This window comes from Herpailurus yagouaroundi, unplaced genomic scaffold, assembly GCF_014898765.1.
Source record: "Herpailurus yagouaroundi ecotype Mexico unplaced genomic scaffold, PumYag 140, whole genome shotgun sequence".
Lineage (NCBI taxonomy): Eukaryota > Metazoa > Chordata > Mammalia > Carnivora > Felidae > Herpailurus > Herpailurus yagouaroundi.
In genome coordinates, this window is record NW_024412395.1 from 96264952 (window position 1) to 96332756 (window position 67805).

At 51.8% G+C, this 67805-nt stretch overlaps 5 protein-coding genes and 2 pseudogenes across 14 annotated transcripts in view; 4 read left to right on the forward strand and 3 right to left on the reverse strand.

Annotated features, from left to right (window-relative positions):
• Nucleotides 1-2260, reverse strand: part of GLB1L (galactosidase beta 1 like) — a 10298-nt gene extending 8038 nt beyond the window's left edge. For 3 of the 7 annotated variants that reach the window (XM_040476338.1, XM_040476339.1, XM_040476332.1), the window contains exons 1-4: nt 2098-2260; nt 796-1101; nt 403-569; nt 8-158 (exon numbers count right to left, since the gene is read on the reverse strand). In XM_040476338.1, the coding sequence (XP_040332272.1) occupies nt 8-158; nt 403-569; nt 796-864 (387 nt within the window). In that variant the 5' untranslated portion in view covers nt 865-1101; nt 2098-2260. The remainder of the gene's footprint in view (nt 1-7; nt 159-402; nt 570-795; nt 1102-2097) is intronic. The other 4 variants (XM_040476334.1, XM_040476335.1, XM_040476333.1 and 1 more) reach the window with 4 other exon arrangements.
• A 51-nt stretch (nt 2261-2311) lies between these two features.
• Nucleotides 2312-5823, forward strand: STK16 (serine/threonine kinase 16). 2 transcript variants are annotated; one of them, XM_040476342.1, is made up of 8 exons: nt 2312-2391; nt 2748-2937; nt 3535-3754; nt 4019-4152; nt 4323-4443; nt 4570-4665; nt 5090-5211; nt 5327-5823. In XM_040476342.1, the coding sequence occupies exons 2-8, from the start codon at nt 2852-2854 to the stop codon at nt 5463-5465; spliced, it is 918 nt and encodes a 305-aa protein (XP_040332276.1). In that variant the 5' UTR covers nt 2312-2391; nt 2748-2851; the 3' UTR covers nt 5466-5823. The 2 variants fall into 2 exon arrangements, with proteins under 2 accessions (XP_040332276.1, XP_040332275.1); XM_040476341.1 differs by lacking the exon at nt 2312-2391 and adding an exon at nt 2430-2546.
• A 1451-nt stretch (nt 5824-7274) lies between these two features.
• Nucleotides 7275-11140, reverse strand: TUBA4A (tubulin alpha 4a). Its single transcript, XM_040476340.1, has 4 exons — nt 11024-11140; nt 9018-9240; nt 8556-8704; nt 7275-8319 (listed from the first exon to the last, which is right to left on the reverse strand). Exons 1-4 carry the CDS (start codon nt 11024-11026, stop codon nt 7348-7350), a joined length of 1347 nt encoding a protein of 448 aa, XP_040332274.1. The 5' UTR covers nt 11027-11140; the 3' UTR covers nt 7275-7347.
• An 8019-nt stretch (nt 11141-19159) lies between these two features.
• Nucleotides 19160-24110, forward strand: LOC121030372 (tubulin alpha-1D chain-like; annotated as a pseudogene).
• Nucleotides 24091-25085, forward strand: LOC121031105 (tubulin alpha-1B chain-like; annotated as a pseudogene).
• A 7272-nt stretch (nt 25086-32357) lies between these two features.
• DNAJB2 (DnaJ heat shock protein family (Hsp40) member B2) lies at nt 32358-40073 on the forward strand. 2 transcript variants are annotated; one of them, XR_005790552.1, is made up of 10 exons: nt 32358-32536; nt 32821-32926; nt 33585-33694; nt 34788-34841; nt 35014-35136; nt 35766-35858; nt 36086-36188; nt 36381-36451; nt 37755-38887; nt 39096-40073. XR_005790552.1 is itself a non-coding variant. In XM_040476347.1 (10 exons), exons 2-10 carry the CDS (start codon nt 32862-32864, stop codon nt 39104-39106), a joined length of 837 nt encoding a protein of 278 aa, XP_040332281.1. In that variant the 5' UTR covers nt 32366-32536; nt 32821-32861; the 3' UTR covers nt 39107-40073. The 2 variants fall into 2 exon arrangements, 1 of the variants encoding a protein (XP_040332281.1); XM_040476347.1 differs by having other exon boundaries at nt 32366-32536; nt 37755-37961.
• A 1673-nt stretch (nt 40074-41746) lies between these two features.
• Nucleotides 41747-60747, reverse strand: PTPRN (protein tyrosine phosphatase receptor type N). Of its 2 annotated transcripts, none has more exons than XM_040476348.1 (23): nt 60514-60747; nt 59022-59072; nt 58674-58787; nt 55711-55807; nt 54567-54828; nt 54127-54481; nt 53570-53704; nt 52930-52964; nt 51755-52029; nt 51447-51533; nt 51048-51127; nt 50806-50870; nt 49664-49882; nt 49026-49226; nt 48778-48925; nt 48544-48617; nt 48228-48305; nt 48006-48125; nt 46874-47040; nt 44017-44070; nt 42832-42896; nt 42564-42637; nt 41747-42399 (listed from the first exon to the last, which is right to left on the reverse strand). In XM_040476348.1, the coding sequence occupies exons 1-23, from the start codon at nt 60626-60628 to the stop codon at nt 42328-42330; spliced, it is 2943 nt and encodes a 980-aa protein (XP_040332282.1). In that variant the 5' UTR covers nt 60629-60747; the 3' UTR covers nt 41747-42327. The 2 variants fall into 2 exon arrangements, with proteins under 2 accessions (XP_040332282.1, XP_040332283.1); XM_040476349.1 differs by having other exon boundaries at nt 53570-53701; nt 60514-60745.
• Nucleotides 60748-67805: the final 7058 nt, after the last annotated feature.

A 67805-nucleotide genomic window follows, 5' to 3' on the forward strand; every position in this document is an offset into this window, starting at 1 on the left:
AACTCACCATCTCCCACTCTGCACAGATGTAAGGTCCTGGCCTGAGTATGACCAACAGGTCTGCTATAGATGCCTCATTCAGAAATGCAGTGAGGTCCCGGCTGCCATTAAAGTTATAGACCCCAGGCTCTGGCTCATGGTAGTTCCAGGGCACATAACTGAGAAAGAAAGAGGTTAACAGGGCCCGAGGCAGGGCGGTGCTGGAGAGGCCTAAGGGATCAGGCCTTGCAGGGAATCTCCAGGAAGCGGTTGGTAGGAGGTCCTGGCCCACCCTTTCCCACCCTAGGCCTGGAAGCCCTGGAGCTCTCATACCCGGCCAGTCTATCTGTCCCAACACCCTTCTTAAGTGGGTGGTAGGATAAATAAATCCCATCCTCCATGGCTCTCCTGAGCACTTCTTACAACTGTACAGCGTTGAGGCCACTCATTCGCATCTTCAAGAGCCGGTCTGCCCAAAGCACCCGTGGTACCCGAAAGTAGTGCAGGCTGCCGGACACGTAGCGGAAAGGGGCCCCATCCAGGAGGAATCTGTCATTTTCTCGATCCACTATGAACGACCGAGTGTCTGCCTGCAAAGGGAGAGATTATGCTCAGCAGAGGTCTGGAGTTGGCAGGGGGGTCAGTGTCTGCGTTGGAGATGGAACTAGCCCTGCCCATTGTTGCGTTACTTTTCACTTTCTTTCTCTCCTGGGCTAGATCTGATCCCGTTTCACCGCACCCAGCCTGCTGATTCAATCCTGTCATTCTACCTGGGGCAGCAGCACCCAGCCTGCTGATTCAATCCTGTCATTTTACCTGGGGCAGCAGCAGCGTCAGAAGTGGCAACAGCAGGGAAGGAAGGCAGGGCGGCTTCTTGGGAGCCATGGCGCTAACACGGCTCCTCTAGTCAGAGAGGGCGGTCCGACTGTCACGTGGCGGATTCCTGGGAGGGAACCTCAGCGAGCAAGGGGGCGGAGACCACCTCTAGTTGCCAGGCGATCAGCCTGGCCTTGTCCACCCGCTACTCTACTAGTTTGTAAAATCCTCTACATCTTGAATCAGCTTCATCAGCGTCACCTGGGAGCTTGTTAGAAATGCAGAGTCTCAGGTCCTACCTCAGACCTACAGAATCAGAATTTGTACTTTAACAAGATTCCCAGGCGATTCTAAAGACATCCAAGATTGAGAAGCACTGTTCTACTAAACTGAGCTCCCTGAGGGTGAAGAGTACCTTGTCCACCTTGAATCCTCAGCTTCTAGGACAAGGCCCGGCACATAGGTTAAATCTAGATGAATGAATGTCAGAACCAGGGGGCAAAAACAGGTTCAGAACCAAGAGAAACCAGATCTTCCCAGTGGTGTGAAAGTGGGGAACAGGTTATAAGAGGGATCTTTTTTCCTGATGGCCCCGTTTCAGTAAGAGACCATCTCGGCCATCCCGTCTTCTTTGGATGTGCACTGCTCTCCAATTTATCCCTGCCTGCCTGTGCGAGAGATGCCAAGGACAACTTGGGGCCAAGACTTGGGGATTTGTGAATTTCCATGACTCCTGCCTTCACAGTCCCAAGCCTGGGATGTAAGGACCAGGATAAAATAAATAAAATGATAATAAAAATAATAGTAATTTCTGTTTACTGCCACTAAGGGCTGTGTGTCAGATATTGTGCTCAGCACTTTACATCTCATTTAATCTTCAAAAAACTGCGCAGTAGATAATTCTCATTTCCATTTTACAGATGAAGAAATTGAGAGAAAATTTAAATAGCCTGTTTAAGGTCACATAACTAGTTTAGCAGAGATGGGATTTGAACTAGGCATTCTGGCCCCACAGTACGTGCACTTAACTTTGGGTACTATTATACCTTGTTACCATTTAGGGAAACCGGGCTCTGAGAGGCTAAGTAAGTCGTCCGAGGTCACACAGCTAGTAACTAAGCTGTTAAGACAAGATTTAGAACCTAGTCTGGTTCAAAAGCCCAAGCTCTTAACCACTGAAATTAGAGTGGTGGGATACAGGCCAGAGCCCCAAGGTTGTACTGATCAGAAACGTAGAGGTCCAGGCCGCCAGCACCCACCCCAGAACCGCCCCTCGCGGCTGGACTGTAGTCAGCCTCCTACCTCCGGCATTGGGAGATGGAAGTCCTGGGGGCCTCGGGCCGAGCCCGGCTTTGCTCCCGTTTGGCGTAAGTGCCTGCGTCTTGACCACTACTGAAGGCCAGGTGTGGAACCTTCACCCGGGTCTTGGGACCCGTCCTACCCCAGGCTTAGCCCGCCCCCGGCCTCTCTGCTTCTGGCCCCCACATCATCCATACGCCCAGAGGTTGCTAGGCTACCGCGGGCCGTTACGCCGGCGCGGAATGATGACGTACTCACTTCTTCCGGTCTTCCGCTTCTCTCTCCAGCACGAGCCAGGTCAGTGGGGATCCGGGGCTGACTCTCCCCGGGCTCTGCGCGCCGAGGCCGGGGGTGGGCCATTCTGGAGATGGGCTGGGGCCTCGCACCCCCCGGAACTACCCTCTGCCCTGCCGTGGCGGCCCAATGGCCGTGGGAGCGGGGGCCTCTCCAAGGTGGGCTGGGGTTGGAAGAAGCGGCCTGGTAGTCGCTGTGTGGCCGGAGGCTTTAAAGCACCTGACTCCAACCTTCTTGGAGTTGGCGTCGCCAGGGCCCGTTTTCTCTACGTTCCGGGACCTGGGCCCCAGCTCTCCTGGTACTTCAGGGGTCGTCTGGATTGTCCCTGACCCACGAGTCTGCCGTTTTTTTCCTTCCAGCATGATCCGCTGGGCCCCCAGAGCATCCCCTGGAAGAGCCCACTCAACCTGGACGAAGCCTTCGGCAGCCTCAGACCGCCCTTGAGGAGGATGACTGAGACACTATGGGCCACGCGCTGTGTGTCTGCTCTCGGGGAACTGTCATCATTGACAACAAGCGCTACCTCTTCATCCAGAAACTGGGGGAGGGGTGAGTGTTTGGAAATCACTTAGCTAGTAGTCCCCAGCGTTATGGCGATTGAAGGACAGCAGTCTGCACAAGATAGGGGCATAGAAGTATCCTCTTAACATATCCTTTAGCTCACCTGTCACAGCCTAGCGACACGGTAGTCAAAACAGTGGATTCTGGAGCCAGGCCTCCTCGATCCGCCTTGTGTGACCTTGAAAACCCATGGTTTCTTCATCTCCTTAATGGAGATAATTTTTTTTTTTTTTTTTTTTTGTCACTGATGGAGTTGTAAGAATGAAATGAGATAATGCATATAAAACATCTCACCCAGTGACTGGTTCACAGCACTTGATAAATGTTGCGTGTTACTCATTTAATATTTATGGAGCATTTGTCATGTGCAGAGCACTGCCTTATGATCAAAGCACCTCAGAGATTACTGTGCTCCTGCTCTTGAGCCCAAAGTGTAAAATCGTCACACTCCTCTTGAAGCCACATCTTGGGAGGGTTTTTGCCAACTGGGAAAGATACCCCCCCCCCCCCGACCTCTTCCCTCCAGGGAATCCCTAGCAGTATGGGAGATGACCGTGGTCCTTCACTGACCCCTTTGGCCCACAGTGGGTTCAGCTATGTGGACCTAGTGGAGGGGTTACATGATGGACACTTCTACGCCCTGAAGCGGATCCTGTGTCACGAGCAGCAGGATCGGGAGGAGGCCCAACGAGAAGCAGACATGCATCGCCTCTTCCATCACCCCAACATCCTTCGCCTTGTGGCTTATTGTCTGAGAGAGCGGGGCACCAAACATGAAGCCTGGCTGCTGCTACCCTTCTTCAAGGTCAGAAAGTCTCCTGGCAGTGGAGGGGCTTGCAACAAAGCCATCTACCAAGGGCTGTGTGAGTAGTCAAGCATGTTAGGAAGCAGACGTCATGTCCTGGGTTTGACCACTTCAGATTTGGGGTTTAGAGGAACCCAGGTGGAAATGTGAGGTGTATAGTGCGTGCAGTGAAAGAGTTGATAGGCTGTGACACAGGGAAGGGATCAGGGTCCGGGATCAGAGGCTCAGAAAACATCTCCAACTGTGGGAAAACTTGTGTTGCAGAGGGGTACGCTGTGGAATGAGATAGAAAGGCTGAAGGACAAAGGCAACTTCTTGACTGAAGATCAAATCCTTCAGCTGCTGCTCGGTATCTGCAGAGGCCTTGAGGCCATTCATGCCAGAGGTTATGCCCACAGGTCAGTGGGAGGGCCGTGCGTATTTACGGGGCAGAAAGGAAGAACCTCACCAAGAGGATCAAGAGGTCTCTGCTCTCCTCCCAAGGAACAATCCCCATGATTCTTTTGCCCTCAGGGATTCCAGCCTCCCTGTCCAGGGATGCTCATGGGCCATTTCTACTTCCCTACAGGGACCTGAAGCCTACCAATATCTTGCTTGGAGATGAGGGGCAACCGGTTTTAATGGACTTGGGCTCCATGAATCAAGCTTGCATCCATGTGGAGGGCTCCCGCCAGGCTCTGGCCCTGCAGGTAACAGAACGTCCGGCTCCTTTGCCCTCCTGTTCCCCATCCGCAACTTCTTCCGGTGTGTGCCCCAATTTGGTCACATGACTATGACCTGTGCCCCACTTTTGAGTTGTGGGGCCACTGTTCCAGGACTGGGCAGCCCAGAGATGCACCATCTCCTACCGGGCCCCGGAGCTCTTCTCTGTGCAGAGCCACTGTGTCATCGATGAGCGGACCGATGTCTGGGTGAGGAACATGTGGGCGGGAGTATGGCGGGGAGAGGAATGCTACTCTGTACCTGCTGTGAAGTAGAGAGGCAGGTCTTTGTTTTCGAGTGCATGGGGCCCTAGGAACTGCATGTGTCCCCATCCCCCTCGACTTCCTTCCTGGGAGCTGTCACTGACACCGTACTCAGTTGCTCAGGAAGTGGTATAATCCCGCTCTTTGAACAGAGTGAGTACAGCTAAATGTCAGGCCTGAAGGCAGTGGCTAAACGAGGGGTACAGAAGCCTCCAGCTACCTGGTGATTTCTCTGGACCCTGGTTTGGTGTCATGTGGCTGAGGTCAGCATAATCTTTTTAGCTTATGCAGTCACATTTCACTACAGAATTAAGAGGAGAGGTATCCCCCCCATTGGTCCCCTGTCAAAGAATAACCAAGTTGTTCTCAGTCCCTAGGCTGTGTGCTATATGCCATGATGTTTGGGGAGGGCCCATATGACATGGTGTTCCAGAAGGGTGACAGTGTGGCCCTTGCCGTGCAGAACCAACTAAGCATCCCGCACAGTCCCAGGTAAGCAATAAAAGGGCCACCAAACATTTCAGACTGCTCCCAGACATTAGTGGAGTTGGAACCTTCGCACAGGGAACGAGGACTGTCTGGTCACCCTGTCCGCCTCCTTCCACAGGCATTCTTCAGCACTGCGGCAGCTCTTGGCCTCCATGATGACTGTAGACCCCCAGCAGCGTCCTCCCATTCATCTCCTTCTCAGTCAGCTGGAGGCACTGCAACCCCCGGCTTTGGGCCAGCACACCACCCAAATCTGAACAAACCAGTGGCCATGTTGAGGTGGCCCCCGGGCCTTGGAAGGAGGATCCCATCCCCTTATTAGAATCTCCACGTGTTCTCTCCAGGACTGCTGTCTTGCAGTTGGGGGCAGGTGGGTGGGGACAGTCAACTCAGTCTTCTGTCTCTGCTTCTGCTCGCTTATCTCAAAGAGCAACAACTGAACAGGGGGACAGACTGAGTTGCGGTGGACAGGGTTGGGGAATGGGGAAAGGGAAACTGATAGAATCGAGACAGGTTCTGAGCAGGACTGCTGAGCTTACATCATGGTCTGCCTCCACATCTGGGAGCAAGAGAATGTATAAAAAGAAGAATAAAGTGAAAGCAGCTTGGTGTGGATCTTAGTCTCATTGTTCCTGGAGTGAGAAGAGGTGCCAGGGGCCCAAGGTCTGGCTGCCGTTTCCAAGGGAACAGACTGGGAAGAGACACTGGTGTAGCGAAGGGTGGTGGGACTTCGTCATTCCACGTGAGGAGGCAGGTATCCTTACCTTACATCTGGCTAGCCAGGAGCGGGCAGTTCTCCGAGCTTGCCTCGGTCAAACACTTAAAGCTGTTCTGGATTGAGCTGGCCTCTGTGCTAAGAACTGGGACCAGGGCTCCCTAGAAGCACACTCAATTCTTTCCTTCATTCCCAGGAGTGGGTAGCTGAGTCAAAGCAGCCCAGCCGGTTTGCCAGGCAAGGGCTCCTGGGTGGAGACACCTGAGGAAGCTTTGGGACAACAACATAACAGGTCTCCCAGCCTCAGCCTGGGGGCAAGGGGAGTGGAGGTGGCAGCCTTGTGGCCCACAGTTTCTCCCAGATGGTTCTAGCTCTCACATGGTTAATGATTAATGAGGCCACTTGGTGTGGCAGTATCCAGCTGCCACTTCCTGTCTACTCTGCTGAGTAAACAGGGGCCCTGCCTTTGCTAGGCTGAACTGTTCCCTAGGGAAGGGCACTGCGTCCCTGAATCACCAGGGAGGGGAAGGCAAGGGCAGGGCTGGCATCTCCTGCTCCTGAGATCGAAGCTTCTTTTCTCCCTCCCCCCCCCCCATGCTCACCCCCATGTGCTGACGTCGATGTGGGTCCTGGGGTGCCTATTAGCAATGCTGGAATTTTCTCCAGGGCCCTGGCAGGAGGCTCCCCCCAGCTAGCATAGAGGCTGAGGCCAGAAAGAGAGCACAAACAGAGAAGAGATGACCTGACTTTTAATGGCACAGCCCTAGGCCCCAGCAATGCAGCAAGAGAGACACTCAGCTGTGCAAAGCTGCTCGGAGGTGCAGTGACACAACTCAAGGAGATCGCCCTTGTCCCCTCCCATCCCCCAAGCTTATGACTAGGCTCCGTGCCCAGGAATTGTGGGCCAGCCCAGCCCCGCTCCCAAGCCCTCATCACGCACAGAGGTGCCCGGGCCAAGCTTCCAGAGTCAGTGAATGCAGAAGCAGCAGGAAGAATAGGGTAGCAGTCTAACTCAAATACAGAAACTGCTGGACTTAAACTTCTACTTGGAAAGGAAGTGAGAACTCGTATCTTTTCAACAGCTTGTGGCTGGACAGACAGGTCCGGGATTCAGTCCTCCTTTCCTCTCTACTCTCCTGGGCGCCCCTGGGATCTTACATCAAGGTCCCTGAGGTCACGTTTCCTGGGCCTGGCAAGGACCCCTTGGCAGATCTCACCTTCAGCCATGGAAGGGAAAGGGGTCATGGGCAGCAAAGAATGAGGGCGGCAGCAGAAGCAGTGAAGCAGTGGCAGCGGCAGCAGCACAGAGAGGAAGGCAGCAGAAGCTCAAGCACTCACAGAGGGGACAAGAAACCGTGCAAGGAGACTGTTTATTTCGAAAGGATTTTGCAATAAACATAGTGAATGGGCTCCAGGCAGCTGTTCTATTCTTCTCCCTCATCCTCGTCCTCATAGGAGTCGATGCCCACCTCCTCGTAATCCTTCTCCAGGGCAGCCATATCCTCCCGGGCCTCAGAGAACTCCCCCTCCTCCATGCCCTCGCCCACGTACCAGTGCACAAAGGCCCTCTTGGCATACATCAGGTCGAACTTGTGGTCCAGGCGGGCCCAGGCCTCGGCGATGGCGGTCGTGTTGCTCAGCATGCACACGGCGCGCTGCACCTTGGCCAGGTCACCCCCGGGCACCACGGTGGGTGGCTGGTAGTTGATACCAACCTTGAAGCCCGTGGGGCACCAGTCCACGAACTGAATGCTGCGCTTGGTCTTGATGGCGGCGATGGCGGCGTTGACGTCCTTGGGCACCACGTCTCCGCGGTACAGCAGGCAGCAGGCCATGTACTTGCCGTGACGGGGATCGCACTTCACCATCTGGTTGGCAGGCTCGAAGCAGGCATTGGTGATCTCTGCCACGGACAGCTGCTCGTGGTAGGCCTTCTCTGCAGAGATGACCGGCGCATAGGTGGCCAGGGGGAAGTGGATGCGAGGGTAGGGCACCAGGTTGGTCTGGAACTCCGTCAGGTCCACGTTGAGGGCCCCGTCGAAGCGCAGGGAAGCCGTGATGGACGAGACGATCTGGCTGATGAGCCGGTTGAGGTTGGTGTAGGTGGGGCGCTCGATGTCCAGGTTGCGGCGGCAGATGTCATAGATGGCCTCGTTGTCCACCATGAAGGCACAGTCCGAGTGCTCCAGGGTGGTGTGGGTGGTCAGGATGGAGTTGTAGGGCTCCACCACGGCCGTGGACACCTGGGGGGCGGGGTAGATGGAGAACTCCAGCTTGGATTTCTTGCCGTAGTCAACCGAGAGCCGCTCCATCAGGAGTGAGGTGAAGCCCGAGCCGGTGCCCCCTCCGAAGCTGTGGAACACCAGGAAGCCCTGAAGTCCTGTGCACTGGTCAGACTGAAAGGCCGGAAAGAGAAATAGCAATGTAGGTGGGCGAGGGGCCTGAGAAACTCTACCTTCTGGCTCCACAAAAGCCTAAAATCTCTCAGGAGTCAGGGCAGAGACCCAGAGTCTGGAACATGCTCAGGAACACATACAATTAGAGACGACCCCCTGAAATGGATCCTGAAAAAAGACGTTCCTGACCATTAGCATCGTCTGAAAGCTCCCTCCCTTCCATCCCAAATTCTCACCAGCTTGCGGATCCGGTCCAGTACGGGGTCAATGATCTCCTTGCCAATGGTATAGTGACCACGGGCATAGTTGTTGGCGGCATCCTCCTTCCCAGTGATGAGCTGCTCTGGGTGGAAGAGCTGCCGGTATGGGCCATTTCGGATCTCATCTGGAAGGGCACAAACACATCGTTAGGGCACAAACCACAAGGCTGTGCTCAGCAGAGACCTCCCTCCCCCAGCGTGGTAGCTGCGGTCAGATGTATGGAAAAGCTCATCCTTCTGTAAGCCTGTGATACCAGCCTGTGAGAGAAACCCACACCCACCACCCAGCCTGGCCTGCAATCAGCCCGCCTTCTTCAGCTTCAAAGATGGCACAAAGAGTTTGCAGCGCCAGGAAAGCCAGGTCTAGACACCATCTCGCCAGAGAGAAGTTTAGAGTCCCTCTCTGCTCCCCTCAATTCCACCCCATCTTCCTCTCACCAATCACAGTGGGCTCCAGATCCACAAACACTGCCCGTGGCACATGCTTTCCAGCACCGGTTTCACAGAAGAAGGTGGTAAAGGAGTCGTCCCCTCCACCGATGGTCTTATCACTGGGCATCTGCCCATCAGGCTGAATCCCATGTTCCAGGCAGTAGAGCTCCCAACAGGCATTGCCCATCTGGACACCTGCTTGCCCCACATGAACTGAGATGCATTCACGCTGAGGTATAAAGAGAGGGAACACAGCATAAGCCCCACATCTACAGCCCTCACCTCATGAGCCTCTCTCCCACCCTATCACCTACCAGCCAGGATGCTTCGGTTGGCCAAAGTGGACGCCTGGGGCTGGGCAGAGGTGGGAAGAGGCTGGCAGCCTGCCCAGGCTGCCCCACATAGGACTTAACAACTGGAGGCACCCAGTAGGGCAAACCAATCCCTTCAGTCTACTTCCCTGTGAGGACCTTGTCAAGTAAGAGCTGTGGCTCCACATGACCCTGCCACACTCAGAAGACACTCAGGGAGGACAGAGAGGGTAAGTGCACATGAAAAGCAGGCAGATACTGCAATGACTCTGAGACAAGGACAAGCGACTTTTCAGCCATTTTCAGATTTATACTCCCAAAGCTACCTTTCTCAAGAGCCTGAGAAAGGACAGGTTTTCCAGGGCCATGAGTTTATAGCTAGAAGCCCCCCAACTTGACTAATTCTTTGAGGATGAGCAGCTGGAATTTCATATAACCCTCTCCCCCTTTCTTTCCTGTGGGCTGCAGAGGTGTCTCAGCCCTCGAGTCTGGCATCAACTGACCACACTGACCATCAGGGTGTCCTCTCCAACACCTTTAAATCCCATCTGGCTCTGGAGATCAATCCCAGCTGGCTCCTCTCCCCACCTCCACCCCCACACTCTGGGTGTCTTCACCACCTTCACCCACCGCGCAGCCCTCACGGAAATAGCAGAGGGTGCAGATGGCAGGCGCGGGCAAAAAGGGTTGTGGGCACTGGGGCACCGGCTGCCTTAGGCTCATCCCTGCCAGTCTGAAATTAACCCCTAAAGAGCCAAAGTGGTGCGGCGTAGGGCCCGCGCAGCCTCCCTTCCCAACACCGAAATGGCGGGGTGACGGTTTCCAAACACCCAGAAAAGGAAGCGGAACCTGCGGTGAGGCCCCAGAGGTAACCCGCCTTGCCCTGCGGTCCCCTGGTCCCGCAATCGCCCCTCCTTCTAGATTCTTTCCAGTTACATCCCAGCCGAAAGCGAAGATTGGATTTCGGCCCCCGTTCCCGGGCTATAAATACCACCCCCCTACACACACCTCTTTCCCCTCCCCCCAACCTGGCCTGGGCCCGCGCTCTCGCTCAGCGCCAGCTGTCTCTGCCCGTCCGTTCACTGGGCTCAGGCAGGAGAGGGGCCGACTCGCCTCATGAGGCTGAACCCCATTCCTGCCACCCCTCCTGGCTCAGAAGCGGGGTGCTGAGTCACGGGGGGGGGGTAGGGCTGTGGGTAGGAGGGATGCACACACAGTCGGACGAAAAGGGGATGCTGAACCAAGTAATCTGACCCCCTACCACCTTCTTGTGCTAAGCACGTGTTCGCTCAGTTCCGGGGAGCGGGGGTCGCGGTGGGGGGAGGCCAGGGGCGGAGGGCAGCCCAGGGGGTCTCTCTCATCCGCGGAAAGGACGGGGAGCGGGACTGCGACTCCCCCCAGGAGGGTTAGGGCACAAATGCTTGGTGGAGCAGGAGGCGATTTCCAGAAGGGCTCCTCTCAGCCTCTCGGCTAGCGAAGAATCCCACTCCACTCCACCCCTCTTCCCCAGCCTCCAAAAGTGGACAGAACGACTCGGTCAAAGTCACCAAGACAGTGGGGGTGGGGGAATGCACAAACCCTCGCACCTCCTCGAGCCCCGGAACGCCGGATGGAGGGTCTGGAGCATTCCGGGAGGGAGGGCCCCCAAGGAGGAGAAGGGCAATAAGGGGACTGGCGCGATCCCGGCGGGGCCGCACTCACCATGGTGAGTCCGGGCGGTGGGTCTCACGTAGAGTCCGGGTGACGGGTCTCGGTGAGAACTGCGCTAGCTGCAGTGCCGCACCGCTCTTATAGGCGGGGGGCGGGGCCCGCGCACTGCGCTCACCCACTAGGGCTGTGCGGCCCGGAGGCCACGCCCCCGAAGGGTAGGCGGCCTCGAGGGGTGGGGCCAGGGAGGGTCCCCTCCCCCTTCCCGGTCTTGGTCTCACCTGTCTCGCATGGGCTAGGAGTGGCGACCCGGGCTTTAACCCTTCGCTCCAGGTCTTGAGCCGACACTCTGGGCTCCGGATCTCCGCTGCAGGGACGCAGGGCATGGTGCCAGGGCGCATCTCGCCAGCACCTGAGTCATGCGGGCGCCCATCGCCCAGGTGTCCTGACTTAGGCCGGGTGCTGTACAGGCTGCCCTTGCGAGGTGGCTGCAGCCAGACTTCGCCCGTGCCCTCCCCGCCCCGCCTCCCCGGAGGCTCCGGCCAGTCCCGGGGGAACCCTTTGCAGCTGCATACGGCCTGCTGGTCCTCGGCCTGGACGGCTGGCCTTCGCCAACGCCCGTGGGCGGCCGAGGACCAAGAGCTGCACAGCCTGAGCCCCAGGGTGCGGATCCCTTAGAGTACCCCACGGAGCCAACCCCCGCAGCCTGCCTGCGAGGGCCGACCCCAGGAATCTGCCGCGGCTCGCCGGCTGGCCGCCGGTCTGTGGCCCCGTCATCAGCGCCGTCACTATTAGTGAGCCCTCGCCACCGCCACCTGCCCGCTTCCCTGCGGCCAGAACCGCCGGAGCTCTGGACTGAAGCCTTCAGGACGTGGATTCCTGTCCTGACCGCCCTGTGTGACCTTGGGCACGTGACCTCACCTCACCGAGTCCTTGGCGTATTCCTCGGCGGAAAGGGGACGCTGATACCGCACTGACGGCGTTATTGTGAGGAATCAAAATGTTTGTTGACTCTGAAGAGGAAAAAAGAAAATGGAGATTTTGATATCGCGCCTGATTTCGACTTTCCCATCTTCTCCTGTTCCCAGGCCATGGCCAGGATCTGTGACCTGCGTCGTAACGCCTTTAACCCTCAGGCAGAGGCCTCCACGGAAGCTATTCCTTCTTCCCCCATTCCATCCCCATTTCTTGCGGGAATGGGCTTTGCGGTCTACTTCTGCTTTCCCTTACACGCCATACATTCTCTAGCTGTCTCCCTTCACTGGGGAAATCATCAGGAAATGTCCCCTGTGCCCATTGGAATGTCCAGAAGGAACCTGCCTCTCAGGCTAGTCGTTTGGAAGAGGTTGACCTGCCTTACCTACCACAGTGTTTCCTTAGGGCCAGAGCTGTCTGACGGGACAGCACAGCAGGATGAAAAACTAGCAATGGCAACTTCCTACCTACAAAATAGCTAATTGGCACCTTACTTAGGAAAAGCATGGAAGGGAACACAGAGAGGTATGACCAGGTCTCTTTTCCCAATAGACTTGCCACCAAGACTCATTCATAAAAGTGAAAAGTGGCAAGGGCATATAGTGAGGCTGCTTTGAGAAACCGGCTCATTGTCTCTACAGAGACCCTTGGTGATTACAGAACGTATGGTCTCCTTCAGACCTTCCCTGACCCTCCTTTACTCTTGTGCACCCCCACCCCAGCAGAGTGAGTATTGTAAAAGACCTGAGCTCTCTTAGGCAACACCCTAAACTTCTTTGACCTTCACGTTCAGGTTCTTCCTTTGTGAAACAGGGATAACAACCTCAGATCGTGAGGACCAACCAGATGAATTTAGGGATGTGTACATACACAGCAAAGTGCAGTGGAAACAGCTGTCTGGATTCTTAGAGCATCTTATTCATTTACTTTAGTGCGCATAGCATATCATGCTGCAGTTATTTGTGTACATGTCTGTCTTCCAGGTTGTAAACTCATTCCAGGTAAGGATTGTATCTTCTTTATTCATCTTTGTGTCCCTGGTTCCTAGGATGTCATGGGGGTAAGCATTTGTTAAATGTGTGTCAGAGGAGTTGCTTCACTTCAGAGATGGGAGTGAAACTAGGGTAGAATTCTTAAGAAGCCAGAAGTTTCAAACTGGCAGTCTGGAGGCCAAGTTCCCTCTCAGAATTGTTTCATCTGGTCCTCACGGTGTTAATCCGTGTAGCATTTAGAATATGAGAGAAATCAGGAATTGTCTTTGTGTTGGAGCATCCCCAAGCCCATCCCCATGTCAGGAGATTTACTAGAAGGACTCACAGGACTCAGGACATCAAGTTGTACTCCCAGCTAAGGTCAACGACAGTGATGTAAGAAGGCTACACAGCTGGATTAGGAGGGGAAAAGACACAAGTGGAATCTGAAGGAACCTATACCCTCTCCCTCCCAGGAGGGCTCACGCAGCATGCTTTTTCTCCAAGATGAAAACGGAGCAACATTTTCCTGCAGTGTTTCTCCCCAAGGAAGCCTGTTAGAGACTCAGTAATCAAGGTTTATGGTGAGGGCTGGTCACAGAGACGCCTCTGCTTTGCACGTACCAAAATTCCAGACTCCTAGAAGGAAAGCAGTTGTTCAGTATGAGCCATGTTCTTTACACAGTCTAGGCTCAGCGAACCATCCTGATCAGTTCATCATCGACTGGGAGCACTCTAAAGAGCCAAGTTCCCAGACACCAGCCAAAGCCAAGTTTACAAGTTACTTATTTGTTTATTACTTACTTACTTACTGGGGCGGGGAGTGTGCAGAGAGAGAGAGGGAAAGCAAGAATCCCAAGCAGGCTCCTTGCTGTCGCAGGGCTCGAACTCATGAACCGTGAAATCATGACCTGATGACCTGAGCCAAAATTGAGAGTAGGAGGCTTAACCCACTGAGCCACTCAGATGCCCCACAAGCAGACCTTGCTAAGGAGCAGTCTCAACCTGCTGTGTTAACTCTTTCTGCACAGTCATATAAAAATCCAGATGTCTAGCTTATCTTGAAAAGAATTGGAAGATCTGGCTGTATCAGGCCTGCATTCCTATATAGCAACTGAGATAGGCAGAATAATAGTCCCCCAAAGATGTCCACATTGTAATACCTGGAACCTGTGACTATATTACCTTATGTAGCAAAGGACTGCAAATGTGATTAAGGTAAAGATCTTGAGATTATTCTAGATTTTCTGGGTGGGCCCAATATAATCACAAAGATCTTAAAAAAAATTTTTTTAATGTTTATTCATTTTTGAGAGACAGAGAGAGGCAGAGAATGAGTGGGGGAGGGGCAGAGAGAGAGGGAGAGATAGAATCAGAGGCAGGCTCCAGAACTGAGCTGTCAGCACAGAGCCCCGTGCAGGGCTTGAACTCACAGACTGTGACATCATGACCTGAGCTGAAGTCAGACACTTAACCAACTGAGCCACCCAGACGCCCTGTCACAAAGCTCTTTATAAGTGGAAGATGGGGGGGGGGGGGCTCAGAGTAAGGGAAGGAGAGGTCAGGATCAGAGGTCAAAGTGATGTGATTATTGGCTTTCAAGATGGAAAGAAGCCATGAGTCAAGGAATATGGGCAGCCTCTAGAACAAGGAAAAAGCAAGGAACAGATTCTCCTCTAGAATCTTTAGAAGGAGGGCAACTCTGCCAACACATTTTTATACCTAAATAGGTTCTGGTATTAATTCCAGTGGGGGTGGGGATGGGGAGGGCTTTCCCATACAGCACCAAACAATTCTCAGACACCAGCAGGGTGCCTTAAGAATTCAACTCATTCTGGCACCATCTACCCAGAGATAGCATCAGATTCTACATGTAGAGGGTTTGGTCCTACACGACTGCACCTCCAGCACCCTTGTTGTTAGCTGGGCTTCTGACCCACTGGCTATAAATTAGAGGTTTCCATGAGCTCCTCTTGGGTTCACTTAATTTTCTAGAATGGCTAACAGAGCTCAGAGAGACATTTCACTTACTGTATCATTCGTCTGTTATAAAAGGATATAAATCAGGAATGGCCAAATGAAGGAGATGCATAAGGCAAGGTATGGGGAAAAGACCAGGAGTTTCCATGCCCTTTCCAGGCATGCCACTCTCCCAGGACTTCCATGTGTTCACCAACCTGGAAGCTCTCCAAACCCCATCCCTTTGGATTTGTATGGAGGCTTCATTACATAAGCATGGTTGATGGAATCATTGACCATTGGTGTTTGCACTCAATCTCCAGCCCCTCTCCCCTCTGGGGAGGTGGAAAGGGGACTGAAAGTTCCAACTCTTTAACAAGTGGTTGGAGCCCTGGCAACCAGCCCCAAACCTTAGGTGCTTTCCCCAAAGTAGTCTCATTAGTATAGCAAAAGACGCCTTTATCCCTCTGAACACTTAAGAAATTCCAAGGGTTTTAGGAGCTGTGAGTCAGGAATCCTAGACAAAGACCAAACATATATGAGGAATATATTTTGGTCATCTGAATAACCAAATATATATTTTTATAAATCACAATATTGCAATCCCCATAAGACCTATTTTGGACTTCTGATCTCCAGAACTGTAAGATAATACATTTGTATTATGTTAAGCTACTAAGTTTGTAACAATTTGTTACAACAGCAGAAGGAAACAAGTAGGGCAACAAATGGAGCTGGGCGGGGCCACCTTCTTAGGATGGACAGCAAGCTGCTTCAAATCACCCAGTCCACCGTTTACCATCATATGCTCAACTGTAACATATTTATGTTACCCTGGCTCTTGTAGCAAGGAGTTTACAACCCCTGAGTAGGCCTTCTGGCTGGGAAAATGGAGAAGACAAGGCTGCTGGGAGAAATGTCCAAGGCATGTTAGTGGAATATAGATTCTGCTTCTGACTCTGTGTGTGTGTGTGTGTGTGTGTGTGCACGTTCATGCACGTGTGCACATGACTGTGAGTGTGTACGTATCTCCTGAATTAGGGCCATAATGTCTGGGTGGGTGTACAGGTAATAATCCGTATTACTAGATTGAAAACTTAGACATTCACATACATGTACAGAATCCAACAGATGATACCAGGCACTTAATTTGTCCAGTTGAATCACCGCTTTGTCCATCTACCCTACAAGGGTGTCCAGCAGGCCACTCTCTCTTTGGATCTCTCTTCCTCTTCCCCTGCCCATTGTTAGGCCCATCTTTTCTAACCCCTTCCCAGAGTCTCACCTCCATCTTGGAGCAGTGCAGCAAGGTCCTCAAAGTTTAAAATATCTCTGCCAATTCCATCTGGAAAAGATGGAACTGAGCCTTAGTGCACATCCTTCCATTTTCTTCACACTGGAGCATCTATTGGCTGCCCACAGCACAATCTTTCCAAAGGGGATATCTCCATGTCTTCTCTCCTTTTCACTGTCCACTGGTTCACGTGCTTTACTGAGATGTTCTTGCCAAAATCCCTAGTAACTTCCAACTGACCAAAGCCAAAGGTCATGTTTCTACATCTTTCTCAGCCTCTCACCAGCGTTCAAGACCGTGGATCCTTCCTTTCTCCTTGAAGCACTTTCTTCTTGGCTTCAGTGACGTGCCCCTCTCCTGGTTTTTCCCTGGCCTGTCCTTGATGGCCTCTGATGGCTTACCCCTAATGGGTATTTCCCACAGCTCAGTCCCAGGCTGTCTCTTTTCTTCATTTGTTTTTCTTCCTGAAGGAGCAATTATTGAAGGTAGATGATGAGTATATGGGCTTTTATTATATTATCTCAACTTTCAGGTGTATTCGGGTGTCCTTAATAAAAAGTTACTGTAACATTTTAAGGCTATTGAAAAAGGAATAGAACTAGAGTATATACATTCCCAAACCATAGAGAAAGAATAGAATAGAAAGAAATACCACCCATGAGCTGGTAATTCTCAAATTTATACATTCATTTCAGACTCTGAATTTCAGACTCAGGTGCTTATTTATTTTATTTATTTATTTATTTATTTATTTATTTATTTATTACATTACCACTTGAAAGCCTGTTAGACATCTCCAATGTAACTTACGTTGAATTTCAGACTCAGGTGCTTATTTGTTTTATTTTATTTTATTTTATTTTATTTTTTTACATTACCACTTGAAAGCCTGTTAGACATCTCCAATGTAACTTACGTTGAATTTCAGACTCAGGTGCTTATTTGTTTTATTTTATTTTATTTTATTTTTTTACATTATCACTTGAAAGCCTGTTAGACATCTCCAACGGAACACATTCAAAGTAGAACTCTCGATGTCCTACCCTCACCCTGCTCCCTGCCAAACCTGCTTCTGTCCTAGGTTTTCAAGTCTTCTACCCACATGCTTAAGTTAAAAACCTAAATACTTGTTGAAGAAATTAAGATAGGGATTGCTTCTCATTTTATAACTCAGATACCTTAGTGTAAGTACAAATCTCAGTCTCTTCAGTCTGTTGCACCTAAGACCCTTTTCCCCGGCCTACCTTTAGGACAGTTTTCTTTCCAGAGTTGGTGACACTTATGTTGACTCTTGAGATGCCCAACTTTGAAAGCCAGTTGGGAAGTTGAAGTGCTCGACAAGAGAATTTGGGGCCCAGTGGGCGCTCTGGGCCCCAAATCCCTCCTTCTGGATAATAATTCCTGAGGTCTATGGCTTCATGGATCAACCCAGAGTAGGCAGGGCTTGCTTACATTTGCAGTGTTGGCTGGCTGCGTCTTCTCTCTGGGGATCTTGGCCTCTTAATTCCAGGTGGCAGAAAGACTGCAGTCCACAGCCAAAACCAGAGTTAGCTATCTTGATATTGTGTCACTCCCTGGCATACGGTGGTGAGAAAGACTCTGAAAAAGCCCCCACCTCAAAATAACTCCCCCACCGTTTGCCACAGTGACTGAAATTTCACACTGGCAACTGCTTCGTGGATAAAGTTGCAAGATAAAATTCTTTAATTCGCGAAATCTGGCATTCCTATTCTTGGCCATGGTTGCTAATTGAAAGAATGACTGCAGAAACACAATGTGGTTTCCAGGCAGCATTAGAGTCCATTTGAGGTTAGTGGTCATACATTTGAAGTCTGGTTCTGGGTTTTTCTGCAGCCGCTGTTTAGCTGGGTCAGTACAGGCACAGAGTTGGTGAAGAACCAGGGTTGTGGTTTAGTCCAACGAGGATGCTGAAGCTGGGGGAGGTAAGGGAGCGCTCCAGACGAACTGTGGAATTTAAGATGGAAAGGAAGGCAATAAAGACACAGGAGGGGGATGAGGGACAGTGAAAACTCTGCCTTGTGGAAAGGGAAGAAGCATTGAGCCTGAGTCACAGATGAATTTTAATTCCACCACTAATTAACCCCCATGTGACCTTGGGCAAGAGGGAAGAGGCTTCGATTTCCTTTTCTTCATCAGGGGAGTGGGGGCCCCGCCTCCCTTACCTCATAGAGCTGTGGAGGGACTCAAAGGAGATAAGGGGTGAAGCTACCTTAAGAGCCACAAAGCAGCATACAAAGGTGAGAGATTAGCATGTGTATTTCGTAAGTTCTGCCTGAGGCCATAGGGAGACTCCAGCCGGGGAAATGAGGCCAGGCAAGGCCTGCAGCAACTTGTCTGGAATAGGAAGAGAGCCTGACAAGTAGCCCTGAACCCCCGCTCCTCCTTTTGCTTTCCCTGGGGAGAACAACAGCATTTCTAGACTAAGCACTTAAAAAAGTTTGTCTTGTTTCATCCTTACGACACTACCTCTCCCCATTCTACAGATGGGAAAACTGAGGTGGAAGAAGATGTTAAATGCTAGAGATGGCCCTAAGACTGAGCTCTCCTTCTCTATGTCCTAAAACATTCCAAGTTCCCACCAGAAGGCCCTGCGGCTTGATCGCTGGCCCTAGGACTCATTATTTCTGGTTCAGTGCACTCTTTTTAGCCCCACCCACATTCCACTTCCTGCCTTCACCCACCCCAGGGGTGGCAGTGCTGCTAGAGCTCAGGGGGGTTGATTTCCTTATCCTCTCCCACCTGTGCCAGCCAGCTGAGCCACCAGGAAATGGGATTGTGTGACTGAGCAGCAGACACTGTGTACCCAGGGGCCTGGGTACCTGTGTGGGGTGACCAGCTGAACCCCTCCTCTGCTCACCCCCTCACCTTGCTGCCCTGTTTGAGCCCATGCCCAGCGCTTGGTAACCAAGTCAACGGACCTGCCCTCCTGGGGCCATTTGTAACATACCCCCTGAGAGCCGACCAGAGACCATGAAGAAGCCGATGGGTCTGGCGGTGGATCTCTCACAGACCCACATCTGCTTCCCATCAAGCAGCAGACAGACAGACAACCCTAGCCAGCCCCCAGCCAGGCAGCATGGTGAGCAGGGGTAGGGGGCTGGGCATGCAAGTGAGGGTCCTAGTGGACCCAGGTGGGTGATGTGAGGTTCCCTTGGGAGTCTAAGTGTTTGCCTGGCCACAGTGTGGGGGCAGGTGAGGTGGAGAGAGGGAAAGAGACTTCCAGGTGTGAGTGTGGTCCCCCAGGTGTGTCGGTATGTGACAGCACATGAAGGGTGGAGGACATGTCTCTAAGCCTCTCTTCAGGACCTGGGCTGCTGCAGGGCTCCAAATTTAGGGGTAGGGAGTGTGGGGTAAGCAAGACTGGAGCAGAAAGTGTAGGCACTTTTCCAGAAACCTGAAGCATCACAGCAGATTCACTGTTGGCCTCTAATCCCACCTCGCAGCTCTTGGGACACATCCTCATGGCCCTGTTCATCTGATGCATCTGACCTGACCCCTCATTTCAGTAGAGAGAGTGAGGAGGAGGGGGGAAAGGGAGGGTGCTCCCACTTACGGAGAGCTGGCTGTACATGGGGCTTATTTGATATCTTTTGCCAGGGTCCCCAGCAGGAAGGGTAGAAGAAGAGTTAAGAGCATGGTTGGAGCCAAACTGTCCCCACTCTGAATGTTAGGAGTTTTGCTCATGACCTAGAGCTAGTCGCTTAACCTCCCCGAGAGTCAGTTTCCTTATGCGCAAAATGGCATAAAGATAGTACCTACTTACAGCGGTTGTTGTGCAAATTAAATGAGATAGTGTATGTTGAGCGCTTAGCACAGTGCCTGGCACATAATTAATGCTTAGCGTAGGGGGACTAAATGACATAATGAAAAGGCTGCCGAGTAAGAGGTCGTACTATTTTTACTTTCAAGGAAAGGGCTTAGAGCAGCTGAAGAGAAGTAACTTGTCTGAGCTCATAGAGGGAAGGGGGTTTGATGCAAAGTCTATGGGATTCCAGGGATTGAGTTCTTTGTCCCAAACCTGTTGCCCCACAGTAAGGGGCGTCGTTCCCAGCATCTCAAGTAAAGGTCAGAGTTGCCTTGCGTGGGCCAGCAGTCAAGGGAGCCAAGACGGTGTCTGACTTTGTAGACAGAGCCTGGGCAGGCTCAAAGTTGCAGCAGCCGGTGCTGGCCTTGCCAGGAGATTGGTAAACCCTGTCAGCACCTCCTCCTGGATGTGCGGATTTCTGTGAGTCCTGTGTCCCTAAATCCCTACATCCCAGCTTAATTCATTACCTTCTCTTACTAGACAGCAGGGATTGGAGGATGGGAGTTGGTAGGGGACCCAACATGTATGGCGCCCCCCCCCCCCCCGTATGTGTCATGCAATGAGCCAGCGACTTGTACGCGCATTCTTTCATTTAATCCCCATAGTAATTCTAGGAGGGGGCTCTTATTACTGTCCCAATTCATGAGATAGGGGGACACCCACAGAGAGGTGAAGCTTCTTGCTCAAGGCAAGTAGAGAAGTAGTGATGATGTTTGGATTAACCCCAGTCATCTTAAAAATCATCAAAAGTTAAATCATATTTAAAAAGTCAGAGAACGGGCACCTGGGTGGCTTAGTCAGTTAAATGTCCGACTTCGGCTCAGGTCATGATCTCATAGTTTGTGAATTCGAGCCCCGCGTCAGGCTCTGTGCTGACGGCTCAGCGCCTGGAGTCTGCTTCAGATTCCGTGTCTCCCTCTCTCTCTGCCCCTCCCCTGCTCACGCTGTCTCTCTCTCTCAAAAATGAATTTTTTAAAAAGTCAGAGAAGTATTAAATTTATGGATAAAGCATCCTCCTTAAAAATTATGAAATATTCCAGATACTCAAGAAGGCAGAAAAAATAATAAATACCTGTAACCCGGCCTAAGAAATAGAATCTCTCTCCAAACTGCATTCACCTCCCTCTTCTACCAGAGAGAACCATTATTCCAAATTTAGTGTTAATATTTCCTCTTGCTTTCTTTATTTTTGTAATACACACACACTACGAGAATATACAGCAAAGTGTACATTTATCTGTAAATGAAGCACGGTATTGTTTTACGCATTAAAGGTTTTTATCAATAGTATCTGCTTGTATGATTCTTCCTTACTTTGCTTTTCTTTTCTGGTAAGAAATTTTTTGATAAGATTCTTTCTCCAAATTTTTCTCCAAAAGAGATGTGGCACATTAGGCTTCTACCAACAGTTTAAGGGTTCCCATTTCTCCACATCCTCCACATGGTTCGGCCTTAAAGCTTGGGTGAATCTGATGGATGTGCTCATTTTTGTTTTTTTTTGTTTTTTTTGTTTTTGTTTTTTTTTTTTTTTTTACAGAGAGAGACAGAGCATGAACAGGGGAGGGTCAGAGAGAGGGAGAGGGAGACACAGAATCCGAAACAGGCTCCAGGCTCCGAGCCGTCAGCACAGAGCCCGACGCGGGGCTCGAACTCACGGACCGCAAGATCATGACCTGAGCCGAAGTCGGCCGCCCAACCGACTGAGCAACCCAGGCGCCCCCTCATTTTGTTTTTTAAGGCCTGTGGTAATTACTCCTCAAGCAGAGCATGAAGGTATACTCTGGTATCCCACCTGCCACACTGTTATGTATCTGTTAGTGTATGAAACTCTCCCTTCCCTGGACAGTGGGCTACTGAGGGCCAGTGTATTAGATGCCATGCGTCTCCAGTGTCAGCCCAGCGTCAGGAACATACTAGAGGCTCAAATGTTTGATGGAGTGAGAGGGTCAAACCTTCTTGATTCTCATGAGGCTCCCCAGGAAGGGCAGTGACCTTTTGGATTTCTGGGACCAAGCACCTTTTCCCAGTCCTGCTTTGGGGGCCAAGAGTTCTTTGACCACCAGCCTAGAATCATGTGGGAAAGACCTTTTCCCCAGCCCCACTCCACTCCAGAACTGCGCACACCCAAGAGAGGAAAGGACAACACACCCCCTTCCGTTTCAGGACCACTCTTCCCTTCCTTGCTGGCCTTTCTAGCTGTAACACGATTCTCGAGTTCTTCCTGCTTTCAACACCTCCCCCTGGCCTCTGATCCCTGAAACCTCTGATCTTGTTTCTCTCACCAAGGGTCCTTAATTTCTTTCTGAACATGGGTGGATTGACTATCATGCTCTGCCAGACTCATCTGACCCCCCTCGACACTCCTCACGATGCTTAGTCACTGAGCAAGAAAGACTATATAATCTTGGAACTGCCCACATCTGCTTCCTTTGTGGGTTTTGGCCCCCGGCCCCCTGAGCCACTGCCTGTTGATCCTCAAAACCATCAGTAAAGGCTTAGACACGGGAGGTGGAGCAAGGAGAGTAGAGTCCAGGAACCTTTGTTCTCAGCCAGAGAACCACTCAAGAAAGGATTGCAGGTGGGAACTGTATCCAGGCATGGCAGGTTTCTCTCTGCTAAGAGTGTTCTCTGCCCTTTGCCCGTTCAGCGTGAGTGCATTTCAGTCCATGTGGGGGCAGGCTGGCGTGCAGATTGGCAATGCCTGCTGGGAGCTCTACTGCCTGGAGCATGGGATCCAACCAGATGGGCAGACGCCCAGTGACAAGACCATCGGTGGAGGGGCTGACTCCTTCGACGCCTTCTTTAGTGAAACTGGGGCTGGAAAGCACGTGCCCCGGGGAAGTGTTCGTGGATCTGGAGCCCACTGTGATTGGTGAGTGATGATCAGTCCCTGCCACATATGTCACCTTGTCCTGGGTACCACAGCGAGTCCTCCGAAACTGGAGCACTAGAATTTGTAGTTCCCAGCTGCAGCAGCCAATTAAACTACAGATCTGCTGCCACTCAGCTCCAGAGTCTCAAGGTCACTCCACATCCCTCACATCCCTTTCCTTTTTATTGAAGAATACTAAAAGTCAAGGGCAATAGCAGCAGCCTGAATGGGGCTCCTCTAGGGTAGGCCTTGGGGCCTAGTGACCCAGCCCCTTCTGGGAACTTTGGGGAGCCAGGCTGCAAGGGAAGGAGGGGTGTCTAAAACTCTGCCCATTACAGACGAGGTTCAGATGGGCACATACCGCCAGCTCTTCCATCCAGAGCAGCTCATCACCGGCAAGGAAGACGCTGCCAATAGCTATGCCCGAGGTCACTAACATCACTGGAAAAGAGCTCATTGACCTGGTACCCGACCGAATTCGGAAGCCAGTGAGTGAAGGGCTTAGGGCTGGATTTCTGTAGTGAAGGGATCTGAACACCAGACAGGAAGAGGAGCTTCAGCCCTTGAGAGAGCTTCCTCCATGAGTTTTAAAGATGCAGGATCAGGACCAGTGAGGAGGGGCATTCCACTCTGATCAGGGGAAACAGGGTGTAGGCTCCAGACTAAAGCCAGATGTCCTCTTTACCTCCTATGGCAACTGGTCCAGGCTGGGCAGAGTGGCCACCAAAGGCAAACACGTCCACGGGCTGCCTGGCCAAGCTATGGAGGTCCACGGGCATTCCCAGAATATCACCTTGTATGGCAGGGATGTGGGCAGAAGGCCCTGTGAAAAACAGGGATCCAAATATTCCTGGCCCAAGGCTCTGAGAATGACTTTGGCCTCCACTGAGGATGGGGATCAGGTTCCTAGATTATTGATCTCAGTAAGGAAGCCCTCCAGAAACATGTGAAATTAAATCAGGGGTAAACAGGTATGAAGCTGGGTGGGGTTGGCAAGTTATGATCACAAAAGTGACTATGTCATGAGATTCAAGAGAGCTGCGTGCGGGCACCTCGGGAGGTTGTAGAAAGGAAGAAGAACAAGAGAGAGAGGGGGCCCTCCCTATGAGGATCTATTTTGTGCATTTGGAAAAGTCTTCCAAGGATTTAATGCATTTTGGGAAATTGAAACAGCATGACTTGGCTCTTTCCTTTCCATCAGCTTCCTGGCCCACATTTCTCTTCCCCTTCCCCTTTCAGTCTGACCAGTGCACAGGACTTCAGGGCTTCCTGGTGTTCCACAGCTTCGGAGGGGGCACCGGCTCGGGCTTCACCTCACTCCTGATGGAGCGGCTCTCGGTTGACTACGGCAAGAAATCCAAGCTGGAGTTCTCCATCTACCCCGCCCCCCAGGTGTCCACGGCCGTGGTGGAGCCCTACAACTCCATCCTGACCACCCACACCACCCTGGAGCACTCGGACTGTGCCTTCATGGTGGACAACGAGGCCATCTATGACATCTGCCGCCGCAACCTGGACATCGAGCGCCCCACCTACACCAACCTCAACCGGCTCATCAGCCAGATCGTCTCGTCCATCACGGCTTCCCTGCGCTTCGACGGGGCCCTCAACGTGGACCTGACGGAGTTCCAGACCAACCTGGTGCCCTACCCTCGCATCCACTTCCCCCTGGCCACCTATGCGCCGGTCATCTCTGCAGAGAAGGCCTACCACGAGCAGCTGTCCGTGGCAGAGATCACCAATGCCTGCTTCGAGCCTGCCAACCAGATGGTGAAGTGCGATCCCCGTCACGGCAAGTACATGGCCTGCTGCCTGCTGTACCGCGGAGACGTGGTGCCCAAGGACGTCAACGCCGCCATCGCCGCCATCAAGACCAAGCGCAGCATTCAGTTCGTGGACTGGTGCCCCACGGGCTTCAAGGTTGGTATCAACTACCAGCCACCCACCGTGGTGCCCGGGGGTGACCTGGCCAAGGTGCAGCGCGCCGTGTGCATGCTGAGCAACACGACCGCCATCGCCGAGGCCTGGGCCCGCCTGGACCACAAGTTCGACCTGATGTATGCCAAGAGGGCCTTTGTGCACTGGTACGTGGGCGAGGGCATGGAGGAGGGGGAGTTCTCTGAGGCCCGGGAGGATATGGCTGCCCTGGAGAAGGATTACGAGGAGGTGGGCATGATAGTGTTGAAGGGGAGGGAGAGGAAGAGGGGCATGAATACTAGGGGATTCCTGTGTGTCTGCCGTAATTAAAGGACCGTGGGCTTACTGTCGCACAAGGGTCTTTTTTCTCTCGGGGAAAAAAGAGAGAGGTAAGAAGGCTGGGATCTCTGCCTGGGTTCCCCAGAAAGCAGACCTGGTTCCAGATTTTAATAAAGAGGCAATTCCAGGAAGCAGATTGGGGGCCAAGGAGAGTAAAGCAGAGAAGGAGGCACAATTCATCCTAGAGAAGATGCAGCCGAATAAATGGCATCTCAGAATCATTCCTTGGGTGGGTGGGGCGGGGGGGCAGGAGAGGGGGTGTGGGTGGGGAAATTCATGCACCAGCTCCCTTCCTCCATTGGTCAAGCCTTCACCCCATCAAGCATGAACTCCCCTGCACTTGCGAGGTTGCACACACTTGGTCTGTAGCGTCACCAGGGAAACCCTGGTCAGGAGGTAATTGAAGTTGGTCCCAGGCACACAGGGCTGCAACCAGAGCCTGGTGAGACCAGGAGGGTCCGAAGTGGTGACTTAGAGGAGTCTGACACAGCTGGGGCTCACTAGGCCTCCCTGCATATCGAAGGTTTGTCTCTTTCAGGCAGGAGGTTTGGGTCCAGAAGATCCAGAAGGTGGCATTAAGGCCGAACAGTGGCATGGTGGCAGCAACAGTGGGGAAATGATTGTGTGTGTGTGTGTGTGTGTGTGTGTGTGTGTGCGCGCGTGTGTGTGTGTTGGCGGGGGGCGGAGTGGCTGACCTCCCTGTAATCTCCGTCAATACTCACCACTTTTTGATAACGACCTTTATTTCAATCCCATGCCTCGTGCTAGGCAAGCCCGCACTTCCAACCAGATGGCTGGCTGTAAAATCTTTATATATGGATTTTCTGTAGCCTCTGCTGGGCTAGAGGAATGATTGAACCATTGGAGGGATTGAAACTAGGGCAATCCCCACCCCCCATCCCCACCCCCACCCCCAAGAGATTCACTGCTTAGCATTGCCCTCAGCTCTGTCCTTCCTGCAGCCTCCCTTTCCCAGGATTGGATGCTGGGAAGGCAACTGAAAGATCAGTAGCCCCAGGAAACTGCTAGCAATCCTAGGGCTGGAGGAGCCAAGGGATGAGATGATGGTGTCAGAGCCTTGGAGCTGGGATGCCAGGTGGGAGCTAGAGCCACGGCAGGGCTGCCCAGAGGTGGCAGGAGGGACCAAGGAGGGAAGGACATTTGGACCAGAGCCATGGAGGAGACACAACCACTGCCTGGGGTGCCCCCTGATTTAGAGAGAGGGGGAGAAATACCCTGGCTTCTCCTTCCTCCCGCCCTCAATTTCTGGCTAGAAATCTCCCCCTGTCTGAAACTAGACAGGAGCTAGTTGGCAAGGGGGCCTGGGTCCAAGGGGGTGCAGCCTGTGAGGTACAGAGGAGGGCCGGGAAGGTGGGGGAAGTGCATTTCAGAGAAAACAGGCAAACCATGCCCATACCCACCCCAGGTCCAGCATTCAGGGCCTGTGGTGGATTAAAATGGAGTGACTCCTGGCACCCCTCACCTGTCCTTGTCACTCTTGTCCCGATGACTACTCTGTAGTGAGTGGAGGATGGAGTGAAAGCAACAGGGTGGGGAGGAGTTTAGAGAAGCCAAGGGGCATGCCCAGGGCAGCAGTGTTTTCCTTCCATTTTGCGATGATTTGCCCAGGGAGAGCATGTAGTCTCAATTCCTCTCTGAGGATTTAAGCATATAGGGGCAGCTCTGTCCTGGGAAGAAAGAGGCCTAAAGGGGTGTGTGTGTGTGTGTGTGTGTGTGTGTGTGTGTGTGTGTGTTTGTTAGTCGTGGTGGGAGTAATTTAATTCAGTGGGAGCACTTAGAAGCCCATTTTGGCTGAGTAGCTCAGCTATACCCTCAAATCCACTTTCTTTTTCTTTTTCTTTTTCTTTAAGTCCACTTTTTCCCCTAAAAGGGCTGACTTCAAATCTCTACCTGACTCCCGTGTCTTTCCTTCTCTCAGCTGGTTTCAAACCTGGGAAGAGAAGAGGGGTTATTTCGGGAGCCCTTCAAATCCCAAGAAACATTTGTCATTTATCGAGCACCTACCATGTACCAGACCCCGTACCCATATTACCTTGTTTAATACTGAGGTAAATACAGTTATATACACTGGACTGGATGCTTCATGAGAACAAGGCTTGTTCTATTCTCAGCACCCAGAATATTTCTGGGTGAACATGTTAGGTGACATATGTGTTGAATTGACTTGCTAAGTGAATGTCTGTTTTACAGATGTGGAGACTAAGGCTCAGGGAGGTTATGGGACCTGCCCGAGGGTACTCAGCTGTAAATGGAGGAGTTGGGATTCGAATCCAGGTCAGCCTGGACAGAAGCTTATGCTGCTGTCCTCTCCTTCCTCGGGTGCCCTCCCCACTCCTCTCCACAGGAGTTCCAGGCACCTCCCCAGAAGCCACCTCTTCTGGGCCTGCCAGGCCTCTAATGCCCAGACAGTGACTCAGGCACCTCAAAGGCAAGGAGGGGGTGACGCTTGACACTCCCTTGCCCAGGCGCTGTGGTGGAGGGCATGGAGGGGGGAGCGGCAGAGACACAGCTTCCGGGACCGAACAAGGGCAGAAGCAACTTCGGAGCCAGGTTTGGGGGCTGTCGGTGCCATCTGGAAAGGGCCCCTGCTTCCAACATTTCGTAGGGTGTGAGGTGAGGGCTTGGGAGAAGCCAGAAGGATGTGAGGTGTTCACCAGCCAGGATTGCTGGGCATCCAGAGAAGGGGCCAGGCGCCCTTCTTGTCTGCTGTAGCAGCCCGCCCGCCCTGGGCAGCTGTGTGGCCGTCTCCTCTCAAACCCTGCAAGGCCTCCCAGCTAGTAACTCTGCTGGCAGGCACCGGCAGGCCTAGGTTGGACTGGGCGTGGGTGCGGGGAGGTGGCAACCCAGACCTCCATGGGGCAGCTGGGAGCGCCACCCAGGCTCCTGGGGACTCCCTCAGTACAGGGAATGCTTTCATCCCTGATGCTTCTAAAGGCAGGGTGCAATTACCTCCTGCAGGCAGACACAAAGACAGATTCCCAACTTGGATTCCACCCAACACATTTATTCCTTCATCTCTGGTGTGTCAGGAATATGCCTGCCTCCAAAGCTGCTTTCTCACCATCCCCTCCTTTTGGAACGCCACCTCCCCCTGCTTGTCTCTGTGTTGCCATTCCTTCCAGCTTAGGTCACGGTCACCCAGAACCAGGCAGCCCTGGGAAGCTCCCCCTTCTCTAGATTCTCCCAGCACCTACTGTCTGTCTCTATCACTCATCTGGCACTTGGCATGGACTGCCTTGTATGGTGGCACCCAGCTTCTTGCCAATATCCTACTTCTCCTAGATTAAAAAAAAAATATGTGTATATTTGAACGGTTATTATGTGACCATGCTTCTAAATTGAAAAGGTTCAAAAAAGATTTACAAACAGCAACAATAGGGGTACCTGGGTGGCCCCTCCCCTGCTCGTGCTCTCTCTCTCTCTCCCTCAAGAATAAACATTAAAAAATAATAATCAACCAAACAAACAGCAAGAATAAGTCTCTAAGTGGAAATAAGTCCTCTTCTTTTGTCCCTCTTGACAGCCTCCGCTATTAACTTTTTTGTTAGTGTTTCCTTCCAGAGACATCTACATACATATATATATATATATATATATATATATGTATATATATATATTGTTTTTCATGTTTATTTATTTCTGAGAGAGAGAGTCAGAGTGAGTGGGGGAGGGCAGAGAGAGAGGGAGACACAGAATCCGAAGCAGGCTCCAGGCTCCGAGCTGTCAGCACAGAACCCTATGCAAGGCTTGAACCCACGAACCATGAGGTCATGACTTAGCCAAAGTCGGACACTCAACGGATTGAGCCACCCAGTCACCCCTATTAATGTGTATATAGTAGCCCCCCTTTATCCATGGGGGACATGCTTAAGACCCCAACGGATGCCTGAAACCATGGATAGTACCAGACCCCATATATATTATGTCTTTTGCTCTACATGCATCCCTATGATAAAGTTTAATTTAGAAATTAGGCACAGGAAGAGATTAAAAATAATAATAAAATAAAACACGTATAACAATATACTCTAATGAAAGTTATGTGAATATGGTCTCTTTCAAAATATCTTGTACTTAGCCTCCTTGTGATGATGTGAGATGATAAAATGCCTACAGGATGAGATAAAGTGAGGTGAATAGCGTAGGTATTATAACGTAGTGTTAGGCTAATTTTGACTTCTGATGATGTATCAGGAGGATCATCTGCTTCCAGACTGCAGTTGACCGTGGGTAACTGAAACCACAGAAAGTGAAACCGTGGATAAGGGGGACTAACGTACGCACACTTAGACACGCTTTGTTTTACCCTTGTTTTTTCATTTAACAAAAAACCTGGAAGATGGCCCATTTCAGTACATACAGATATGCCTCATTCTTTTTGGTGACAACATAGTATTCACTGTATAGTGTACCATTGCTTATTTTTATTATTATTATTTTTAATGTTTATTTATTTTTGAGACAGAGGGAGAGACAGAGTGCAAGCAGGGGGAGGGGCAGAGAGAGAGGGAGACACAGAATCTGAAGCAGGCTTCAGGCTCTGAGCTGTCAGCACAGAGCCTGACGCGGGGCTTGAACCCATGAACCACGAGATCATAACCTGGGCCGAAGTCGGACACCTAACCGGCTGAGCCACCCAGGTGCCCCACCGTTGTTTATTTAACCAGTCTGCTATGAATGAGTATTTAGGTTGTTTCCAGTCCTTTGATTTGGAAACAAATGCTGGAACTCTTGAACATACTTCTTTGCACATATGTACAACCATAAATTCTTAGAATCAGAATTGCTGGGTCAAAAGCTATTCACCTTTAACTTTGATGTGTGCCATATTGCTCTCCCACTACCATTGTACTAGCATGCCTATGTCCACAGCCTTGCCCATACAATGCACAACTTTTTGACCTTTGTCAATCATCTGATAAGTGAAACAAAGTATTTTATTGCAGCTTTCCTTTATAATTCTCTTGTTATGAATGAGATTGAGCACCTTTTCATATGTTTAAAAGCCAATGTTTTCTCTTCTGTGATCTGTCTTATCTGTGCCTTTTGCCCATTTAAAAAACTGCATTGTCTTTTCTCTGTGAACAAAGGAAATTAACCCTTTGTTTGCTAGATGTGTTCAACATAATTTCCCTCAGCTACCATTTGTCAATGTCCCAACTAGATTTTTATCTCGAGTACAAGGACTGCAACTCAAACCCCTTTGTATTCCTAATTCTTAATATAATATCACATACGCAGTAGGTGCTAGACAAATGTCTGCTGAGATAAGAGAAGTAAGAAGAAAGGTTTGGTTGGAAGATTTTGGAGTGATTCCTTCCACCTATACTAACTAAGGTCAGTCAGGGCTCTCCTTGTAAACAGCAGAAATTAGCTCTGGCAAATTAAAAACAAGAAAAATGACTCCTCCCTGCTTCCCTCCCACAAACATAAAATGGAGAGATGCTGGGTAGCACACAAAATTAATACTAGGGCTTCCAGATGAGACTCCACAAACACGTAGGCACCAAAGGGAAGCTGAGCAGCCAGCACCATAGTCAAGGTCATGGCACAGGACAGTCTGCCTACAAGACCCCTGTTCCCGACAGAACAGGGGCTGCAGCGAGGCTCCCTCTCACCAAGGCACTGAGACTGACATTTCCTCCTCCAGACACTAGAGGCCGCTGCTGGCTCCTCTGTCACAATCACTGCGGAAATGAATTCTCAACTGCCCCTGCTTCTCTGTGACTTGCTCCACATTCAAAGTCCCAGTTGGAGCTTTCAATTGGCAGGGCTGATGTCTTTTGCTTGTACCCTTGGAGCCGAGAAGTCTGGGAGAGCAAGTGTCAGGGCTTTGTGACAGGTGGTGGCCTGCCTCCCATCCAGGCCTACAACAATGGGACTTTCCCAAATGCAGGCAGAAGGGTCAGACTGTGGGCAGCCAGGGAAAGTAGACAAATGCACACCACCTTCTTCTCTCATGTCTGGCTCAAGCCTTTCTCTTCAGTGAAGCATTTCTAGGTCATCCAGACGAAAACACTCTTCTGAACTCACATAAGCCTTACTGCTTGGGCCAATCATGTTGCCAGAGAGGATATGTACTAAGACCTCGGGATACTATGTACCACACCTCATCTGACTAACAAACAGCCCTAGGCGTTACCTGTACTCAGGTAGGAAAATCTGAGTCCTCAGAGGTTTTGCCAAGCCACACAAAAGCGCCAGGTTGCAAACCCAGGTCTGTCTGTTTTTAAGACCTTGAGGTTTCCTGGTGGGCTATATTGCTGGGCTGGTTATCTCATCATGTTGGAGCTCTGTGAAGCCAGGTATTGGGCCATATTCTTCTTTTTACAGCCTGGCCGCATCTACTATGTAGAAGATGTTCAGTTAACACTTGTGCATTGGCCTGGATATCAAGTAGCAGCCAATTCTGGAAAGTTCTCTAACTCTCCAGTGAGTCCTCAACCCAGGAATCATTGACAAGGTCTACATGAGATCACTCTAGGAGAAAAAAACAAAATAAAACCAAAACCAAAACCAAAAAAACAAAAAACAAAAAACAAAACCCAAAAACAAAAAAACAAATTTTGTGCCTGCAGAATTTCCTTTTCCTTTTTTTAAAAATTTGTTTTCCTTTTACCTTTTAACCCCAACTCCCCCAAATGTGTCAAAACTGTCAACAAGAGATTCCAATCTGTTCATTATTTAACCAAAGAATATTTTTGAACCCCACTACTGCTCCCATACTCTGGTGCAAAAAAAGACACAATTTCTGTCCCGTGGAATTTACGTGCTAGTGGGGGAGGTGAAATGTCAATCAAAAAATCAAACAAGTAAGTGCTGACTTGTATCTCTGACGAGTGTGATGAAGGATGTCACGAGATGCTGACAGGCAGGTCTGACCTACTCAGAGAAGTAGGTGGGGCAGCCAGTTTTCAGGACCTGGGGCGGGAGGAGGGGGAGGATTCAGGCCCAGAGGGGGAGTCTGTGAGTCCTTGAGGTGGTGAGTAGCCTTCGATCATCGAGCCTGTTTATAGGAAAGCGACACAGGGACCACGGGCCGGGTAGCTTGTTTGCCGGCGAGTGCGTCACGCCTGGATGCATCCGGCCGCCCGTCTCCCGGGTCCGGTCCGGGGATGACGTCGCCCGGGTGCAAGCCCAAAATAGCCGGCTCCGCCCCCATCTCCCGGCAGCCCCTGCAGCAGCCCCCCGCCTCCCCGCCCCCTGGGTGACAGGCCGAGCCGGCCTCCTCTGGGTCTCTAGTAGTTTCCGAGCCGCTGACGCATGCTTGCGCGCACAGCTGGGCCGGGCGCGTCCTACGCAGCAGCCGCGAGCCCGGCGGCCGGTGCCAGACGGTTCCGGCGGGGGGCAGGGGCGGGGCGCTGCAGGAGGCCAGGGACTCCCGGCGGAGGAGGTGCGGGCGGGGGGCCCCGGGTCAGGCTGGGAGGCCCCGGTCCGGGCTGCTGGAGTCAGGGGGCTGCGATAGGGCTCCCGGGGCCTGGGCGCCGAGATAGCCCGTGGCACCGGCCTGCGGGGGGCCGATAAGGCAGCCCGAGGGAGGCTCGTCACCGGCCCCGAGCAGAAGAACCCAGTGGGCTCCGCTTCCCGGTTGGGAGCTCTTCCCGCTCCCTCGGGGGTCTCCAGCCCCAGGGAGGGGCCCTCGGTTCTTTCTGCCTGACTCCTCCTCCTCTCCTGCAGCCCCGAGGAGGAGAGGCCCATCTGACTACTGACGAGTTGCCATGGCATCCTACTACGATATCCTAGACGTGCCGCGAAGTGCGTCCGCTGATGACATCAAGAAGGCGTAAGTGCCTCCGCTGCGCATCAGAAAGTCTCTCACCGCCGCCCCCCCCAAACCCCAACACCGCCATGGGGTCCTTCAGGAGCCTTGCCGCGAGGGAGCTAGGGCCTTAGAAAGGATTGGGGGAGGGTTCCCTCTATAGTGAGGAAGAAGACCCCTGGAAGAGTAGGGGAAAGCCCTTAGCAAGAAGTTCTGCTGGGAGCTGCATTGTGGGGCCCTCTCCAGTGGATCCCGCCTCCCCCCTCCCTCCTACCCCAATCCCAGGCCCTGGGGGTCGGCTTTGTCAGGATACCTGCAGGATACACAGGTCCAAGCCCTGTGACCAGGAGGGGCCCTGTACCCTCCATGGCAACACATATTTCTAACTTCTGCAGCCCTAGTGCGCTCCAGGGAGGGGTTAGGACTGGGGCTTTCTCAGGCTTACATGATCATCTGCTGCTACTACAGCCCCTAGCACTGGCTGCAGAGGGGAGGGAGAGAGAGAGGGACTCCATTAAAACGTGGCAGCAGAGGCGGCCCCGGCTGCCCTGCCGGGGTGGACACTATTTGAGTGGGGAAAGGACCGTGGCGGACTAATGGGCGAAATGGGCCGTTCTGTTCCATGGTGGGAAGTGCTTGCTTTTGTCCTCTGACCCACCCTCTCTGAAACCACTTCCTGCAGGTATCGGAAGAAGGCTCTACAGTGGCACCCAGACAAGAACCCGGATAATAAAGAATTTGCTGAGAGGAAGTTCAAGGAGGTGGCCGAGGCATATGAAGTGCTGTCAGACAGTAAGGGCCAGGGGCAGGGCACCCCCATTTCACGCCCCATCCTGCTGCTTCCCAAAGCCATGCTGCCACCTCCTGTCTCCTCTGTGCCTTTTCCAACCTGGCATCTAAGTGCCCCCCCCCCCCCGCCACCTCCCTGTGGGGACACTGGGACTTTTTTCTTTTTTGCTTCAATTCAAGTGAGCACCTGCTACGTTCAAAGCACCCTTTTATTCTTTCCCTGATCCCCTGTGCTCAGTGTGTGCTCCCCAGGGTCTGATAGCTGCAGGATGGGTCTTGACAAAGGGAAGGGAGCAGGGCAGGTAACCTACGTGTGCCGAACCTCCTTTGTGCCAAGCACCGGTGGGTGTGATCTCCAGGAGTCCTCACAGCCATCCTGTGAGGCAGGATCTATCACCCCCACTCTACAGGCAAGGAAACTGAGGCTGAGAGAGGTGAAGTAATTTACGCCAGGTCACACAGAGCTGGAATATGAATCCAGGTCTGTCTTTTATTTATTTCTTCATTCAAAAAATATTCATTGAGTGTTTATGGTGCTGGGTCCTTGCTGGGTACTGGGGAACCATGGAGGACGAGCAGACACTGTTCTCGTCCTGATGGGTTTATTCCATTTTGGTCCAGAAGACCGACATTAACCAAGGCAGTACACACACAAGAGTATTCTGAAGGAAAGTAGTAGGGTGATGTTGATAGGGATTAATGGGCACCATTTTTTGTTACAGTGGTCACAGAAGGTCTCTCTGAGGAGGTGACATTTAGGCTAAGCCCTGATTAATACCAACAGTAGTAATTATTAGCTAGCATTTATTGAACACTTACTGAGTTATCAGGCACTGTGCTAAGCAGTTTATGTGGATTATCTTATTTAATCCTTGCAATGACCCTGTGAGGTGGGTGCTGTTATTGTGTCCATTTTACAGATGAGAAGGTGCCACTGTGTGAAGAGCAGGCACTGCTAAAACCTATAGCCCGCGTCCCCTGTGCGCCCTGCTGCCTCCTTAGCGTCAGTCACCGGGCAGACCTCACAGGGTCCCAGTCTGGAAGGGGAGGCCATCCTCCCAGAGGGAGGGAGAAATGATCTGGTCTCTTTTTCCAGAGCATAAGCGGGAGATCTACGACCGTTATGGCCGGGAAGGGCTGACTGGGGCAGGTAGGTGGAGTGGGGGTGGGGAGGGATGAACGCGGCTCATGGAAGAGAGAGGGAGGGCAGGTTATTGCAGCGGATGGTCTCTTGAGGCCCCTGGTCATGCCTTCAGTGGGGTCCCTTGGCTCAGGGTGAGATGCTGGCCCTGAGCCCCCTCCCCATCTTGCCTCTCCTCCAGGAACTGGCCCATCTCGAGCGGAACCTGGTGGTGGTGGGCCCGGCTTCACCTTCACCTTCCGCAGCCCCGAGGAGGTCTTCCGGGAGTTCTTTGGGAGCGGAGACCCTTTTGCGGAGCTCTTTGGTGAGTGGGCTTGGGAGGCCTCTTACCGGCCCGGCTCCTGCTCTAGGCCTGTCGTCCATCAGCCGGGAGGCCCTGAGGCAGGAGGCTGAAGGGGAAGCAGAATTCTGCAGACAGAAGATTTTGTGGGGGTGGATCCAGTGACAGCTGGGGCAGAACCTTACACAGGCCTGAACCCACAGAGACTCGCCTTATTAAATGATAGTAACAATAATACATTGTTAGGCTTGCACAATAGCAACCGTGAAAGCAAGACTCAAAGCACCATGTGACAAGAATAATGACATCACAAACAACAGATACCATTTTTTGAATGATTAACATGAACCCTGTGAGTTGGATCATTTTCTCTCCACTTACAGCTAAGAAAACAAAGGTACTTTCAGATAACTTGCTTGGAGTCACACAGCAAAGGGGAGAGCCAGGACTCATAGCCAGGTCTGCCTGACTTCACACCATGCTCACCTGTCTCCTGTCTCTTCTGCCTATACAGAAGGAACTGGCTGTCCCCCCTTCCACTTTCCCGTCCCTCCTTCCTTCCTTTATTTTTTATTGTGGACAGAATTTGCCGGGGGTCTTTTCCATATATGACAAGTCTCTTTGCCGATTAGTAATCTGCTTGCTCGTTGCAGATGACCTGGGCCCCTTCTCAGAGCTTCAGAGCCGGGGTTCCCGACACTCGGGCCCCTTCTTCACCTTCTCTTCCTCCTTCCCTGGGCACTCTGGTAAGTGCTTTCCCTTGCCTGTTTTGCAAGCTCTGGGCCCTGGAACCCTTCATCCCAGCTCCCAGCTCATGCGTGAGAGGGAGGCTCAAGCCTCTCTCCGTGTCTGGAGCCCTGCCTTCTGTCAGTTCTGCGGGGAGACCCCACAAAGGCTCCTGGCCCATGGTGACTGCAGCATGCCTGTCCTCCCTCTGACAACCTCTCCGCCTCCTCCTTTGTCTCCATACCAGATTTCTCCTCCTCATCTTTCTCCTTCAGTCCTGGGGCTGGTGCTTTTCGCTCTGTTTCTACGTCTACCACCTTTGTCCAAGGACACCGCATCACGACACGCAGGTGAGGGCTCCTTTGGGACCATACTGGGCGTAGGGGTGAGGGGGTGAGGGGTGGAGGGGGGGGGCGGCATACAACTAGAATGTCAGCTTCTTGTGGGCAGAGTCTGTCCTGTCCACTGTGGCATCCCAGGGTGTGGAAGGCACCTGCGGGATTCGTGCACGCTTGCTGACCGAACTGGGCCGTCTCCCACAGAATCATGGAGAACGGGCAGGAACGGGTGGAAGTGGAAGAAGACGGGCAGCTGAAGTCAGTCACAATCAATGGTGAGGAGCGGCTCCGCCACCCAGTCCCTGGCTGGAAGCCCCAGCCCCAGGCCCCAGATCCCCAGATCCCCCTTCCCAAACTGCTCCTCTCCAAACTCCTTTGGGGCAGGGAAGGAATGGCGGCCACATTCCAGACTGGCAGAATCAGAGAGGGGGGTCCTGGGAAAGGGGCTGGGGCAGGGAACCGAGGAGTCTCAGAGGGCCAGCTAATGACCATCGTCGTTAGTGGGTGCCTGGTGTTTGTAGAACATTTGACTATTTTTTAAAAAATGTTTATTTATTTTTGAGAGAGAGACAGAGACAGAGAGAGAGAGGCAAGCGGATAGAGGATCTGAAGCGGGCTCTGCACTGACAGCAGAGAGTCTGATGCGGGGCTCAAGCTCACGAACTGTGAGACCACGACCTGAGTGGAAGTTGGACGCTCAACCGACCGAGCCACCCAGGCATCCCAGCGTGTTTTTAAAGTTATTTATGTATTTGTTTATTTACTTATTTATTTAGAGAGAGCAAGTGGGGCAGGGACAGAAAGAGAGGGAGAGAGAGAATCCCAAACAGGCTCCACACTGTCCGTGCAGAGCCCAGTGTGGAGCCTGAACCCATGAACCATTTGATCATGACCTGAGCCGAAGTTGGACACTTAACCGACTGAGCCACCCAGAGGCGCCCCAACATTTGACAATTTTGAAAGGACTTGTGCACATAACATGACCTCTGTTGAAACAGCCAGGGGGAAAGCAGGGCTATTGGTACTCGCCCTACTTTTCTTTGTTTTGTTTTGTTTTCACCCTATTTTTCATGGAAGGAGACTGAACCTCAGCATGGTTCAATGATCCTAACTCCCAAATAGCCCCAAGCCCCAGGCTTTGTCCTACCTAGTAAGGGGTAAAGCCAGGCGTGACACTCAGAACGCAGGATTCCTGGGGTGGAACTCTTCCCACAGGAATGGGTTGGTCACCACAGCTCCGCTTCCATAGCTCTGCGAGCCCCGTGTGCTAAGTATGCTTCAAGGGCTGTCTTATTTAGTCATCTGAACGATTTGACAATGCAGACAGTGTCATCATTTCCATTTTATAGATGAGGAAAGGGAGGTTTAGGGAGGTTGAGTAACTGGCCCCGGGCAAGGAGACTGTTCGGACCTGTTGGAGCTGAGTACCTGCCGGTGCGCATGATCACCGTGCTAAGTGCCAAAACGCATGCGGGCCAATTCCAAAGGAGGGGCTGGAAGTGGTCAGAGTTGCTGCTGCCTGAGGCAACCTGGCAGGGTTCCCCTGGCCTGGGTCACAAGCGGCTGTGATTCCTGCAGGTGTCCCAGACGACCTGGCACTGGGCTTGGAGCTGAGCCGGCGTGAGCAGCAACAGTCTGTCACCTCCAGGTCCGGGGGCACACAGGTCCGGCAGACCCCTGTCTCCCGCCCCTCTGACAGTGACCTCTCTGAGGATGATGAAGATCTGCAGCTCGCCATGGCCTACAGCCTGTCAGAGATGGAGGCAGCTGGGAAGAAACCGGCAGGTGGGCGGGGGGCGCAGCGTCGACGGCAGGGGCGGCCCAAGGCTCATGACCAAGATCCCGGCATGGGGGGGGCTCCTGAGGCTGCCAGGGGGGATGCGACCAAACCCAGCCCATCCCCGGAGGAGAAGGCCTCTCGCTGCCTCATCCTCTGATCACCAGGCCCAGACCGTCCTGATTCGGGGCCACCAGGGGTCCTGCTCACTGTTGGGAGCAGAGGGGCACGGCCTGGGTTGCCGAAGCCCTTCTCCAACTGCGTGCTCCTCCCGCAGGTCTCCCTCCCATGTCCACCCGCACTGCAGGGTGGACTCGGGATTTGTTCCGCTCAGCCTACAGCTGATAGGTCCCTGGCACAGCCCAGGGTGGGGGGGCCTCCGGGCAGTGGGAGGGCCTCCCAGGAGCCAGGATGCACTTATTCCTACTAGATGGGGAGTTTCTAAAGGGCATTAGTGGTGTGGGTCGGGCCTCTTGTGCCCAGGTCTTCTGCCACCTGTGTTGCTGATGACTTCAAGGAAGGAGGACTTGGCCTGGGGTTCTCTGAGCTGGAGTCGGCAGCTACACCGGGGAGTCTCCTGTGCTCCCTGTCCAGCTGCAGACACCCCACCCTGGTTTCTGTGCAGCGTTGAGCTCTGACGTCTCTGTTGCTTCCCTTCTGGTGCTGCTGCTCCTCCCTCGCTCTCTTCTCTCTGCACTTCCCCGCTGGCCGCATCGCTTGCTTTCATGCCATCTGGTTAGGACTCCCTTCTTCCTTCCCCGAGAAAGCCTCAGTGTGACCAGGAAGATGCTGTGGCCGGTAGGGCCATAAGGTCTTCTGGGGAGGCTAGCTGGGTGGGGCGGGAGCCTCTCGTCCAGATTCGGAACTGGAGCCCACTCCTCCTCCCTTCCTCTTGCTGCCTCAGCCTGCCCCAGGGCCTCGGGACTAGGCAGAGGTGAGGCCGCTATCCCTGGAGAGGTGGGATAAGGCCAGGGTGCCCCAGGAGGGAGGCCTAGGAGGGGACTGTGCCCCGTCCTGCTTCACCATGCATCAGGGCTCAGGGAGGAGCCACAGGGCTAGCCCAGGTTTGCATGCTTGGCCCCATCCTCCACGGCTTGCTGCTCACCATCTCTCCTGTCACCCCGCCCCCGCTCTCTCTTCAGATGTGTTCTGAGCTGGATGTCCCGGATCCAGAGCTGCTGCACAGTTCCAACAGGACAGCGCCCTCCCCTGTGCACTAGGAGGGGACCCTCCATTCCTCTCTCTCGCCCATGCTGAGCGTAGAGCTGGGCCTGGGTGGTGGGTGGGGGGCCGGGTGGGGAGGCATCCATAGTCTTAGCCTGTGAACTCTTCCCTGGGTGTTTGGTGCTGTCTTTGGGGGACTACAAGTCCCAGAATGCAATGCACCCTGCCTCATTTCTGATAGATCATCTTGGGGGAAGCGGTGCGTGGTTGTGGAGCTGTGCATCTTGGGACATGTAGTTCTAGCCCAGGTCGGCTTGTCACTTGCTGTGAGATGGGGAGATCTTGTCATCTGATTTGACTCTGGCCGGGGTGGCAAGAATGTGGATGAAGGGGTAATGGACCAAGCTTCGGTTCCCCTGACACCTCTTGCTGGCACCGGGCTTACAGCGTACAAATCAAAGCGCTGCGGCATCTGGAAGAGGCTCTTTCCCTGTGGGCAGTCCTGGGTTCCAAGGAATAAGCCCCAAGCCCGGGTAGGATCGACAAGCGGGCCATGACCCCAGAAGGCTGATAGATGGGTGTGGGCAGGCAGAGAGCTTGGAAGGGAAGGAGTGTGAGTGTGTGTGTGTATGTGTGTATGTGTGTGTGTGTGTGTGTGTGTGTGTGTGTGCACGCACACGCATGGCCGGGATTGGTGTGTAATGGGCGCTCTGGGCATGTTGCTGCTTGTATGGCTTCTTTGGCCTCTGACCCTGCTGCCCATCCTTTTTCTCCCAACACAAACGAGCTGCCTCTCCTCCTCCCTGCCTGGGGAGCCCAGGGGCCAGGGAGGGGAGCGGTGGAGCCAGAGTGCTAACCCTGTGACATTGTATCTCAGAGACCTATCAAAGCCAGCTGGGCTGAGCTCAGACAGAGGGAGAAACACTGGAAGTCAATAAAGCTGTTTCGAGAGCTCAGTGCTGTGCTGTGTTCCTGTGTTCTTCCTTTCCAGGGTGGCCCCAAAGGGACCCTAGGGACCAGAGGGTAACATGCTGCCCCCCCTCCCCCCACCAACCCGCCCCATTGCCCAAACACCTAGAGGTCACAAGCCTTCCTAGCTGACAGCAGAAGTCCCTCTTTGACCAGGCTGCCCTTCCCCCCGTACACTGTCGAATCTTCAGAAATGCTCACGTTCTTCTGCCCTCGCACTTGTGGCCCTGTAAGTGGCTTTCCCCAGGCAGCTGTTGCTTCCCCTTAGCAGGGACCTGCCGCCCAATGTGCTGCAGCACAGCCAGGACCAGACTAAGCTATAGCTGCAAGTATGCGGATGGCAGAAAGTAGCGAAACACGTCCTGATAACTTGCAAAAACACACTCCTGAGGCCCATAGACTGAGCCCTGCCGGGTTCCCTTACCTCAAGGCCAGTGGCCAGTCTCAAAGGCCTGCCTTTCCCGCATGGAGTGGCCCAAGTCCACCTCACCCAGAGTCTAGGCGCCCCCAAACTCATCAGGGCCTAGGGAGGACAAAGCCAGGGATCTCCCCCTCCCTCCTCTCCAGGCAACTTCATAGATGCCCTTCCAGCCGTGGCACAAGCAGCTTTCCCTTGTCAAGCAGAGCAGTGTGGCTCCCCAGCGACCCTCTCTCATCCCAGGAAAAGTGCATTGCTTCATGTTCAGTTGCCAAAGGGCTTATGCTGTATTTTCCTCAAAGCAAGGAAGCCACCTGCCCTGAAGGAGGAATTTAAAACCCCTATCTCGAAAGAGCGAATCTGCTGGAAGTTTGACCAATAGCTGTTTTGCCCATTTCTATCTAGTCTTTGAGACTGGAGTTGAGCCTCAGCAGAGCACAGGTGAGGTGTAGGGAGCGCTGCGGTCTGCCTGCTGGTCCCTTTGCTCACTGTGCAGGGCAGATGTACGCCCCTGTTTTTCCTGTGAGGGGAGACAGCCTTGGCAAGGTTAAGAGGCCTTAATTCCCAAGTAGCTCCAGGCCCAAGGCTCTTTTTGCCTCATTTCTATGTCCACCACCTTTGTCCAAGGATGCCTCCTGACATGCAGGTGAGGGGTCCTCTGGAACGTACAGAGAGAAGGGTTGGGGGCGGGTGGAGAAAGGGAGAAAGTGCTCCCTGCCCCCAGGTGAATGCCTGTAGTGATGTCTCATAAGCCTGATCTACAAGCTGCTATCCAGAGTTCTACTTTTGCTTAAGTTGTGCTGGCACTTCGCCCGTACCACCTCGCCCAGTCCTAACCTCAGTCCTGCACGACGTACATCTTCTTGAGGCTGAGGGGAACAAAGCAGCTGTTCTAGAATTAAGAGAGGCAGTAAAGAGGTTAAGCATGCCCGGGGTCGACTCCAAGCTCCACTATATACAACTTGCATTACCTTGGGAGAGTTTCCTTCAGGCTAGTGATTGAAGATTCAACAAGCTGGCGTATGTGAGCGCCTTGGAGAGAGGCTGCCAGCCACATGGGAAGCACTGCACAGAGAACTGCTTCCTTCCTGGCCACCATTCAGGGCTTGAGAACCAGACTCTGCAGCCTGGCTCACCCATCACTATCTGCATCTCCTGCGAAATGCAGCAGGGCCCAGCTCCCCACTGAGGCCGGAGCCGGAGTCTGGAAGCAGAGCCTCCGGAAAAGCGTAGGAGTCCAGGTTGCAGCTGCACACACGACACACTAACTTTATTTCACGTTGATACAAAAGTAGATTTTTCTAGAAATGTTCTCTTGTGCCAGAGGGAGAGAGTTGAGTTGGCACGTGGCAGGAGGGCGGGGGAGGAGGCCTGAGGGAAGCAGGGAGGGCGGGGGCCAGAGCAGGGGCGTCACAGAGGTAGGGGAGCAGGCAGCAGGGGCTGGGAAAGCAGGAAGGGCTGGGGGTGGCGGCCCTTCGCCCGGTTCTGTCCACACAGACATAGTGGGAGCTTCCAGAACAGGAGACGGGGCCGGGGAACTCAGGCAGGAGAAGACTCTGGGTGGAATTGCTGCCCATGACTCTCCCCGGCTCCTGGCTGTCTGCCAGCTCCCCCCATGGGACATCTGGGCTCTGACGCGTGAGAGGCTGGGTGTGCCCGCCCCCTCCCACTGCCCCTTCCTGACACTCCTCTTGGATGGCTGGCCATGCCCAAGAGGGACCAAGGTTGTGGGGCTGGGGAGTGAGGAGTGGGTACACAGATGAATGCTCACACAGGCAAAGAGGGAGCAGAGGCTGGTTGCCCCCTGAGGGGCCCCAGGGGTCTCACTGGGGCAGCGCCTTGAGGATGGCGTTCACCTCCTCCGCCACAGCAGTCAGAGCAAATTCAAACTGGTCCTGGGGGAGGGCAGTGGGAGGATGGTGACGGGGAGCACCGACCTCTGCTTGTGCACCAGGGGCGCTTTTGGTGGTGGGGTGGTGCTGGGGAGGTCACTTGGGAGAAGGGGAATTCCTCCTGGGGAAGGCTGGCAGCTACGGTCAAGGCAAAGAGGAACAGTCACCTTAGAGCGGACGAGGCCGGGCCGTTGGTCACGGACATGCTCCAGGGTGGCAGCGATGTCAATCTCCTTTACTCCTGGAGGTCGGAGAGGAGGTTGTCCAGAGGAGGATAGGACCCAGAACGCCTGGAGCATCCTGGGTCGGGAGGCTTGGAGGATTGGGCAAAGCCTGGGGGTGTAACAACCTGTCCCTCCTAGAGCTCCTGTGAGCCTGGGTTCTGGAAAGTCTGATCAGGGGCTGGACTGCAGGTACTGTGGGGAAGGTCCTCACCTTTTGCCATGCGGTTCAGTACCATGTCAATGAGGATGTAAGTGCCAGTCCTCCCTGCACCGTCGCTGAAACAGGAGAGGATGACAGGCTCAGCTCAGGACCCGGCAGAAAAGGGGAAGGGGCAGAGGAGACGGGAGGCTTAAGGTGGCGAAGACACTGGTGGAGCCATTAGGGTTGGCTCGAGGAGGGCGTAAGTGAGCTAAGGAGGCAGCAGTCATAGCCCCTTGGCCCTGGGAACTGGGACTTGAGTGGGAGCCTGTGACCCATGGGGTGTCACTTGGGTAGTGGGCCAACCTAAGAGGAGATCCCCAGCTCAGTCTTAAGGTGAAGGCAGCAGGAGGGGATGGGACCGCCCCTTCCAGCCTCTGGCCAGGCTTTTGTTCAGCAAACTTTTTGTGTCAATGGCCAGAGGGTACACATTCTCCTTTGTGGGCCAAGTACAGTCTCTGTCATACATTCCTTTTTTTTCTTTTTTTCCTTCAACCATTTAAAAATGTGAACACCAGGGGCGCCTGGGTGGCTCAGTCGGTTAAGCGGCCGACTTCGGCTCAGGTCATGATCTCGCGGTCCGTGAGTTCGAGCCCCGCGTCGGGCTCTGTGCTGACAGCTCAGAGCCTGGAGCCTGTTTCAGATTCTGTGTCTCCCTCTCTCTGACCCTCCCCCGTTCATGCTCTGTCTCTCTCTCTGTCTCAAAAATAAATAAACGTTAAAAAAAAAATGTGAACACAATAGTTAGCTCATGGGCCATTAAAACACACACACATACACACACACAGATAGTGGGACATCTGGGTGGCTCAGTCAGTTAAGTGTCCAACTCTTGGTTTTGGCTCAGGTCATGATCTCATGGTTCATGAGATCAAGCTCCGCATCGGGATCTGTGCTGACAGCACAGAGCCTGCTTGGGATTCTCACTTTCTCTCTCTCTCTCTGCCCCTCCCCCTTCAAATACATACATACACACATACATAAAACTAAAAAAAACCCAAAAAACAAACAGATGGTATGCTGAACTTGGCCCATGGGCTTTAGTTTGCCAGCATCAAGGCAGGCAGCATGCACAGGAGATGTACCCGGGGACAGAGAGAGGAGAGGAATCATGAGTGCCCCCCCTCAGAGCCCTCTGGCTTGGGCTGTCCTGTCCCCTTTCATCCCCACCTCTGCCCACAGCCCCTCTTCACGCACCTGCAGTGCACAATGATGGGGCAGGAGCGGCCCCGGTAGCACTTGTTCACTTTCCTGCAACAAGAAATGGGCGTGAGGGTGAGGGGTACCAGCACCCACCTGTGGGCCTCTCTTTCTTCCTTTTCTCCCCACATGCCCAGGGCAGAGGAGGGAAGAGGGCTGGAGAAATGAGTCAGGGCTGGAGGCAAAGAACCAGAGATGGTGTGGGTGGCACTGGGCTTGCCCTGTCACTTCATGAGCTAGGTGCCCACGCTGTGCACCTGGAACAACAACTAATTTAACCTCTTTGAGCCTCAGGTTTCTTACCTGCGAAACGAGGGCGATAATAATAGTAACCTTCTTAGATTTCTCACCGTGATTACATGAGATAATTCGTGTACAGAATTAAGTGTAAGGTTTGACATACAGTAGGTGCTCGATAAATGCAGTACCGTTAATGATAATACATATTAATAGTGACCTCTGCCAGAAGTCCAGGGAGAACAGGCTTTCTGGTGACTTCAAGGGTGGCAATCTTGTCACATTCCTGCTCTGCCCCTCCTTTACCACTGTCCAGGTTGTTCCCCTCTCCACTCAGGCGCCTTAGAGTCCTTACTAGCAGTGAGGTCAGGCAGACCTAGGCACAAAGCTCTTTTGGCCAGGGGAGGACCACTTCTCAGCTCTGAACATTGTGTTGCTGTCTGTCTCCCTGAATCAGCCTCATCTCAGCACAGGTGTTCTGTGGTTGGGTCGTATTTAGACTTGGGGTCCACTTGGACCCCAGACTCTTTTCTGCTACCCTGATTGCTGCCCTCTCAGGAGGGAACAGGGGGTTTGTCCCTTCCTCAGTGGTCCAGTCTAACCTGCCCTTGTCCCTTATGACTTTTCTGCTTTGAGAGTCACCTGCAGAATCCTGATACCCCCAACGGGCCGGGGCTAGGGAGGACCTCCTTAGGGGTTATTAGATTGTTTCAGGGGAAACTTGGAACTTAATGACCTTCCCGTATGATTCCCCCAGGCTTGTAAGGGCCACGGGACTTCGAATGGTTTTACAGGAGTCCATATGGTTTTCTAGCAAATTGGCTCATGTGTTAGAGAGCTGGGGTTGAACAGAAGTTGCCGAAGTAGTTCCCAATCATTTAATAAGAATGACCATGAATTGCATCTAGAATTAATCGAGCCCTCGCTGTATGCCAGGCACCTAGATTTTTTTACAGACTTTATCCCATTGACTCTTGTAACAACTCCCTAAGTATGGGTCATCATCCTCATTTCACAGGTAAGGAAACAGGGAGATCAAGGAACTTGCTCAGGGTCACTTTTAGCACTTCAAAAAAATATATTTTGCCTTTCCTCCGGTGGACCTTCACTGAACCATACTGATTAAGCAGCAATTTGTTCTGGCTGTCTAATGCCAACTGAGTTTACATAATTCTGGCCTGAAGCAAAGAAATGTTAACCTTGTAACTTACCTGTGCAGTCTTAAAAAAACGGTCCATGCACATAAGGAGTTTTTAAATGAGGAAAACAGGAAATAGCTCTATTACCCCTGGCACTGCTTTTGAGACACCTGTGCCTCAGGCATCAGGGAGCCCTGGTAGAAACCATTATCCTGAGGCTCAGAAACTATCCTCAGCTTCCCACCCCTGCTCAGCACCTGCAGACCCCGGGGTGGGTGGGGGCAGCAGTGTGGGCGAGGCCCCACTAGGGGCAACAGACTCCTCAGCCACCTGTCTGGGGAGTGGAAGACTGACTGGATGCTGGAGGACTGGCCTAGTGGTGGTTTTGTTGTCAGAACTGGGTAAGTCCCCTAGTTAGCTTCCTGTCCCAGCCCCCACCGGCTCCACCGAGTCCCCAGGAAGCCGGAGATCCTCTGCAAGGCCTTTGATGGTGTTTGTCTCCTCTGAGTCAACCCCCCCCCCCCCCCCCCCCCCCCCGCCAGCCCCCAGCTCTCCCAGCAGCCTTCAGGGGGCCCCTGGGCCCACAAGTCCTGATCGGATTGTCCTGTCCATGCAGCGGCCACACCTGCCAATGATCACTTTTGTGACTATGCAACTGGAGAGCGAATACTAGCTGCAGATCACAAAAATGACACTGGCAGCCGTGAGAGGGAGAGAGACAGAGGAGGAGGGGGGAAGAAGGACAGAGTGGGGAGACAGACCGAGGGAGGGTGAGACAGAGATGGCGAGAGGCAGAGATGGCAGGGAGGTGGAGAAAGGGAACGGAGGACAGAACAGGGGAGAGGTGCAGGGAGAGAGATGTGGAGATAAAAAAGTGGGACAGACTCAGCCAGTGAGAGAGACCAAGAGATGAGGGGAGAGGCAGAGTGAGGAGACAGAGAAAGGAAAAGAAGGAAAGAAAGATGGGGAGAAAGAAAAACAGAAGCAAAGAAACAGCAAGTGATAAAGAAGGGGAGATGGGCAGGAGGGAGTGAGAGAGGAGAGGAGAGCGGACACACGGAATGTGCTGGAGCTCTGAAAGAGCAGCACAGGAGAGGCAAGGAGGCGGGCACCAAGTAGAGGGAGAGAGGGAGGGAGCTTGAACTAAGGTGAATCTGGGGGGAGGGGCGGGGGGGTAATGGAGAAGGGGCCAGACCTGGGGAGGTAGGGAGAGAAAGGGGCGAGGGGGACACAGCCAGCAGAACGAGAGCGAGCAGAAACGGAGCGGGACCACAGGGGTGGAGGGATGTGCACAGACAGACAGAGCATCAGTCCGGGTTGGGGGGTCTGGAAGGCGGCGGCTGGAGGTCAGAGGCGGAGTCTCCAGGTCAGGCTAGAGGGCCCCTCCCCCGAGCCCCCTGCTCCCGTGCGGACGGCTCTCTCGCCGGCTCATTGGAGCCTTTTGGTGCCGCGCCTCCGCGCAGGCTCAGGACGCTCACCTGCGGAAGTCCAGCAGCGGCCGGGTGGACGCCGGAGTGCCCTCTGCCGGCCAGCTGAGGAAGTGGAACTGCGTGAGCGTGCGCGTCTCCTGGGTCTGCACGTTCTTCAGGTAGAAACTGCGCACCAGGAAGTCCTCGCACCAGATGTGCTCCGACACCAGGTTCACCTGCCCGCGAGGGAACCCAGGCCTGAGCACGGCAGGGCCCCTCCAAGTCCTCCCGGCTTCCCAGGCCGGTTCAAATTCTAAATCCTCCAAGAAGCTTACCCGACTGCCTGCTCCAACTGTCCCAGCTGTCCCCAAGCCCCCTAGTCGTCTGCGTCTCTTATCTGCCGCTCAGGACAACTGGTGGTTTTTCCACCTAGACACAACTATTGCGGGCTTCTTGAGGTCAGAGCTTCTCCTTCCTCTTCCTCACAGAGTCTAGCAAAGTGTCTGTGCCACACACACCACAAAGCTTGATGGACTTCTATAGTTTTATTTTTTCCCTTTAACCATGAGCAACACCAATTTTTAAAAAGTTTAAAAAAGACTGCCAAGTGCTCATCTGATGATGGAATACCTACTCTCCGGGTTCAGGGCTCACCTGGTGATGAGAAGCTTCTAGTGTGCTCTTAGTGACTCTTGTTTTACAGGAGGGGCACCTTCCATGTGTCAGGAACCTGTTCCTGTTTCCTCGTCTGGCTTTGCCTCTACCCAGTTCCCCCCCCACCTCGTCTCTCTCCTAAGGAAAAAGTTTGTGTCTGCCTTCTATGGGCAACCTATGTGACTGATGGTATTTCTTTCTTGGCTTTGGCTTCCAGGAAACTCAGAGCTAAGTGAGGCTCAATTAAAGTAGGTCTTAATGTTGGTCTTTGGTTTTGCTTATCTTCCCTGTCTCATATACTCTTGACTCTTAGTTGCTTACCTCAGTTTTGGTGGTTTTATGGGTTCATTTCTGTACCTTTCACCTTCGGTCCCTATAAATGCTTTCTGGCCCTAGACTGGACACATATGTGTAGATGTAAGTGTATGTGTGAATGTGTGTGTGTGCATATGGATGTTTATATGCATATACATTCATACATGTATGACTGGTTCTCCACCCACTCTCTCCATTCCCACTGTCCCCTGGCTATAGGGGCCTTGCTGACCTCATATACGTGGTAGAGGGAGGACCCCTCATCTGGCCAGTAGCGGTCACACTGCTTGACACCATCCTCCACCAGTGGGGTCAGCATGACGATAACAGTGCAGCCACTCTCCCACACCATCTAGGGACAGAGACTCCACTCTAACGTCTCTGGGACTCAGCTGGCCCCAGCTGCCCTCAAAGGCCACTGGTCCCTGGAGAAGCCCTCCTTCCAAGAACTTACCTGCCAGAAGTCTGCGATGGTATGGGACAGCGGGCCCTGTGTGGCTATGTAGGCTGGCATTCGAGGGTCGTGCTCAATCTGGGGCAGGGAAGATACATCATGAGCCAGAATGGGACATGCTCCTGGGGAGAGGCTTGGTCACAGGGAGCAGGCCAGGATGTGGGTGAGCTCGAGAAACCCCCATTTCCATGCCAGGATACCTGGCCTCACAATTCCAGGGCCTCAGGTGGGGTGGATGGTGACCAGAAGGTAATGGAGTTCATGCAGGCAGGATATAAATGGGGCAGAGGAGGGGGCTGGAGCTGGGGCCACTTACAATGGGGCTGGCGTTGATGTAATCACTCCGAGAAGGGCTGCTCTCCACCTTCAGCTTGATGCGAGCGTGATCATCTGCACAGACCCCACGTCTCACCTCAGGTGCCCCTCGGTCATTGGGGTGCCGGTCCCTCTGCCACTTGGCCTGAGCCAGGCGGCCAGCCCCTCCCCCAAGCCCTCCAGAGTTCCCAGCAGAGAGAGGGCTGGGCCAGGCTGGCCAGCAGGACTGACTCACAAGGCAGAAAGTCAGGGTGGCGGTTCTTTTTGATGTTTCCCTCCCCCTGGGCGGTGGCACAGGTGTTGGGCTCTGCCTGGTAGGCACACAGGGCCTGCCACTCCTTGGCCAAGCGGTCCCGGTTCCGCAGATGGTCCTCCATGTACGCCTACGGGGATAGCACAGCCTGGCTCCGGCCCACACCCTCAGCCCTGCCTCTCCCACCATCCTGTCCCTTCACCGGCTCTGGGCCCGGGCCCAGTCCTGACCAGAATCATGTGCCCTGTGGAGATGTCCATGTTGGCCTGGGCGGGTTCCTCGCACCAGGATGGCGTGCTGCTGTGGGAGCTGGGGCTGGCCTGGGCCGCATCACTAAACTGGGAGGACACGCTGCTCACGCGAGAAGGTTCCGGCGGGCCCTCCGCCCGGTTGAACAGGGACTTTGTGGCCATGTGCTGGCGGCACAGGTCCTGCAGAAGGAAAATCAGGCAGGGTCCCAGGCCCCTTGAAGCCTTTTCAGCAGAGTCCTGGGTTCAATTCTAGGCTTATCCTTGATTGATTTTACAGGAAATCCTTCTCCTGTGGGGTAGGCTTTTCTACCCTGGACCTCATCCTTTTCAAGGGTGTTCTGTTTGGGGGGTGCCTATGAGAACTTCAGATATTAGAGGGGAATCCCAGAAACCCAGAATTGTTGCATTGGGAAGAACTTTAGGAACCATCTCCCAATTCCCATCCATTCGAAATGCCCCCCCAATACCCCAGCTTGGGCTTCTGTAGCCCCTGCCTGGATATTCCCAAGGATGTGTGCTCACTCCCCATCCAACACCCCACCCTCACCCCATGTGCGACCCAGACTCCCAAGCCCCTTCCATTTCCCTCTCATCAACCAGCTTTTGGGGCTGCACACCTGGTACTCAAAGGTAGTGTCACCGTGGGCTCCCTCGGGCCCCAGGGCTGCCAGGCGCTCCTTGTCCCGCTGCCGTGCATGCTGCCGCACACACAAAGCCACTGCCAGAGCCACCAGCAGCCCGGCCACACCCGCCAGGGCCACCAGAGTGAGTAGCACGGAGCGCATGGGAGAGGTGCCGTGGGCCGGCCGGGGAAGGACTGCGGCCGCCTCCTCCCTCTGTGGGAACAAGGCTAGAATCAGGGGAGGTGGCGGCAGGGGAGAGGTAGGAGCCATTCCTCAGCCCTGTCCTCCCCTGCCATATGCCATACTCCCTGCTAGGGTGTCTTCTGGGGCAAAGCTGAGAGGGCAGGGCATGGTGGCACAGGCAGAAGGTTTCAGATAGACCCAAGGTCCTCCTTCTCAGTCCCCATCAGACGAGCTCAACCACACTGCACTGCCTGAAACTTACTGGATGACCCCACCCCAGGAGTTTTTGCATTTAAACAATGGATGTAGAGAAGTTTGGAGACACAGCAAGGAATCAAATAGTAGAATGGGAGGCATCAGTGTTGGATGCAGAATAGAAATCTATTTTGAGTTTAGGGGTGCCTGGGTGGCTCAGTTGGTTAAGCGTCTGACTCTTGATTTCAACTCAGGTCGTGATCTCATGGATTGTGAGATCGAGCCCAGTGTTGGGCTCAGTGCTGACAGCGTGGAGCCTGCTTGGGATTCTCTCTCCCTCTCTCTCTGCCCCTCCTCTGCTCACACTCTCTCTCAAAATATTAACTATAATTAAAATCTATAAACTATATGTTTTATAATTATATTTGAATTTAGTGTCCTTTCTGCATAGGATCTTCCCTTAAAATTTAGAGATTTTGTTCCAGAAGGCTATGGACATCTCAGGTCGTTACTCCAAGCAGGAGGCCTTCCTATGGAAGGCTGGTCCAGCAATAGGGGCTGGGGGTCGCGGGAAGAGCCGCCACTGGGGCCATCTGCTGGCCAGAAAGGAAACTGCAAGGGGGAGGGCTGCTTTGGCAAAGCCAGCGGGCCAGCCAGGTCCAGGAGTTTCAGCTCTGGTTCTCCTGCCAAGTTTGCCCCCATCTCTTGCGGGCAACGTCAGCCCTCTGGGGTTTCAGCTGATTCTTCAGTTCTCATACCTGTCCCACTCCTGTCTGCAAGATCTGGAGCCCTGTCTGTGCTTCCAGTTCTGATTTCACCAGCCCTGCAGGGAAGATGTAGGTCAGACTCTCTCCAGCCACATGTGGTCCCCACCCCCTGTCATGCTATGCTAGGTGGCAGGCAGGGCCTGTGTGCGCTGGAAATATTTCAAGGTGGGGGCATCAGCCACAGGCCTAGGAATGTCCTACTAGGGCTGGGGCTGGGACCAGGCAGTATTTACCAGCTTGCTGGGTAACATCAGCCAAAGACAGGTTCTGTTCATTATGTCGGATGCGGAAGGTGAGGGCCGGTCCCACCACACTGCCAAACAGGAGCTATATTACTGCCTCACCCACCACAGACCCCAGACTGTAACAGAGAGGCCAACTCTGGCCCTCTCCCCATGAGAAAAGGAAGCTGAGGCTGAACAGAGATGCCCTATAGGGATGTTTGAGGCCCAAGAAATGCTGGAGGAGGCCAGCATCCAGTGTGTGTGTGTGTGTGTGTGTGTGTGTGTGTGTGTGTGGCGGGGGTGCCTGCCTTGGCCACTCACCAAGACTTTGTCTTCCCTTCCTTCCCTGAGTCCCACCAGCCACCTCTCCCCTCAAGCTACCTTCTAGATACCGGATACCAGCCCCACCTGATGTTGATGAAGCTGCCCGAGGACACGTGAACATGCTCAGCTAGGATCTCCAGCAGCTTCACTCCTGCAGCCAGACTCAGGGGCCTGGAGGCAGGGAGCGAGCAGAGAAAGGAAAGCGGGGATCCTTTTAGCCACTTCCTTGAAACAAGCCACCTCCAAGGATGCAGAGCAGCTCACTCCCCACTCCAACCCCCATCCAATTCACATCTGGATTTCTGCTCTCTGTTTCTTGCCCAGGCAGGCCAACCCACCCCCCACCCTCCGGGAGGGTAGACTAGAAATCTTCCCCAGGCTGAAGCCCTTACTTCTGGTCAGTGACAATGTAGCCGTACTCCTCTGCTGATGGCTGAGCTGAGGGCGGCCTCACCACTGTGGGCTGGCTCTGGCCCAGGGAACTTTTCTTCTCCAGCAGGACCGGTGTGGCAGGGTGGCCAATAGCTTTGGGAGGCTCAGAGGATCCAGAGATCAGCACCCGCTGGGCTTTACTAGAAGTGGGGCTGGCAGTGGGGTATCCAGGAAGGGAGGGTGTGGGGGGCGGAGGCTCCACTGTGTGTCCACCCTGCACCTGCTCTTCCACTGTCTGTTTAGAAGAGAGGATAGAGGGGCACCTGGGTGGCTCAGTCGGTCAAGCGTCTGACTTTGGCTCAGGTCACGATCTCACAGTTTGTGAGTTCAAGCCCTGCATCAGGCTCTCTGCTGTCAGCACAGAGCCCGTTTAAGATCCTCTGTCCCCCCTCTCTCTCTCTGCCCACCCCTCTCTTTCTCTCTCAAAAACAAATAAGCATTAAAAAAGAAAGGATAGAGGTATGATCTCTGGACAGTAGAGGGGATAGGGGAATGGGGGTCCACATCCCAACTCTGAGGTCCCTAAAGAGGACCTCTGGACTTGTTTCTTTCTACCCCCCAGGGCCCAGGGCAACACTGGGCACAGAGAGGTTACCCAGAAAAGTGAGTCAGGTGGATGAATGGATGAATAAAGGATTGAATGAGTGCAGCATGGTCAGTAAATGTCTGCAAGATGGGGCTGGAGTGGGGAGAGCCTCTGGAGTGAGGGAAGGTGGCGTTAGGAGAGAGGTGAACAGGCTGGTGATAGGTTTTAGACTTCTGTGTAGCCACAAAATCGCAGAAGTCCAACATGTGAAAAAGAGAGAGCTCTTCAGGCTACAGGGGGGCCAGGAGCATGCATGCTTGCAACTCCCCCTTCGCCTAGGGATCCTCAGAGCAGGGCCTGAAATGACTATAGTGAAAAAAAGCAGCGAGTCGAGAATTCCAGCTTCTAGACCCAGCTCCGCCATCAACCTGAAGTGAGATCTTAGGCAATGACTTGCAGTCCCTGGGCCTGGGTCCCCCCCTGCTCCCCGCCGCCCCAAATGAAGAGGTGTGGAGGACACAGATTTGGGTCCCGATGCTGAGGTTTAGATTTGGACAAGGGGGTTTGCTGGCAGGGGCTCTGAGGGCCAGGGAGGTGCTACAAACTCACTTTCTTGTTGTCAGCTCCGACGTTTACAGCCCCTCCTGTAGAGACAGGAAAAACAAGACTTTGGGCAAAGGGTCAAGGCCAAGGCCAAGGTCCACACAACATGGGCAGGAGAGAGGGCCAGGGGCCCCGAGCCTGCTGTGGCCTCTTTTCCCTCAGTCAGTGACCCAGCCCTGTCTTTGGTCTGATCCTAAGCATGGCCTCAAGCCTGTTTGCTTCTACCTTATAATTGTTTTCTCAGCTTCTCCCTGTGTTATTGGCTGCACCTCTCAAAACTATTCTTTATTCAGTCCTCCCCCTACCCGTCAATTATTGGCTTCACCTTTGCATTGGCCTCTCCCTTCCTTAGAGGCTGTTATCATCCACCCACCTTCCTTGGTGCCTAGTGATCCCTGCTCATACCCCCTGTTGGCTTCTTCCATTACTCCCACCCTGCAGTTCTTTCCTGCTCTAACTCAGCTTACCACCCCACTCCCTTGCTTCCTGCTCTTGGCAGGCAATGACCCTGTGCTTGTGTCTCAAAAGAACCCCCTTCCCTGACCCTGACCCTTCCCCTCTAGGCTGCTCCATGTGGTCTTGAGAGATGGGGGCAAGACGCCATCACGGAGCTGGTAGTTGCTACTTTCTCTGCCTGGACACTCACCCAGATTTCGTCCTGAGCCCTTGGGCAGCAGCTGCAGCAGGGTTGAGAGGCTGGAGAGCTGCTCAGGGGTCAGCTGACGCAGCTCCACCCCATAGCCCGCCAGCACAGATGCCAGTCTCTGCAGAGTCACATCTGCTGGGAGCAAGACGCAGAGCTCATGGCGAGAGGGTGGTGGTGAGATGAACTTGTGGGATGTGCTGGGGGTGGGGGAGGGTACTAGCACATTTAAGAGCTTCTTTTCAAACACCAGGAAACTGATGCCCTCCACCTTCCAGCCCTTGTCCACACTTTGGGGGGAAAGGCCTTCCTAGGGCCAAGACCAGACTTCAGGCCCACCATGGACATCGTGACTCTCCAGCTGAAGGAGTTATGTCAGCTCCACCCCCTACAGTATCCCCACTGCCCGCCTAGTGCCTGGCAGAGATTAGGTTGTCAGTGGACATTAATTAAATGTGTGAATGACTTTAAGGGCAGATTAATGAATGCATGGATAGTTAGGAAGGAGACCCCGGATGCAGCGCCCACAGGAGGGGAATGGATGCTGAGAACTCCATTACCTGGCTGCTCTGCTGGAGAAGGAAGCTTCTCCCTGTGACCTTCTAGCCCTTCTTCCTCGTAGCCCTCTGAAGAATCCTTTGGCCGGCTGCTGCCCCCTTGCTCTGGCAGCCTCGGTGCCCTGGCCCTGCTGGGCACTGGCAGCTCCTGGGCCAGGTAGAAAAGCCCTGATTCCTGGAAAAGCTGACCAGGTGAAGGCCCTGGAGGGTCCCCGTAGGAGTGGTCAGAGTGAGCCCCAAACATGCCCTTGGAGGCAGTTCTGCTGAAGAGGGCAGAAGGTTCGGCCTTGGGTATGGGGCCGACACTGACCATCCCGGGTGAGCTCTCTGAGCCCCGAGAGCCATCGCGGGAGCCAAACTGTGGGGAAATCAGAGATCCAGGTGAGAGCAGATGTCAGGGCTCGGGGATAGGTGTTGGGGTGGGGCCGGTGTTTAAAGCTCACCTGATGAAACAGGTAGGGCTGCAGCAGGGCAGGTTCATAGCTCAGGGCAGGGTGGGGGGCCTGCGGGGGTAGCAGCAGATGCTCCAAGAGGGGGGGCAGCAGTTCAGCCTGCAGAGAGGACAGTGGAGAGCCCACCCCCCCACCACTCCCACCCACTGGAGGTTGAGGAAGCCGGTGCTGGGCAGCAGGGGTGGAGCCAGTAGGGATGCCCTGTAAAAGCAGCTCCCCAGCAGAACCCGGTCTCCTGGGCACCAAGCCAGATCTGGGGAAGAAAGCAAAGTGTATGTGTGTGTGTTGGTTGCACGGGGCAAGGGTGTACAGAGCCTACAGGACACAGAGATGGTGGGACCAGACAGGCTCAGCCGTTTACAGTAAGCCTGACCTCTTAAAAAAAAAAATGAGGTAGTCTCAGGGAAAGAGACAATAGCATGGGGAAGGACCAGAGGGCCAAGCCTGGGCATAGATCATTGCCTCCCGGGTAAGCATGCCTGGGTCCCTGAAACACAGCGGCAGAGGTTAGGGAAGAGTGAGGCAGGGGATGGAAAAGGAGAGAACGGGTACAGGGGAAGGCAGCCAGGTACCTCTCTAGATAAACTGGGGCTACAGTTTGCCTCGTTTCCCCTATATTCATCTGCCCACACCTGGCCTTCAAACACTCAGTACTGTGGCCCTCGACTCTACCCTCCCACCCCACTCTGCCTTTTTTCTCCTGGTATCATCACTTGAGCCCCACGACCCTCATTTACTTTCCTCTGCTTTGCAGGGTCTGAACAATGCTTTCATAGGCCCTAACCACAAAAAGATGATGATCTTTCCACATCTCATTCCACATATCAATGAAATGGAACATTAAACAACTTCAGTACGACAAAACTCGTATTTGTCCCGTGCTGACCCTTTGATGCTTCTTTTAAATTATGAAATGTCCAAGTTTTCAAAAATATTTTTTTGCTGTTTTACTGGATCCCCGGGGATGAGCTCAGCTCCTCCTCATAAGCATGTGAACATGCCAGATGACCACTCCTGAACCTCTGTTACTTGTGCCTTAGGCTGCTGACCTTGGTGGTCACTTCCCTCTGTCCATTAGGAAGACCACGGGCCCACCAGCCTTTCTGTGCTCGAGCTGTTGAGAAAAGATGCCTACCTGTCCCTTGGACGGGGCTCTGGGGGGCGAAGCCTGGGGATGCGCTCCATCTCCTGGGAGATCACATACTGGGTGAGGTCATCGTGCCAGGACAATCCTGCCAGGGCACAGGATAGGGTGAGGTTGGCTCGGGACAGTCTGAGGGCCCAGTAACGGTGAAAATCAAAACCGCACTCCCTACCCGGCAGTGTACTGAGTTTGGTAGAGCAGAGGGGCAGTGGAGGCGCTCCAGAGACTTGGTGGCTGAGCTGAGCTGCCCTCTTCCCAGTCTCAGGTACAGATTTGGGAGTCAGACTGCCTCCAGTGAAACTAAGTTTGCCACTTACTCATTGTGTGACTTGGGGCAAATTGCTGAGCCTGTCTGAGCCTCAATTCTCTCTTCTGTAAAATGGGGGTTTATACCTCCTAAGACTGTGATAATTAAAATAACCTAATGTAAAATGGTACGAACTGTACCTGTCACGTTGTGAACTTTAAACAGCTGCTCTTATTATTGCCATCATTATCCCTCCTATTCTTATTTTTGTTGACCCTGAACCTTGCTTTTCTTTATTGGTAAGGTGGGAAAAAGGCATACTTCATGGGGCTGTTGTGAAGATCAAGTGCAATCAGGGAAATGAAAGTGCTTAGAAAACTCCAAAGCACTGCACACGTTTTAAACCTTCACCACCACCCCCGCCTCCACCACCACCATCAATTATCTTGTGCTGACGCAGATCTCCTGTCTGACTCTTGCCTTTCATGAAACTGCTCTCAGGAAAGGTCAGTCACCTATTCTAAAGGAATGATCTCCCACTCTCTACTCCCATTCCTTCTTCCTTGCTTCTGAATTAATAGTCTGCTCTTAACTCATATTCTAGGATCTACTAGCATCCATACTTGCCTTCTTGCCTATGAACATTAGATAGCTCATCCTATTTAGGCCCAATCCCTCCAGTTAAGCACTAGATTTCATCCCCTACTATCTACTCAAGAACATCTTCTCTGCAATTTCCCCCTATTTCCTATATGATCATTTTTCTCTGCTCTCTACCGAATTATTCTCTTTAGCATACAAACATGATGGAGCTCCTTTCAACTTAAAAAGTTACTGCATGACCCCACATTCCTCTCCAGCTCTCACTCCATTTCTTTCCTTTTCTTTGCAGCAAGACTCCTTGAAAATGTTACCTGTGCTGGCTGTATCCAATTCTTTTCCTCTCATGCCCTTTGAATCCACTCTATTCAGGATTTTATTCCCACCTATTCCACCAAAACTATTTTCATCAAAATCGCCAGTGACTTCTGCATATCTAAAGCCAGTGGCCAGTTCTCAGATCTCATCCCATTTCATTTATCATCATTATTTGATACCATTGATCGCTCCTTCCTCTGCAATACACTTCCACTTGGCTTCTAGAACACTAGACATTCTTGTTTTTCCTCCTACCTCATTGGTTCCCCTTTCTCCGTCTCCTTTGTTGGTTCCTCTCCTTGTCCTGGTCCTCTTAATATTATAATTCTCTAGGCCTCTTCTTCATATACACTAAAGCCTTTGCTTATCTCGTCTACATCATGGGTTTAATTGCAATTTATATCTCCACTCCGGAATACTCCATATTTCAAAACCCAACCTCATACTCTCAGCTTCCCACTGTACTTGAATGAACGTCTTTTTTTTTTTTCATTTTTTATTTATTTTAGAGAGACAGAGAGAGAGGGAGAGTGAGAAAGAGAATCCTTAGCAGGCCCCGCACTCAGCACAGAGCCTGACATGGGGCTTGAGCCCGCAACCCTGGGATCATGACCTGAGCCGAAATTAAGAGTCAGATGATCAACTGACTGAGCCACCCAGGTGCCCCTTGAAAGAACATCTTAAATTCCTCCCTGCAACCACCTGGTCCATGCCACATTCATCTCTTACATGAGTCACTGCGGTAGCTTTTAATGATCTCCCTGCTTCTACCCTAGACTCCCTTCAGTCTATTCTCAACAACAGCAAGCATGACCCTTTTAAGGTAGACGTGAGATTATGCGCCCCTAGGCTCAAAACCTTGTGATGGGTTCCTCTTTTACTCAGAGTAAAGACAACAATTTTCTTATAAGGCCCTACAATGATCTGCGTCTCTTCCCCCCATACCTATCTGACTGCATCTTCCACTTTCCCTATCACTCCTCTATAGCCACACCATAGAGGTGTTCTCCATGATGTTCCTCAAACTCATGCTTCTGCTTTAGTGAAGGCTTTTGTTCTAGCTGTTTGATCAGCTTGAAACACTGCCCCAGATAACCTTCTGGAAAACACCTCCACTGCCTTGATGTCTTTGTTCAAATTTCATAGTCTCAAAAAAGTCTACCTTGACTACCCAGGTTGATACTGAAGCTTCCCACCCGACAATTTCTGACCTCTTTATCATGCTGTGATATTTGTAATTTTTTCCATGTCACTTATCATCTTATAACATACTATATGTTTTCTAATTTATATATTGCATTCCTTTCCTAAATTCCAAAATGTAAGCCCCAATACACAGAGATCTTTGTCTGTTTTATTCCCTGATACATCCCAAGCACCTAAAACTAAGCTTATATAGTAAATCCTCAATAAATAGTTGTCGAATGAGTGAATTTTATGAGTGGAGTGATCTGGCAGAGCACTCCAGGATTCATGGTTCTGGAGCACTCAGTTCCAGGGAGTGCACTGGCCCTGGGGAGACGGATGCTGGTCTCTTCCAGTGGCTCCTTCTAGAAGCCTCCTCTAGACTCTTCCAAAGAGTCTGAGTGTGGACAGCCCATCTCTATGGCTCCACCTCCCACTCCTGTCTTGCCCCCTTCTCTAGCAAGGTCTGTGAAGGTGAGGCTCCAGAAGTAGGTGTGAAAAGAATGTTTCATAAAGAGAAACCCTTGAGTCAGGTGCACGATCACTTCCCCACCCTATACAACCAAGTTTCCAAGGCCTCTCTTTCAGTGCAGCTAGACCTCACCTTGGGACATGAGCTGTCGGAGCACACTTTGTAAGCGCTGAAGAACTGGGGAGGTGACTTGCAAAAGGGGCCGGGCTTGCCCCACTCCCACCTGGCATTGTCCAAACAAGCCATCTAAGAGCACAAAAGTGGTGTCAGTAGGGGGCTTGGACAAGAGGCTTTCTAAAGTCCAGGTTGCAAATGGGCACTATCCTCTCCATCTCCTCTCTTGGCTTCAGAACCCTGCTCCTTCAGGCCCTTCCCACTTCTCCCCAGGACTAGTACCACTTCCCCCGCCCCCGACCTCCCCCACACTTCTTTCTTGTTGTGTTCCCCATCTTGTAAATCCTATGCCTGAGCCTCACTCACCCTGAATACAGACTTCAAGGTGAGAGCAGAGTCTGCGGTCAAACAGACAGCCTGTAGGGGGAAAGGTGAGCTGCTCAGACATCCACACACATAGAATGGTCAGAGGATGAACAGGCTGGGAAAGGGGGAAGGAGATGGGGTCCATTCTTTCATTCTAAGAAAGGATTGAAGCTGGGAGGAGAGTAGGGAAGAGGCCTAGAATTCTTAACAGAAGGAAGCGCAGGATCTGACTTTGGATTTTAAGGATCTGAGAGCCTGGATAGTTTCCCTAAAAACCTCAGTTTGCTTAACTGGGTGATGGGGAGAAGCCTTCCAGGTGCATGGGGGTAGTAGAGGGTCATATACTTCTACTCTCATAGAATTACTACGGGGACATTTTTGGCCAAATTCTGAGAAGGGACTTTCCTCCTCAAATCTCCCAAAGCATCCTAACTATGATAAGTTGGGACTCAGAAGTGATGGAAACCCTAGCACACCTTCCCTCCGTGTGGGAAAGGGGTAAGGGTGGGGTGTCTCTAGGGCAATGCTCCCCACGCTGTTCCTGAGGTCAGCGGCCCCAGAGCCGCTGGCGCTGTCCACGGTGCTGAAGCTCTGAGCCTGAGGCCGCCGAGGGCTAGCCTGGAAGCAGTTATGGGGGAGGGAGGGGAGCTAGGGTCAGGAATCTCCACAGCCCTGACCCCTCCACCGTTCTAGACTTCATTTGCCACCCTACCAACCCACAGTGCCACAGGAAGTACCCTGTATTGGCCTCCAAACCAGGTGGGGAAGGAGGGCGTCAGTGAGGCTGCGCCCCTTCCCCCACGCACCCCACCACCCCACCCTCCCCCGGCCCATGAGTCAGCGCTGACTGTCTCTGTCCGCTCAGATGTGAGTCAGCATCGGCCTGGCAGTGGGGAGGGGGACAGGAAAGGACCCCTCTCTCTTTACCCTCTTTTGCCGCCTCCCCTAGCTGTCTTCCTTTTATTGGAGATCCGACCGCAGCACTCTGCCTCTCTGGGCTTAAAGAGAAACCCTGGTCCCTCCTTGGGTCTGATCCTCTTCTGGGAGCTGGGATCCCGATGCTCTTGACCCTGATTCCTACCGCCTGGACATCAGCACTGCCTCTTCCTACCCCTATCCCCTACCCCCAATCCTTGAGCGCCAGTCACCACTTCTTTGGCGCCTCGGCGCGACTTGCTTCTCTCGTGGTCTTGTAGCCCGTCTCTAAATCCTTCTGTCCATATGCACCCCCATTCCTCCTCCAAAACCCGCAATCTTTCCCGGAGTCTGTTTCTCTTAGGTCCCGCCCCCGTATTCCCAGCCCCACCTCCAGGCCTACGCCCCTTTCCTCTCAGCCGCCCTCTCATCTTCCCCATCTCACAGTGCTTCCCCCTACCCTACCCCAGACATCATACATTCTACCTGAGCTTCCTACCTTCTCCCCCCCCCCCCCCGGGGTTGGCGCCCGGCCCCCGGCTGCCCCGGCCGCCCCCCCCCCCCATTTCCTCCTGACCGTGGGCACTAATGGCGCTGCAGCCTCCCGGGCGGCTGCTCAGCAGCAGGAGGCAGACGAGCACCCGGAGACCCCCGGATTCCCCGGGACCCCCAGGCCGCCGCGGGCGCCGCATCCTTCGGGGCTCGGCGCGCTCGCTCCCCTGCCACAACCGCAGCAACGCTGGCCGGAGCCAGCCAGAGGGGCCGAGGCGGGGCCTGCCACTCCCCACCCACCTACGAGGCGGGGTCTAGACGCCCCTCTCGCGGCAACTCCGCCAACCCTGGGCGGGTGGTGACGACATCTCCACCCCCGGCTCTTACGCTTATTTGCGTCAGGCGTGGCGTAAGAGCTCTGCCTTAGAGGGGTGCCGACCCGCCCCACGTCTCCTCCGCCAAATAGTAGGTGCTTCACTAGAATTCTCACTTGGCCCCACCCCCTTTTGACCTTTGCTTTTCCCCAAGGACTACCACCTCGGTCACCCAGTCCCAGGGTTGGAGAAAAAGGTTAAGTTAGGTGGGGACCAGGAAATACATGTGAGTCGGTTAGTATAAATCCTAAAATGAGCATAAAAGTGAGTAGAATAGGTACTGTTACGCGTCTCAATTAGTGGCACTGGTATCATCCTTAACAGCAGGAATGGTTATATGTGTGTGCCTGGATTCCAGTTCTAGCAATGCCACCTACTGCGAGTATAACTTTGGGCAAGTTGCTTAACCTCTCTGCGCCCAAGTTTCCTGACGTGTAAAAGAAGAGGTGCCAATAATTCCTACCTCGCAAGGTGGTTGTGAGGATTACACGAGTTAACGCATGTGGGTCACTTAGAACAAGGACTGCACTGGCATATACTAAACACATGATGCATATTCTCTTTTGTCATTAGCCTTGACTCCCCTTTCTTTCTCCTTTCTTCCTTTCTTTCTTTCTCTACCTGCAAAATATATCTCCCATCTACTCCTTTCCTCCATACTCACTACTTTATCTAAGTCACGGTGCTTTTTCATCACCAATATTATTGTAATTATCTAACTAGTCTCTTGTTTTCACTCTTCTCGCCCAATAAGGTAGGGAGTGAGCTTTCTAAAGTTCAGATTTGATCACTTTATTCTCTTACTTTTCAGGGAAATTTTTCCAAAATACAAGAAAAGATAGTGGTGCATAGTAAATACTCAATATACACATCATCTAGACTTAACAGTGACTGCTGTTTTGCCAAATGTGTTTCTTTTTAGTATTTAAGAGTCAATGATAGACATCATATTTCCCTTATAAATATCTCATTATGTATCTCCAGGAAATAAGGGTATTTCCCACATAATCCAAATGCCTTTATGACATCTAACAGAATTTACAGTAATTCTCTAATATCATTTAATGCTCAGTTTATATTCAAAAATTCAAATTGTTTCCAAAAAATGCCTTTTTCCATCTGTTTTGTTCAAAATAGGAGTCAAAGACCACCATTGCATTTGGTTTGTCTCTTAATTCTCTTTAAATTAACACAGACACGCCCCTCCCCCATTTTTGACTTTGTCTTGTTGGATAGACCCGGTTAGTTTTTCTTTACAACTCCCCACCTTCTGTATCTGTCTGATTGTTTCCTCATGATAGATCTCCCTGTATTTGCCCTGTATCTATCCTGTGTATCCCCTGCATTTACTGTAAACTAGAAGTTATATCTAATGTCTTGATTGGATCAGGTTAATTTTTTAAACATTTTTAACTTATTTTGAGAGAGAGGGTGGGAGCAGGAAAGGGGCAGAGAGAGAGGGAGAGAGAGAATCCCAAGTAGGCTCTGTGCTGTCAGCATGGAGCCCAATGCAGGGGCTGGAGATCAGGAACCATGAGATCATGATCTGAGCCAAAACCAAGACTCTATCACTTAACCAACTGGGCCACCTGGACGCCCCTACCCTGAAATACAATTCCAACTGGAAATACAATTCCAGCTGGAAATGTAGCATACATTCTTTTTTTTTTTTGGTTTACCAATTTGGAGCATAATGAATTTTGGGTGTAGTAGCTACCTTTGACAGTGACAAATAAATTTTTAAGAAACATCCTAATGACTTTTCTTGTTTGAGCATTACTATGGGAAGTATGGGTTTTCATATAGTCAATGAGCATCAATCAATTGCAGTAATCATTCTTTTTTTATATTCAAATTGACCCGGAATAAGTAAATGAAAGCTCCTTTAAACTGGTTTGGTGTCTTTTTGAAACATCCCACTAATAACTGAAAGTTCTCTTACTTTCTATCATTCCAAGATGTACCAAGTTCATGTTTTTTATTCCCTGCCCTAGACGTGAAAGCAGCCATTTTTCCAAATACTTGGTAGCTTTTAATAAGGACCGATTTTAGAGACCACAATCTGGCTGGGTATTTTTTAATGTTTTTATTTATTTATTTATTTAGAGAGCAGGAGAGGGGCAAAGAGAGAGAAGGAGAGAGAGAATCTCAACCAAGCTCCATGCTGGGCATGGATTCCGGGCTCAATATCATGACCGAGAGATCATGACCTGGAGCCCAAATCAAGAGTTAGACGCATAACCGACTGAGCCACACAGGGTGGCTGGAGCCTGGGAGCCACTCAGGCTCCCCCACGATCTGGGTTTCCAGGGTGATAATGGAGGAGTGCCTGGGTGGCTCAGTCCGTTAAGAGTCCAACTTCAGCTCAGGTCATGATCTCATGGTTTGTGCTGATAGCTCAGAGCTTGGAGCCTGCTTGGATTTTGTGTCTCTATCTCTCTCTCTCTGCCCCTCCCCTGCTTGCACTCTGTCTCTCTCTCTCTCTCTCTCTCAAAAATAAACATTGAAAAAAAAAAAGGGTGATAATGGAAACTGAAGTGATATTGCTTTTAGGCCCTTTCAGTGCACAGAGCTAGAATATTAAGATACATGCACACACAAACCCACACTCACACATACTGATATTTCCAATTTAAAAAGTTTTTTATTTGAGAGAGAAAGAGAGAGAGAGAGAGAGAGAAGAGAGAGAGAATCTCAAGGAGGCTCCACACTAATCAAGGAGCCTGATGCAGGGCTTCATCTAACGACCCTGGGATCATGACCTAAGCCAAAATCCAGAGTCAGGTGCACAACTGACTGAGCCACCCAGGCACCCCAACCAATTAAAATTTAACTGTGATTTTTATTGCACTCTTGATTTTGTACTGGTATCTCTTTATTCTCACACTGAAAACTTTGGTTTCTTATGGCATTAATATAATCACTTATATGTGTAATCCTATAATATACATACAATAATTTACAAATAATAATATAAACATTACTCAACTAATAAAACTGTAAGGACATCTAAGATGTGTGGTAGTTTATTTTGTCCTTGGATTATAATCCCTCGGGGTATACCATCAAAATACTGCTTCCTAAAGTCACTTGAAATAGTTCTTTGTGTAGTCATTTTTACCAATTTGATATACAATTTGGTTTGTTTCAGTTTGTTTTCAATTTTAGGGTTTTTTTTTTACTTTATATATAATTTTATTTTTTGAATATGTAAAATATTTACATTTTTCAACAATCAAAACTATATAATAAAATGTACTCAGGGAATTCTCCTCACCTTCCACAATTCCTTCTGCCATCTTTATCACTTCACTCATTTATTTCCTTTTAAAAAACTTTGTAAATTGTGAAGTAAAACAAACAGAAAAATACATAAAGCCAAAATGAGCAACTTAACAAATTATCACAAAATGAACACCCATGTAACCCAAGTTAAGAAGGAGAACATTTCTAGCACCCTAAAAACCTTGTGTTTCCCAGTCATTACTCTTCCAAAGGTAGCCATTATTCATCCTCTTTTTGACCATGTTTCTTTGCTTTTATTTACAATTTTAACCTAAGAATGCATGGTTGGGTCATGAAAGTATAAAGAAAAGTAAATATACATAGATTTTGGATTATCCCCAGTCTTGGGTTATCATGAATAGTGTGACTGTGTATATACCATTGTACATGTTTCCTGTTGCACGTATGTGCCAGGGGGAATGGACAGCCTGTAACAACCTCACAGGGAGGAAGCTGGGGAAAAAGAACTTTTATTCTCATTCTCCTCATTCCCTCCCTCTGATCTCTCTTAGTATTCCCATTGTCCTAACCTAACCAGAATCCAGGGGAAAAGGGAGCTCATTGAAATAGTACATACAGGTTAGCCTCCTGAGACAGAAAATAAGGTGAAGGTAGAGAGTATATCCTAGCAGCAAACTTTAGGTATCAGCTCACTTGATCCCCTTTTCTCTCTCTCCCTCCCCCTCTCTCTTATTGAGAAATCATCTGAAGTATAATTGTTACTCTTTTAGAGGTAACCCATCTTTGATTGTCAACAGTTTTAATACGTTGTGATTTGAGAGACATTTCTTTCCATTTATTCACCCTGAGATTCAGTTTCTTGACTACATGGCTTGATGTCTTTCATCAATTTTGAGGCATTCTCAGACATTATCATCTTAAAAAAATTTTTTAATGTTTTTATTTATTTTTGAGACAGAGACAGACATAGCATGAGCAGGGGAAGGGCAGAGAGAGGGGGAGACACAGAATCCGAAGCAGGCTCCAGGCTCCGAGCTGTCAACACAGAGCCTGATGCGGGGCTCGAACTCATGGACTGTGAGATCATGACCTGAGCTGAAGTCGGACACTCAACCAACTGAGCCACCCAGGCACCCTGACATTGTCATCTTAAATATTGATTCTACCCCATTTCCTTGTTCCCTTCCTTCTGGAACTCCAAGTCAATGTATGTTAGACTGTCATGTAGTATCTTTTATGGTTCTACCATATCTTTTGTATCTTCCATTCTTTTGTCTATACTTCATTCTGGATATTTTCTTTTGAACTACAGTCCAGTTTATTAATTTTCTCTTCACGTGTGTACAGTCTAATGCTTTGAACTTGTCCAGAAACTATGGTACACTCAGTCAAAGTAAATCTGAAGAGTTTAATGAAAGAACTGCCTATAAAGGTATGGACAGGTAAAGAAATGTAGACCTTTGTCAACTCACAGCCAGACAGTGATTGGAGTCAATCACTGTGGCTAATATAGTGATACCCATATCTGTCTATTGGTTCAGTGGCATGAGGAACCCAAAGTGACTGGGTGGTAGTCTCAGCTTCCAATTCAACTATGACTATGACTATGACTATGACTATGACTATGGGAAAACATTCCTCTCTTGGGCACTAGGACCTGAAAACTCATTATTCAGGAGATGGGAAGCACAGGTTCCTTCAGATATTTTGAGGTATAATAGTGAGGGGGCCACTCTGACCTTTACTCCTTAGTCCCAAAACTCTTGGGGATGGATAAAACAATCATTCCATAAGTTCACTAATGGTGAGTGAACATTATCAGAAGTATTGAGGACTGAAAGGGCAAATCCATAGCCAGAATATAATTCACTGCCATTTTTCCTTTTTCTTTTTAAAAACTGTTTATTTGTTTATTTTTAAGAGAGAGAGAGAGAGAGAGAGAGAGAGAGAGAGAGAGAGAGAGAGAATCTTAAGCATACTTCATGATCCTGGGATCATGACCTGAGCTGAAATCAAGAGTTGAATGCTCAACCGACTAAGCCACCCAGGTATTCCTCACTGCCTTTTTTCATGGTGAAAGAGGTTCAAAATAAAATTCTGTCACCAGGTGTGCCATTTTGGGAGCTCAACATTATCCTCTGCTGTAAGCAAATTGGTATTTAGGTGGGCTGTAACTGCACCATTCAGGAGGAGGGAAATTCATGTTAGTAAGCCCATGCATTTCCTGCTCCACATCCATTGATATGTGGACCCATTAAGAAAGCACCAGGGGGCCTGGGGAAAGAGGATGAATGTTATCCACAGAATTGGTCATTTCATAACCTCATTACTGACAAGCTTTCCTACAGTCTACTTCTTCTCATGATTATTTACACAGGAAACCATGACTGTCTTCACACTGTTCCTCCCAAGTGAACCCTCTCAGACTTTCTGGTCACAGATTTTCATATCTTGTTCTATTCAAATCCCAGATCAGCCAACCAACCTGCTATTCATGAATACTGTTATCAGTATAGACGAATACTTCAATTTTTTTCTTCTTCAATTCTGAGTGGACCACCAGATCTATCAACAAAACTTCCCGCAGAAAGGATTGCTCTTCACCAATGTAATTCACAGACACTTCTGAATTGTGCTGTAATGTAGCACCCTTCCATTTCTAACTGTTGCCTGCATTTTGTGCAAACATCTATAAATTGTCTCTGTGCTTTCCCCCCACTCTATTAGGCAGTCATAGAGGATTCCCCAGAAAGCTGTAATAAGGTTGTGGGAAAGGCAGTGAAGCAAGGAATCTGGGCTATCTTTTCACGTAACTTGTTTAATCCATATCTTCTTGGGCCCAGTCGTGTATACACCATTTCTATTTAACAGTAGAATGCTGTGATGAACCTCCAATTTTATGGTTTACTGGATCAGATAATACCCAATGCATAATTACTGGTTGTCCCATGGCCAGGTGTTCAGTATTCCAGGGCCTGGTAAGAAACTAAGCTGCTTTTCAAATGGAGAAGAGCTGATGGCCTAAAAGGGCACAGCTTTCCTTTAAAATCCTAGGGATCTACCTTATAATAATCTTACTGGGGCATACCAGAAGATTCATGTGATGTCTCCGTCTACTACAGACACTTCCGTTGCTCCTGAAGCCACTGGTCATAATTATCAAGTGAAAGGACTACTTGCATTGCTACTCGGAATTCCTGCAGAATGTTCCCTTGTTTCAGGCCATACGAAAGCCTGATGGGTTAGAGTTGAAATGTGTTTTCTGTTGCCTCAAATGCCAAAGAGGCCCATTCTTCCACAGAGTATTGTCTCTTTTTCATTGCAAGTGTCTCACTTTAGAGAGGGCATCTCGACATGCCACAGACAATTGGACCCTAGAAACTTCATTAATGTGGCAGGACTCTGAGCTTTCCTGATGTCCTTCTTCCATGCATGTGTCTTATGACATCTAGGGTTCATGCTACCTTCTGCTCATCATATTCAGTTGCCACAATATCATCAAAATAATGGACCAGTGTGATTTCCTGTTTCCTCTGACATGTTGGATTGTCCAGAGGGCTCCTCATGCTTTTTGTGTTGATTTGTGGTTTTGAGGGTGTGTTTGTAACCTGTAATGAGCACTGGCTTCAGGTCAGAATTAAACAAAATTCTTATTTGCATTACCAGAAACCTTAGCATTATGAAATATATCTGGGAACTGGCTGTCCTACAACTGGAGGGCTGTTGGACTTTTTTCAGTTTCTTTACCTAGTCTCTT

Coding starts and splice junctions, on each gene's coding strand:
- DNAJB2 (XM_040476347.1), top strand. CDS start 32,862: ATGGCATCCTACTACGATATCCTAGACGTGCCGCGAAGTGCGTCCGCT. Junction 33,695..34,787: donor ATATGAAGTGCTGTCAGACA/GTAAGGGCCAGG, acceptor CTCTTTTTCCAG/AGCATAAGCGGGAGATCTAC. Junction 36,452..37,754: donor GAAGTCAGTCACAATCAATG/GTGAGGAGCGGC, acceptor TGATTCCTGCAG/GTGTCCCAGACGACCTGGCA.
- STK16 (XM_040476342.1), top strand. CDS start 2,852: ATGGGCCACGCGCTGTGTGTCTGCTCTCGGGGAACTGTCATCATTGAC. Junction 4,444..4,569: donor GCCAGGCTCTGGCCCTGCAG/GTAACAGAACGT, acceptor CCACTGTTCCAG/GACTGGGCAGCCCAGAGATG. Junction 4,666..5,089: donor ATGAGCGGACCGATGTCTGG/GTGAGGAACATG, acceptor AGTTGTTCTCAG/TCCCTAGGCTGTGTGCTATA.
- TUBA4A (XM_040476340.1), bottom strand. Junction 8,705..9,017: donor TCTGGAGCCCACTGTGATTG/GTGAGAGGAAGA, acceptor GTGCCCTTCCAG/ATGAGATCCGAAATGGCCCA. Junction 8,320..8,555: donor TGGACCGGATCCGCAAGCTG/GTGAGAATTTGG, acceptor CCGGCCTTTCAG/TCTGACCAGTGCACAGGACT.
- PTPRN (XM_040476348.1), bottom strand. CDS start 60,628: ATGCGGCGCCCGCGGCGGCCTGGGGGTCCCGGGGAATCCGGGGGTCTC. Junction 55,808..58,673: donor CCGACAGCTCATGTCCCAAG/GTGAGGTCTAGC, acceptor GTGCCCTGGCAG/GATTGTCCTGGCACGATGAC. Junction 51,534..51,754: donor TACATTGTCACTGACCAGAA/GTAAGGGCTTCA, acceptor CCCTGCCTCCAG/GCCCCTGAGTCTGGCTGCAG.